Source organism: Henckelia pumila, chromosome 4 (assembly GCF_033568475.1).
Source record: "Henckelia pumila isolate YLH828 chromosome 4, ASM3356847v2, whole genome shotgun sequence".
Classification (NCBI taxonomy): Eukaryota; Viridiplantae; Streptophyta; class Magnoliopsida; order Lamiales; family Gesneriaceae; genus Henckelia; species Henckelia pumila.
In genome coordinates this window covers 224,530,426-224,602,514 of record NC_133123.1, presented here as the reverse complement: position 1 = coordinate 224,602,514, position 72,089 = coordinate 224,530,426, and the positions used below count along the sequence as shown (strand labels likewise).

At 35.5% G+C, this 72,089-nt stretch overlaps 2 protein-coding genes across 2 annotated transcripts; one reads left to right on the top strand and one right to left on the bottom strand.

The window, feature by feature from the left end:
* The first annotated feature begins 32,302 nt into the window (after positions 1 to 32,302).
* Positions 32,303 to 37,120, top strand: LOC140862817 (serine/threonine-protein phosphatase 7 long form homolog). The gene is made up of 6 exons (XM_073265860.1): positions 32,303 to 32,416; positions 33,488 to 33,552; positions 35,938 to 36,688; positions 36,757 to 36,869; positions 36,940 to 37,027; positions 37,112 to 37,120. The coding sequence occupies exons 1-6, from the start codon at positions 32,303 to 32,305 to the stop codon at positions 37,118 to 37,120; spliced, it is 1,140 nt and encodes a 379-aa protein (XP_073121961.1).
* A 6,025-nt stretch (positions 37,121 to 43,145) lies between these two features.
* Positions 43,146 to 46,627, bottom strand: LOC140863933 (luminal-binding protein 5-like). The gene is made up of 8 exons (XM_073267734.1): positions 46,388 to 46,627; positions 45,776 to 46,049; positions 45,483 to 45,697; positions 45,170 to 45,409; positions 44,221 to 44,700; positions 43,977 to 44,131; positions 43,796 to 43,878; positions 43,146 to 43,668 (listed from the first exon to the last, which is right to left on the bottom strand). Exons 1-8 carry the CDS (start codon positions 46,443 to 46,445, stop codon positions 43,281 to 43,283), a joined length of 1,893 nt encoding a protein of 630 aa, XP_073123835.1. The 5' UTR covers positions 46,446 to 46,627; the 3' UTR covers positions 43,146 to 43,280.
* Positions 46,628 to 72,089: the final 25,462 nt, after the last annotated feature.

Below are 72,089 nucleotides of genomic sequence, written 5' to 3'. Positions count from 1 at the left end.
TCCCTGGCCAATACTACCGTGACTCTCGTCAGCCATATCCTGAAAAGAATTGCACATTAAAATCCCAAATGCGCAAGAATTACTCAAGACTAAACTAAATCCCAAATACTAATCCCAAAATCTATGCATGCTCTGATACCAAAAATGTAGTGACCCTGCATGGAATCACCTACTAACTGGCAACTAATAGCATGCATTAAACTTAATACAACAAAATACTTAATAGAGTAAAAACGTGCGGAAACATAACCAAAATTTACATATCAGCTTAGTAATATAATTCAGGCTTAAATCTGTAATGATACAACCAAATCGAAAACTCTTAAAGTAAACATTATACAGCTAAACAAATCATGCTGTATAATAAACTCCTCAAGGCTCCTGCTACCTAGTCCTGCCTTGAACTACCAGCTTCGTCCATCCTGCGACCTGCCCCATGGAATAGGGTGTCCAAGATAACAACTAGGACGTGAGCGCTAATGCCCAGTACATAGACATGAGTAAATATATGTATATAATGCATGCAACATGATGACTGGTAAAGATCATCCGAAAAGTCATGCTCAGAACCGGCGCCACATGAGTGCTGCCACCGCACGGATCAACCTCTGGGTGCAACCACACTCGTCTAGTATACCAGAGTAGACAGACATAAATGCCCCCGTCGTACCGGTACTCTCAGTGACAGACTATCGAGTATAGAGCTGAGCGGCTCTATAATCAGGTATATAAGGTATAAGCTCAACGTATATATGCACATGACATATGAGTATGGAAAATGATAAATCATACATCATGCCATATAATAATGCCAAATAAATACAACATATAAACATGTATACTCGCTGGCAATCTCAGTCAATGTATACGTACCTCTAGGCTAGTTCAAGTAAGTAGATCCTAGGTTCCAAGCCTATATTCAAAAGTTCACCGTATCACTACACAAGTTCTATAAGCCTTAACTAAGCTAATAAGTACTCCCAAAACTTAAATAGATTCCCGGACCATACCTTCGTCTGTAGTAAGCCCTTTGAAGACGCTAGTCCTATAACCACAACTTGGTTATTCCAGAACTTCGATTATAACCGATAGGGCTCTCAAGTGTATATCTCACACTATATAACTGAAGAAGGAAACTCGGGAATTCATAATTTAAAATGAACTCTGAACAGCCCTATTTATAGGCAAAATTCCCGGCCAGGTTCGGAAGCTCCGTTCAGGATCGGAAGCTCCGAACTCCGCATGTGCAACACTTGTCAAAATCTGAAGCTTAGTCATCGGTGCACGTCATCGGAAGCTCCGATCGTCGATCGGAAGCTCCGATCGCCATCGGACGTTCCGATCTGCACCGGAAACTCCGATCTCACTTCAGACGTTCCGATTGCTTAAACACTTGAAAATCCTTGATTAGCCATGTAATTACTTAAAATGAGGTGCGGGTTACTACAAGTTGGATAGTCGATCCACCTTATGTTATTTTGTAGGATATCCGAAGAATTCAATCGGATATTATTTTTATCATCCTACTGAAACAAAAGTGTTTGTTTCGAGGAATGCCACCTTCATGGAGAAGGAGTTCTTACTTGATAAGAAAGGCAAGATGATGGAACTCGAAGAAATTTGAGAAGAACCCAAGATACAAAATAACGATCCCACACCTCAGGAACCGACAATTGACACGCCTCTTCCTAGAAGATCCGAGAGGACTTCTAGACCTCCTATTCGATATGGTCTGCTTCTTGAAGAGGATCAAAGTGTACCCGACATTGGATGTGATCCAAGAAACTTCAATAAATCAATTTTTGATGCTGATTCAAACTTATGGCTTGAAGTTATGCAGTCGGAAATAGACTCGATGCATAAAAACCAAGTTTGGTCTTTAGTAGATCCTCCCGATGGAATTGTTCCAATAGGGTGTAAATGGATCTACAAGAGAAAACTTGGGCCTGATGGTAAGGTATTGACCTACAAGGCACGATTGGTAGCAAAAGGTTATACTCAAAGACAAGGTGTTGACTATGATGAAACTTTTTCACCAGTCGCAATGTTCAAGTCCATAAGAATCCTTATTGCCATAGCAGCTTGGTATGACTATGAGATATGAAAAATGGATGTGAAGACTGCATTTCTTAATTGAAACATTAAGAAAGAAATCTATATGATGCAGCCCGAGGGATTCACATCCATGGGAAGCGAGCATAAGGTATGTAAGCTTCAGAGATCAATTTATGGTCTCAAATAGGCATCAAGAAGTTGGAACCAGAAATTTGATGAAACAATAAAGGACTTTGGTTTCATCAAGAACCCGGAGGAACCGTGCGTGTACAAGAAAGTAGTTAAGGATGTTGTGACATTATTAGTACTTTATGTTGATGACATCCTACTCATTGGGAATGATGTAGGGATGTTGCAGTCAACAAAGATATGGTTGTCAGGTAGATTCTCGATGAAGGACTTAGGTGAGGCATCCTATATTCTAGGAATACAGATCTATAGAGATAGATCTAAGAGAATGATAGGACTCACTCAAGCAACCTACATCGACACCGTATTGAAAAGGTTTTCTATGGATGAGTCCAAGAGAGGACATCTACCTATGTGTCATGGAGTTTCTCTATCCAAGTCTGTCTCCCAAGACTGACGAAGAGATAGAGAAAATGACACACATACCATATGCATCAGCCAGAGGGAGTATCATGTATGGGATGATATCCACCAGACCGGATGTGGTCTATGCTCTGAGTGTCACGAGCAGATATCAAGCCAATCCCAGTCAAATTCATTGGAAAGTTGTGAAGGATATTCTTAAGTACTTAAGAAGGACTAAGAATGTATTCATGGTTTATGGGGGAAGATAATTGAAATTGGAAGGCTATACCGACTCTAGCTTCCAAAGTGACGTGGATGACTCGAAATCAACCTCTGGATTTGTATTCATGCTCAATGGCGGTGCTGTCTCTTGGAAGAGTTCCAAGCAGGACACCACAGCAGATTCCACCACTGAGGCAGAATACATTGCAGCATCAGTTGCTGCTAAAGAGGCCGTTTGGATGAGGAATTTCGTCCAAGAGTTGGAGGTCATTCCTAAAGCTAATGGTCCAGTCCCGGTGTACTATGACAACACTGATGTCTTTGCTCAGGCAAAAGAACCAAGGTCTCATCAAAGATCCAAACACATACTGAGGAAATACCACATCATCTGGGAGATCGTGGAAAGAGGAGACATCACTGTCGAGAGATTGGCCTCTGCAGACAATATCGCTGATCCACTTACTAAGCCCTTGTCAGTACCCTTGTTTGACAAACATCGCAAAGCAATGGGACTATGTAATATGACTAGTTGGCTTTAGGGCAAGTAAGAGATTAAAAGAGTTGATGCCCCGCTAGCCAATTTGTGGCTAAGGGCCTTGAGAGTCTATTATTGTAAACAATCTTTGTTTAATATAATTTACATTCATTATTGGAGTTTTCTTTATCTTTCCTCATATTTTTATATTGTGATATACTATTGTTGTTTTGATAAAGATCTTGAATATACTATAGTGTAAGTAAGATGAGATAGTGAATATAGAGAGATCACTATCATGAAACACATCTTATAGTCACTGTATATTCTAAATAGTTCCTAGTCGATTGAGCTGTCCGCAATAAGGATAAGTATCGCTCGAGATTGAGACTAGCATTTGCGATGCCGAGTACCACGTTTCATTGGTATGGAACATAGAGATGTTCAAAGCATGCAAATGGATATTCATTGGATGGATGATCGAACTACCCTATTCGGACTATCCAAGTGGTTTTCACTAATTGAGTGGATAAGTCCGCGGTTTTGGTTGTACACCATTAGTCCTTATTACTTGAAACATCATGGAGATTCTATGCTAGTACTGTGCTTTGACTCATTTACCGACTCTATGAGGGTCATCAGGTGTCGAGATTGGGCGCAGTTATGACACATATAGGAGTCAATGCTTTGTTGTCAATGATTCACCACACGCTTGCGAGTGTGGATATCCTATGCGATCTAAGGAGATATTAGTGTGACAAATCTCTGGCCATAGTACAAGATGTGCTTTAGATTACTTGGTTTCCTAGTTGCACATGCGATGTCACTATTTGATCTTCAATATGTATTGCATAGTTATCAAATCTCGAACAAATCTCGATATACCAATGGTTGTTGATTCGATCGGGATATATGGATGAAGGGACCGTACTGTACGCTAACCAAAACCTACTGGTTCTTGCAGGAACTATCAGTGATACCTAGGAAATCATGGGGCGATGTTGCTAGGCGCTTTTATCATGATTCGATGGGATAGTCGAAAATCGTTATTCCAAGTCACAAGGAGTTGTGAGCTCACGGCTAGCTGTATCCCTGAACCATTGAGGGTCACACAAGTAATAGATTTCTAATCCCCGTTGAGATAATTAAATTTAATGAGTTAAATTTAGCATATAAGAAGTAGGACTTCTTATTATAGAGTAGAGGGAGTGAGATTTCCTAAAATGACATAGGGATGCCATTTTTGGAAATCACTGAATTCGGATTTAGAAAATTTATCTTGACTTTAAAATATGCAGAAAAGGTTTCTATGCATAATGGTGAAATTGGTTTATCATTCTGAGTCACGATGAATTTTATATTAATTTCTGAGCATGCGGTCTTTGCTTGTCAGACTTGAACTTATGACTAATGGGCCCTAAGCTGTTAGCAACCCACATTATAAATAAGTTATTGCAGTACAGAAACTAGTCACAATAGCTCACAAAATTTCGAAAACCTAGAGCTATCTCTCTCTAGGTGGCCTCCCCCCTCTTCTCTGTTTTGAGAATTTTCAGTCTGCAAATTTTGAATTTGTAGTCTGAATTAACATATCAAATCTGTTTATTCTCTTCGTAGAAAAATTCTGATAGAATTTCTAGTGCAGTCTATCAGAGGGATTTAGAATTCTGTTCGTGGACCTAATTCAGGAGTTGATCGAGCGAGTCATCAGTTCCTGGGATTTACAACAAGAGCAGATTTAATCTGTTGGAGTCCATAAATCAATTCATAGCTTGAAGAGGTAAAATTATAATTGTTATTATTATTTTACTTGTTTATTTTAATCGTAGGATTTGATACCCACGATCTGAAATTGTTCCAGATCATAAAAATAAAAAATTTTAAACTTCCGCTGCTACGGGTATCAGATCTGACAGATCCGAGAACGTGATCCAACAATTAGTGTTGGGCCATTTGTTGCCGCTGATCTCCAAAGTCGGTTCAAAGCATCCAAAGTGAATGTAATTCCAGTCTTGCATGCCACCATATATAGGATACCTACAAACATGATGCATTTAAATCATCAATACTTGAGAATTTTGACAAATGCAGAAAATAAGCAATGCTGAAATCACAACATTTGAAGCACTTTTTAGTTAAGGAACTTCACGATTATGCACCTATGCTAGCAATACCAGAATGCTCCATTTGTGATCCCCCATGGAAATTCCTTGCTCTGAGACATATTATAGTGAGATTTACTGTATAAAGTGGCTAAAAATTTGAAAGTTTTGTCAACTGGGCAGCCATAGTAATCTTTCCTGCAAACGACCAATTTTTGCACATACAACTGGGATGAAATATTAGAAACCCGCAGGATATCCTTCATGTGATCCAGCAAAAAACATAAAAGCTATCAAGAACAACAGGAATGAAAGTGTGAAAAAACAGTAACAAATTTGTCCAAATAAGCACAAGATAAATAAACCAAATGAGATAAATTCACCTCTAACTTATTTTCTATTAGCAAGGGAAAAAAGGATCCTGGAAGCAAAATCTTGAATGAAATTTTCAACCTTGCAAGCTGCAACAGAAAATTGTATCAAGAAATTAATAGAATCCTACAAAAAATAATGTCAAGATCACTGGATGATCATATATCCATAGTCTTATGGATGGCGAGTTTATTTTGCAAATGTTCTTCTATAAGCTTTACTCTAAATTAATCCAATTATCTGGTTTGCAATATGTTCTCTTATTCCGAAAGAAGACACCAAAGAACTCAAAATTCAAGTAATTCTTTCCCAAAGGAAATAAGAATTTATCTTGAACAAACTTCATTAAAGAAATCGTGAAACAAATCTTCAGACACAAAATCCAAGTCCTTTTGCTTCATAAAAAATCTTTATTTTTTTAATGGGGTCAATATTCAAGTTCTTGAATCACAAAAATAACATCCCATGTGGAAAGTTAGATATCTTGTGTCTCAAAGATGTCAAAAGAATTGGCTCAGTAAATTGCTCAATTATGACAATCATGAAGTAAGACTAAAAGGAGGTGTCCTTCCTTGATTTTTTTCCTTGCGAAGCACTTAGAATTTTGAATATGTATTTTAGGCTTTTCAGGTGGCCCAAAGGCATTCAATGAATTGCAATCTGCTGTTGGCTGACCCTTTTTGTACTGACAAGATTGGGTTTCTGATTACAACTTTGAAATTTTTGGCTCTTATGGTATTATCAGAGGACCATCTCTGCCCAATAATGCCTTTCGGGGCCCTCCTAACCAATGTGGCTACATCTTCATTATTCTTGTTTCTTATCATTCATATATCACTGGGTTAATCTAGTCAAAATATTGATTACTTACTTTAACGAATTCATCTTATTAGTGAAATGCATCAAAACATAATTCCATATTGCTAAAAGAAAGCCCAAACAAAAAACCCTTGAATCAAGCTTTATTAAGTAAAACGATTGATGACCAAATAATGCAGCATGTTATTTATTCAAAATTTCAACTATTCTTCACATGTCAAAGTGCACAGTTCAATAGGTACAAAATTTACATATACAAAATTACACCAATTTCGACAGTCCGCACCCAAAATTTCCAGCAAATTCAAACGAGAACAGAAGTTCATTGGAACCCTGACACTGTTAAAGAAGCAAAAATATCTGACTTTATGAAGTCCCGGAAGATTATCAAACTCCATACTGACGACACAACATAGCCTTATATTACCAAAACCCATGAATTGCTCAATTCAGTCAGTAACAAGTAATAAAGAAAATGCTAACCAATTCCGAAATAGAAGTCAAAACCAAAATCTTAGGAAGAAAAAATCAAAAAATTAGTTGGAAAACTGAGTTAGAACATGGTTACCTTAGAAAAGCAGTTCGATGGAGAGACAATTAACCACAAGATTTGCACTGAAAACAAAATGTTTAAAGGGGTTTTAGTTTAAGTCTTATTAATTAGGGATTTGGAAACAAAAAACCCAAACAAGAATAGAAGACAATAAAACCAATGAAAGCACACCGAGAATGTCATAGAACGAGGCAGGACAAAACAAAGACAAAAGAAGAGATACGACCATGTAGAAGAAGAATTGAAGTCGAGAACCAGCGCAAATAACCAACGCAAACGAAGCTCTGAACACCAGATCTGAGGCGGACAGAGGATGCCCAGCAGACTTCATTCACGAAAGAAGAAGCAATGAAAAGCGAGAGACGGGTGTAGCGGTAACACCGATCCTCAACCACGCTTCCTTTGATGGATACTTGAAATACAAAATTCTAAGAATGGGACGGCCGTCAAATAATAAATAATTAAGTCACACGTTCTCACATCCAGCTCATGCTATTATGTAAAAAAACAAACAAGTTCTTTGGGTTTCTATCATCTGAAAGGGACTTCATCACAAATCCTAAACCTTAAGTTTTATCGACCAAGATCAGTGAAACGCCAGAAACGGGAGAAGCGATAATCAATGTTCCCCTCCACCTGTCAGAACCAGCAAACAAAAAAATAGAACAAGAACAAAGGGAAAAAACTAACCCAGATCAAGCTGGGCAATCCCAAGAAGAGGGAACCCCCATCAAAATCATAAAGCCCACACAACAGCAAACAGAACACCGAGAGTATCTGGAAACCCAAAAAAAAACGAAATAAAAACGCGAGGAAACAACTAACCCAGGAAAAACCCAAAAAAGCGAAACAAAAACGCGAGGAAACAACTAACCCAGTCGAAAATCTTCAATTCCATTGGAGGGAACATCACACAAAAGGATCAAAAGGCGAGCGGGTGAAAATGCGGCAGAAATGAGAAAGAAGAAGAATGGGAGAAGCGGTAATATCCTCTTGCCCTAACCCGTTTCATTTGACACGTGTTTTTCATCGCAAGCGTGGACTGAAAAGCACAAGACGATTTGGGGAAATTTTAGGGGTTTTTTTATTTTTAATTTAAAAAATCAAAATATTTTCAAATTTAATATGCACCGTAGTGGGTTGCAAAGCCGGACGCTGCAATCCGCTCAAGTTGGCAGCGACGCACTTGGGGACTTGCAATTTGCAGGTCCCCATGTGCAATCTTTTTTTTTTTCGTTTGTTTTTTTTGTTTTTTAATTAATTATATAATTATTAATATTTTGTTAAATTATTATTTATTTAGTATTAGTATGATTTTTTTTTTCAAAAAATCTAAATTTTAATTTTAGTTTTCAAATTTTATGTCGAACTAAAAAATTATTTAAAAAAAACAAAACAAAAAAATTACGGTTAAAAAAAATAAATTAATTAAATAAATTTGTTTTGATCAGATATATTTATAAAAAAATAGTTAACTTAAATAAACATGTTTTCATTAAATTTATTTTATATTATATTTTTAAATATAAATTCTTTTTTTAACTTAAATTTTGGTTAGCGGAGTTATATATTTATTTTAATTCGTTTGGATAAGTGAAGATCTCTCGGTTATTTGGATAAACCTAGATTAGTTAATTCAGATCTATTCGGGTCGAATTGATGCAAAAATGCTAATAGAAAATTTCTCAACCCGAACTCGAGCCGAAACTAAATCATCTCGAAAATTGTGAAATCGAATTGATCCGAATATATCCGAATTAATCCTCTATATATATCCATAGAACTGAAGGACTTGAACAAATCCAAACGAATTAAAATAAGTCAATAACTCTGTTAACCAATTTTTTAATAAAACAATAAAATGTATATTAAAAAATATGATATAAAATAAATTTATCTAAATATGTTTATTTAAGATAACTAATTTTTCTGTAATATAATTCATCACAAAGTCCTCATATGCAAAAGTTTTTTTTGTAAGGTTTTGTTTTTTAATAAATTATATAATTAATAATATTTCGTAAAATCATTATTTATTTATTATTGATATGATAATTTTTTCTCAAAACTCTAAATTTAATTCTAATTTTTTATTTGACACAGCTAAAAAACTATTAAGAAACAAAAATAAAAAATTTACGTTTAAAAGATGAAATTAATTAAATAAATTTATTTGTGATCACTTATATTTATAGAAAAATTAGTTCACCTAAATAAACACATTTCGATAAATTTATTTTATATCATATTTTTTAATATAAAATTTATTTTTTTATTAAAAAATTGGTTAGCGGAGTTATTGACTTATTTTAATTCGTTTGGATCTCTGCAAGTCCTTCAGTTCTATAGATAGACCTAGATGATTAATTCGGATATATTCTGGTCGGTTCGAGTTCATAATTTTTTAGATTATTTCGTTTCGGCTCGAGTTAGGTTGAGAAATTTTTAATAGCATATTTACATCCATTCGGCCCTAATAGATCTGAATTAACTCTTCGGACCTCCACAAATTCAAACGAATTAAAATTAATATAAGACTTTGCTAACTAAAATTTAAGATAAAAATAGAATTTATATTTAAAAAATATAAAATAAATTTAATGAAAATATGTTTATTTAGGTTAACTAATATTTTTATAAATATATCTGATCAAAATAAATTTATTTAATCAATCTAATTTTTTTAATCGAATTTTTTTTTTTTGTTTTCTTAAAAATTTTTCAATCCGGTCATCAAATTCAAAAATTAGAATTAAAATTTAGATTTTTGAGAAATAAAATATCATACTAATACTAAATAAATAATAATTTTACAAAATATTAATGGTTATATAATTAATTAAAAAACCAAAAAAAACAAACCAAAAATAATAATAATAAGATTGCACATGCAGACTTGCAAGCGCGTGAGTTGGTAGTAGCGGATTGCAGTATTTTTGCAACCCATTACCGTGCACATTAAATTTGAAAATATTTTGATTTTTTAAATTAAAAATAAAAAAACCCAAATTTTAGGGACAAGGGGAGTGATTTATAACTTATTTAAAAAAAAGGATTTACAGTTATATTTACTTATTTGTCTTTATCTTTAAACTAGCAACTAGAGAACACTTGTTGTGTGTAATTATAGTTTGTTTTTTTTTTTGAAATATTTGATTTAATCATGATAACTACGGAACACACACGTTACAGGTGGAATTAAAAAAAATTAATGCAATATTTGATTTAATCATGATAATTTATAAAATAAAAAATGGATTAAGGTATTGTGTTGTAAATAGAGTGTGATTATGTGACAAAGTGGGGACATCACGATAATGATGAGAAAAATATCAAGTATCGAAACATTGAAACGAAAATATAATCGTTACATGCACAAATAGTATTCAATATATATTTAAAAGCATAAATAACCATTTTATTTAGTGGAAGCTACAAATGACATGTATTCAAGAATATATGTACGAAACATACACAAAATATTCACTTTCCTTTTTTGTTTTCTGAAAACTCAAAGGGACGATTTGAAAAAAAAAATCAACCTGAACTTTAAAAAACAAACAAACAAACACTCACACAATTAACAATACTTCTCAAATTGAATACATGTTATACATGATAAATAAATTTCAAATTAATAGAGGATGAATGATTGTGAAACACACTCATGAATTCTTATTTGCAGTTTTTTTGAAAGATATGTCTACGAACAATAAAAAAAGAGTCAAATTTTAGAGAAGTCTCGGTCTCTATGTATCTTCATTTAGGATAGAGAAATTTTGTGGTTGATAATAGGTCTTGACTACGGTCAATGAATGTGAAAATAAGTTTGACATAAAATGATAAGTATGATAATGAGGAAACCACTGTAATCGTAAGTCATGGACTAAAGTTTGACATAAAAATTCAAATTTTTATATTGAAAAACTGTAAAATACAACTCAACAATATACAAACAAAATGAAAAGCTGGATTTTATTGAAATGGACAAATACCTACTAATGAACAATCAGACTTCTTATGCACAATAATTAAAGCATTTAGAGGGAAATGAATAATGATGCAAATAAAATTTTATATTTCAATTAAAATTACATCAAACTTTAATACATTATTTATAATACTAAAAAGCAATGATGTGAAAAGAAGATGTAATCCCTAATTCATGGAGCACAAAACTTTATTTGAAAATAAGAAAACAATAAAAAAAAATGTACAGAGAGAAATTCGAATCTTTGATAGTGTTTTATGCTCAAGTAAAAACATTCATGCTATTACTACTTTTTCAAATCCAAATAAGAAATTACAAATTTTAAACAAAAATGTATTTGAACTTGTACTTGTTCTGCTCAAAGGAGAAGGCTATAACTCTTCATTATTTCACCAGCTGTAATAATCATCAGTTAACTTCCATTAAAGAAATTCAAGCTCATTTCAAACTACCATTAACTGACGCAAATTCAGTGAAGATGACAGTGAGATGTCTGCGGCATAAATTTGAGTTGACGTCACTGGAGAAGATGAAAACATCTTGTGGCTCTAGCCCTCCTAATTCCTGTTTCTTGCATTAGATTATGTGCAACCTTTTATTATAACTGTAAATAAATGAAAAGATTGTCAAAACTAACCAATAGAGAAAAATTAAACCAAAAAAAAAAAAATTAATAACCAAGACATAAGAGAAAGAACAATTTCAAACTTAAGTTTAACATACTTGAGCAAGCTCTTTGAGGAATGGAAACACCAATTGTTCCATCTATGAAGGCTCTGAAAAGGGAAGACCAAAGAGTACATTGATTTGAAAATGACGAAGACAACATTGATGAATTATTCCAATCTATAAATATGATTTACACTGATTACTTATTCAAAGAATAATGTTAATACTTTTTAACATTGATTAAAAGTCAGATTAATCAAGGCTCATAGTTGAAGGTTCATCTATGAAAAATATTTTCAATGGATTATGACTTATCAAGAGTATATGCACAATAGTTAATGCTGGAAGAAATTGAAATTTTCAGATCATTCCTTTTCCTCCAAATCATGCATCACAATATTTCAACTCTCTCGAAAAAAATTTGAAAGGAATATTTTATTTCTTAAAATCTCTTAATTCTAAAAATATTTTATTTAATATCTTTTGTCTTTTTTGGACATGAAGTAATCTTTATTTCCCATTTGCGATATTGATAAGCTGATTAGAATATTTATCATATCATATCTAATATTTATCTTTTTTTATTTGTGTAGATTTGATATGATCAAATAAAAGGAATCCTATGCCTACAAGGAAACATATTGAAGAAGGATTCTTGGTCTATTTATTTGAGATAGGCGTTCACAAGGAAGAGAGATAGATAGAGAGAAAAATAAGTGAGAACCTAAGTACGTAGATTGTGAAAGCTGAAGATCTCTCTGAAGCTTACTTGAAGCTGTGCAAACTTAAAGCCGTGTAGAACACTTGAAGATTGGAGATCAAGAAGTGTGCTGCTCGTCCGATTTTGGCTTCAACATTGTTTTTCTCCTTACTTTGTTTTCGTTATTCTATTTCACATAGAAGTTTTAGGAGAACTTTTACTCTTTATTTTCTCATTTGTTTTGAGAAATTGACTTTTACAATAATCACTAGTTTTAGGGTTTGTAAAACTCTTTGAAAGTTTTCTAGTGAAGTTTTGTCCTGAGGCGCTGCAAGAGTATCTTATAAGATACTCTTGCTTAAATCATTTGAGTATGTTTATTGGTTGCTTGTTTATTTTAGTTACGCTTTAATTATATTCCGCTGCAAATTACTCAAGGTGTTATTGTAGGTGTTGTCAACACCTTGTGACAACACCTCAAACTGTTTATGTGCAACCCCTATTCCCTTACAAGTGGCATCAGAGCCATATTCTTGATACACTAAGAACTGATCTTGGTCTGTTTATTTTATTATAGGGAATAAGATGGACTCATCGTTTGTTGTGAACTCGTTCCTGAAACCTTCGGTCCTTGATGGCACGAATTATGCACTATGGAAGAATAGGATGCGATATACTATTAAAGCAATGGATGTTCGTTCTTGGCCAAGTATTCTGACTGGTTGGAATCCTCCAAAGACGCGAGATGAAGATGGAGACTATATCATCAAGCAAGAAGAAACTTGGACTGCCGAGAAAATACAAAGTTCAAGCTACAATGCTAAAGCACTCAATGCAATTTTTGGAACTGTTGATATGAGAATGTATGGAATCATAGCTGATTGCACTGTTGCTAAGGATGCATGAGATGCTCTTCAAGAACACTGTGAAGGAACTGATAGCGTGAGAAGAACAAGATTGAGAATATTAAATGCAAGATTTGAGAATATCAGGATGGATGAGAATGAAACTATTGCTTATTATGATAAGAAACTTAGGGAGATAGCTACAGAGGCGCATGCTCTTGGAGGACCTATTGCGAGTGAAACGATGGTGAACAAGGTTCTTCGATTTTTGCCTAAAAGATTCAATGGGAAGATTTGGCCACTTGAAGAAATAAAAGACACTTCAAAGATGAAGATGACTGAACTGATTAGCATCCTTCAAGTTTTTGAGATGAACAATTCAGAACAAGAGAAGGATAAAGGAAAATCAATAGCTCTTCAAGTCTCAAAACCCTCATACGAGGAGTATGTTCAATTTCATCAAGAAGTTCATCAATCTGATTTAGAAGATGATTCGATCTCTCTCATGACTAGGAAATTCAATGATTATCTGAAGAAGATGAAAGAGTCAAGAAAGACGGATCAAAAACTCAAGGCTCCAATGTTCTCTAACAAGCCTTTAATGATTACTGGACCAGAACAATCACCAAGGAAAATTGTTGATACTCCTAAGCCTCGACTGATGTTGGAAGGGAAGAAGAAGTTTGTGTCAAAGAAGTTGGACACTGTTCAATGTCATGCTTGTCAAGGTTTTGGACACTATGCAAATGAGTATGCCAACACGCTTAGGAAAGGGATGAACACGTCTTTGAGTGATGAAGAGTCTGAAGAAGAAGAACAGGAAGATGAAGAAAGTCATACTGCCTTGTCGGCCCTATTGAAGAGCAAGAAAAAGTTTCAAGTCAATCCTTTAGGTGTTGCCGCAGGTGTTGCCACACCTGGCCGCAACATCTCCCAAAGGTCAGTGTGTTTGAATTCCTCCATTCCTGATAACATGTGTGATAATGATACAGGTGAAGAGATAATGTCCATGGAAGAAGCTCGGATGATGTTTGAAGAACTTAATACTAATTGGGTTGAAAGGAATAAGATGAATACTATTTTTTCAAAGGAAAATTCTGATCTAAAGGCTGATGTGTCAAGACTGGAAGTCATGCTGAGTAAGAAAAACATGGAACTCGGAAAAGCAAACGCTACTTTGGCCAAGTTTAATTCAAGCACTTCCAAGCTTGATTCGTTACTTCATGTTGAAGGATTAACCGCAAATCTAATAAGCATAAGCCAAATTTGTGATGATAATCTGCATGTGCAATTTGATAAGAAATTATGCAAAGTTTTTGATGATTCAAATCTCTGTGTCATGACAGGTACTAGGTCATCCGACAACTGCTATCAACTCGGAGAAGAGATAGCTTGTAGACACACCAAAGTTAATGAGTTTGATCTATGGCATCAAAAATTGGGCCATGCAAATTTCAAGACATTAAAGAACTTAAGTAAGTTGGATGCTGTAAGAGGTATGCCTAACTTAAAATCTGGTATTCCATTTGTGTGTGAAGCGTGTCAGAAAGGGAAGCATACTAGGGTATCACACGAGGTGTTGTCAACATCTATGACAACACGCTGCCTTGAGCTTTTACATATGGACTTGATGGGTCCAATGGATGTTGAAAGCTTTGGAGTTAAAAAATATTCTTTTGTTTGTGTGGATGATTTCTCACGATATACTTGGGTAAATTTTTTGAGAGAAAAATCGGACACATTTGATGCCTTCAAGAAACTGCTCACTAAGATTTCGAACCTATACAATCTAAAGGTAATCAGAATTTGTACTGACCATGGTAAGGAGTTCGAAAATTCTTCTTTTGCAAGTTTGTGTGATAAGAAAGGTATTTCTCATGAATTTTCTGCTCCTAAAACTCCACAACAAAATGGAATTGCTGAAAGAAAAAATAGGAATTTGCAAGAAATGGCAAGAGTAATGTTGAGCTCGAAAAAGATTTCAAAACGTTTTTGGGCTGAAGCCTTGAATACTCCATGTCATATTTCAAATAGAGTTTATTTGAGGAATGGTACTACTATGACATCCTATAAAATTCTCATGGGAAAGAGGTCAAACCTTAAATATTTTCATGTTTTTGGATGTGTATGTCACGTTTTGAATGATAGGGATCATCTTGCTAAATTTGATGTAAAAAGTGATAAGTGTATGTTCTTGGGATATTCATAAAATAGCCGAGCCTATAAGATGTATAACTTGAGAACAAGGACTATTTTTGAGTCAATTAATGTTGTATTTGATGACTTTGCAGATCTAAAGAAGAAAACAGCTGGGGATGAAGTTGATGATCTGCTGGATAATTCTGGAAATTCAGATGTTGTCCAAGGAGTGTTGCCAACACCTCCGACAACACCCCCTGCATATATTCCAGAAAATAAAGTTGAAGAATCTACTGATGAGAACAGTGAGGTAAACGAAGCTGGAAGGAATGTTCCAAGCAGGATTCAAAAGAATCACCCAACCTCACAGGGCATTGGAGATGTGCATGGAGACTTGCAAACTCTAAGGAAAGAGAATGAGGATTATCAAAAGATGGCAGGTTTTTTATGCATGAGTTCTACGTATTCTCAGGTAAGATTTTCTTGTTTCGTGTCAAACATTGAACCCAAAAAGGTTGAAAAGGCTTTAAAAGATGAATTTTGGGTCAATGTTATGCATGAAGAATTAGAACAATTTGTTAGGAATGATGTTTGGTACTTAGTACTGTGTCCTGCTCATGGTAATGTCATAGGAACTAAGTGGATTTTCAAGAATAAAACTAATGAGTCGGGAAACATCATTAGAAATAAAGATAGATTGGTAGCTCAAGGGTACACACAGGTTGAAGGGGTGGATTTTGATGAAACCTTTGCTCCTGTAGCCCACATTGAGTCTGTCCGACTTTTGCTTGCTATTTCGTGTAACATGGGAATGAAAATTTTTCAAATTGATGTAAAAAGTGCCTTTTTGAATGAGATCCTAAATGAAGAAGTCTATGTGAAACAACCTAAAGGGTTTGAGAATCCAAATCATCTTGATCATGTGTATAAGTTAAAAAAGGCATTGTATGGATTGAAGCAAGCACCACGTGCATGGTATGGAAGACTTGTTGAGTTGTAATGCCCCGATTTTATCTTAATCGACTTTATTTGAGATAATCGGAGATTCCAGAGTTCAAGAGCCGACTTGATTTTGATCAGGGTCCTTTTTGAAAATTTCCGATTTTCCAGGGACTAAAATGCAATTTTGGACTTTAATAGATATTTATGCTTGGGATGGACTTCTTTTCTTCATCACCTCCTTCCTCCATCGCCTCTCTTCCATTAGAGCCGACTCCAAGCTTCCTCAAGCTTTCAGATTTCACCCCGAGCTCGATCCGTCCGTTGGAAATTAATTCTGAAGGCAGATTAGCGATCACTGCAGCGAGAGCTATGTTGTATCGTAAGTTTTTCTACGATCAGATACATTCTAGTTTTGGGATTTTGTTAGAATCGATTGATTTTGGAGTATGTTGTTCTTGGCAGAGTTCTGATCGTTTATTCTTTGTCGGTTTTTAAATAGAGCATCGTTCGGATTTGTTATGATTTTTGGAAGCCTTTTTTGAAAATGAGGATTTTTAGATTTGTTGAGTTTGAGATTTTGTTGTTTGTTTGGGCATTGTATTGAGTTGATATCGTTGTTACGATGCTGTCTGCGTTTCCGATTTATCAGAATATAGCCGTTATGCCGTCAGTTTGAAGTTTGGATATCGTTGCGTTGTTTTGATTGATTGATGTTTGATTGAGAGATTGAATGTCGATATTGATCTTGATGGCTTCTTTTGTTAGATTGATTTGAAGCCAGTGAAATTGCTAGATTGCAGCTTTGTGTCGTCTGAAGATTGTAGCCGGTATAGTATCGATTTCTTATTAGCAATTGAGGAAGTTTGATTGAATCTTGATTGAGTATTGTTGTTGTTTCCATATTTGGAGCATCGACGTTTGAGAAAAGGTATAAGATGACTTAGACTGGAATGGAACGAATGACTCGAATCCTACTTCATTCGAGTGTTCCGAAGAAATCACATACTTGCATGTTAATTGAATTACTTGAATTTATTGATTGAGTTATGTTTGCATTGCATTCATATTGAGCCAATGGATTTATTTCATTTTGAGTTAGACGTTCTGAGAACTATAGTAGGGGGAATTGATAGGCGATTTGCTGCAATGACCGACTTAACTCTATATAGTTGCTTCAGAGTCTAGAGGATTGAATTATACACTATTCACCCCGAGTGGAGGGTCGGTGCGATTTTGTGTGATAGTTCATCCTCGGGATCCCACTAGAGGAAGAGAAGAGATAATTACCTTGATTATCCGGACTTGATAATCCTAGAGTTTTAAAGACATGAATTTTATTTTGAATTGTCTTGGAATTGCATGATTGATAGTTGAATATCTGAAAGTTGATGTATTTCGTTTTGAAATGCTTATCTAATATTGCATGCTAGTCTCTTTTACTGGGAATATTATTCTCACCGGATTATCCGGCTGTTGTCTTGTCTTTGCATGTGTGCTTGGCAACAGGTGGGGAAGGACCAAGTCAGAGATCGCATGGCTAGATGGTCGAGTTGATAGAGTGAGGGCTTGGAATTTTTAGAAGTTGATTTTGTAATCGAACTTAGATTGGATTCATACTCGATATGTTTTGTATTGAATAAGGTAGACTGAAGCATGTTCTATTAGTTTGAGATTGTATAACCCTAGAACTATCTTATTTTGGAAGCTTGTATGATGCTTGAATGATTTATGTATTGTGGGATTGTTTTGAAAATGGATTATTGAACTAGAATTCCTTCTGATTTTTCTGTGCAGAAGTGGCCGCTCGATCGGTAAAATTTGACCGATCGAGCGGTGGAGTTGCAGCCCTGTTTCTGTTTTTGAAACTGAGTGCCCGCTCGATCGGTAAGATCTTACCGATCGAGCGGTGCTGGTTTTACCCGGACAAAAGTTGAAGAATTTTTGGCTCGCTCGATCGGTAAGATCTTACCGATCAAGCGGAGCACTGTTCATTTAAAAAAAAAAAAAAGTTCTTACTCTTTTAATTCTTGCATGCTTATTTATTGTTTTATCCCGAGATTAGATGATTAGAATCGAGGTCTCACATTAAGTGGTATCAGAGCGATAAGATCTTGGACTGAATTTAGAAGTGAGTGGGGTAGATCGAGTCCGCATGAATTTAATTCTCGCATGTGTTTGAGTTATTTAAATTGATTTATTTAAATACCATGCGAGCATGCTTCATTGTTGAGAATTATTTGAGTTACATGATTATGTGATTTAAATTATAAAGCATGATCTACGTGAGATATAACTGTTTCTGTTATCGACCTGTATCCGGAATTCTGAGAGGTTGCAAGGACACCAGAATTGCAGCAATTGAGATATCGTGTGTCCTAACCTTTGATTATCAGATGGGTCCTCGTCGAGTTATTAACAGGAACCCACCGCCAGTTACTCCTGCGACTGAGCAAGCTAGTACTGAAGTTGATTAGTTGGATGCTACAGCGACGCCGATGGAAACCTTGCTAAAGAGGTTTCAGTCGTTTAATACGCCCTTGTTGTTGGGTACAGAAAATCCAGTTTACTGTGAGGGTTGGTTGGATGACATTGATCAGTTTTTCGATTCCCTTGACTATTCTGATGACCGCAGAACCAGGTTGGTCATTCATCAGCTTCGTGGTGTTGCTAAGAACTGGTGGATCACGACGAAGAGATCCATGGAGAACCGAGGTACAACTATTAACTGGAATCTGTTTAAGTCTGAGTTTTATAAGCAGTTTTTCCCAGTTTTGTACCGAAAGGACAAGGGATCGGAGTTTGTCAATCTGAGGCAAGGGAATTTGAACATTGAGGAGTACGTAGCCAAGTTTGACAGCTTGTTGCGTTTTGCACCGCACATTGCCGACAATGAAGAAGCTAAGGCCGACCAGTTCATTAATGGTCTGAACCCTGATATCTTCACGTTGCAAACACTGCTAGGCCTGATAATTTTGTGGATACCATGAATCACGCAAAAGGAGCGGAAGCAGGTTTGTGGAGACAGAGAGGAGGTCAGTTTGTGCCTCAGCAGCAGCAAGGACAGTTTCAGGCACAACCTTCTCAATACCAGAACCAACCATCGTATTACCAGAATCAGTCATTTCAATTTCAGAATCAAACACCGAGTTCTGAGGGTGGTAACAGTGGAGGAAATAAGAAGGATTACTATCATCCGAAGGGGAAATAGTTTAAGAAGCACGGAACCAGCTCTTCGAGCTCTAGTGGCTCGAGACAGTTTAGATCGGGACAGAGTTCGGGTCAGTTAGGCATGTCTTGTGCCAACTGCGGAGGTCGTCACTCCAGTGATCAGTGTAGAGGTATTTTTGGAAGCTGCTATATCTGTAATCAGGCGGGACACTTTGCCAGAGCATGTCCTCAGCGTGTCCATGAGCAAGCTCAGAGTGGAAGTTCTTTGAGACAGACAGCTCAGCCTCAGCAGCAAGCACCTACTGTCCACTCTTTTCAACCTCAGCAGAAGAATAGACAGGAAGGTAATCAGTATAAAAGCCAGCCTCCCAGATAGTAGGCACGAGTCTTTGCTCTGTCTGAGGACCCGCAGACTCAGGCTGCACCCGATAATGACAGATCAGGTAACATTTGATTTTGGTTTTCTATTCTTACTGGACTGTTAGATACTGGCGAGTTAATTGCCTTCTTATTGAAGAATCTGTTTAGTGTTTATTGTGCCTCTAAACTTTTGTTGAATCGTTCGAATTGATGAATACTCCAGTAGTGTTGTTAATTTCTATTAACCGGATCTTTCAGAAGAATTAGTCGAGACTAGGAATTCTTATCGTTGATTTCTTATCTTTCGGAATGAGAATTGTACTGATCATTCAGAGCTTTTGAGAATCGTTTAGCATATTGTGGTGCCAAACAGTTGTATGTTATTCTTTGATGTCTGAATTCTGTTTGGATCGAGTTGTCTTCCTCGATTTTCTGATCTGGTGATGGAATTTCTGTCGATCAGCGCTCCGGTTTACTGATTTAGATACTGATGATCTTTCAGTACTTGTTATCTTCTTATCGAGATTTTGGGATGCATTCTTATTCAGAGGAATCACGCTATATTCTAGACATCGAGACAGCTGAAGACGCTCGAGACTCAATGTCTGAATTTGAACTTTGAGCTCGCAGTGATCTTATTGATTAGAATATCTGTTATCTATTGTCTTATGAGGAGATTTCCGTGATCTTTTCTAATCTTAAGAGTTGGAGTATTTTTTTTCGCAAGAGGAACCGATTATGAAGACAGAAAAGAGGATTAGATTGTTTGAGATTCTGACTGCGAATATTTATCTGAGGAATTGTATGCAGCAACTGATGTTTTGAGTTGTTCTTATTTTATCTACTACCTGGCTTCGATTGACCGATTGTTGGAATTTGCTACCGTTTTCGGTACAGAATGACTTTCAGTCAAGATTAGAGGATAGATATCTTGTCAGAGGTCGTCAGATGTCATGTTTTGCCAAAGTCTGTCAGTTAAGACAGAGATACTCGTTACACTCATTCTTTCGGCATAGATTTCGATGAGGTTTTGTTGTCTGATTACAACTTTTTCAATTCTATATCCTCAAAACGACGGACAGCTAGATCAGACGAGTCAAACTTTAGATGTTATGCCTTGAGTTGAAACCAGATACGATTGGATTGTGACTGAGCAGATGAAGATTATGCTGACGAGAATGAGTCAACTTTTGATTGGTGGACTTGAAAGAGTATTTGAGAGACACAGTTCGCATTGGAACCGTGTTTGATTTCGAGGACGAAATCTTTTCTAAGAGGGGGAGAATTGTAACGCCCCGATTTTATCTTAATCGACTTTATTTGAGATAATAGGAGATTTCAGAGTTCAAGAGTCGACTTGATTTTGATCAGGGTCATTTTTGCAAATTTCGGATTTTCCAGGGACTAAAACGCAATTTTGTACTTTAATAGATATTTATGCTTGGGATGGACTTCTTTTCTTCATCACATCCTTCCTCCATCACCTCTCTTCCATTAGATCCGACTCCAAGCTTCCTCAAGCTTTCAGATTTCACCCCGAGCTCGATCCGTCCGTTGGAAATTAATTCTGAAGGCAGATTAGCGATCACTGCAGCGAGAGCTCCGTTGTATCGTAAGTTTTTCTACGATCAGATACATTCTAGTTTTGGGATGTTGTTAGAATCGATTGAGTTTGGAGTATGTTGTTCTTGGCAGAGTTCTGATCGTTTATTCTCTGTCGGTTTTGAAATAGAGCGTCGTTTGGATTTGTTATGATTTTTGGAAGCCTTTTCAAAAATGAGGATTTTTAGATTTGTTGAGTTTGAGATTTTGTTGTTTGTTTGGGCATTGTATTGAGTTGATATCGTTGTTACGATGCTGTCTGCGTTTCCGGTTTATCAGAATATAGCCGTTATGCCGTCAGTTTGAAGTTTGGATATCGTTGCATTGTTTTGATTGATTGATGTTTGATTGAGAGATTGAATGTCAATATGGATCTTGATGGCTTCTTTTGTTTGATTGATTTGAAGCCAGTGGAATTGCTAGATTACAAATTTGTGCCGTCTAAAGATTGTAGCCGGTTTAGTAATGATTTCTTATTATCGATTGAGGAAGTTTGATTGAATCTTGATTGAGTATTATTGTTGTTTTCAGATTTGGAGCATCGACGTTTGAGAAAAGGTATAAGATGACTTAGACTGGAATGGAACGAGTGACTTGAATCCGACTTGATTCGAGTGTTCCGAAGAAATCACATACTTGCATGTTAATTGAATTACTTGAATTTATTGATTGAGTTATGCTTTCATTGCATTCATATTGAGCCAATGGATTTATTTCATTTTTAGTTAGACGTTCTGAGAAATATAGTAGGGGGCATTGACAGATGATTTACTGCAATGACCGACTTAACTCTATATAGTTGCTTCAGAGTCTAGAGGATTGAATTATACACTATCCACCCCTAGTGGAGGGTCGGTGCGATTTTCTGTGATAGTTCATCCTCGGGATCCCAATAGAGGAAGAGAAGAGCTAATTACCTTGATTATCCGGACTTGATAATCCCAGAGTTTTAAAGACATGCATTTCATTTTGAATTGTCTTGGAATTGCATGATTGATAGTTGAATATCTGGAAGTTGATGTATTTCGTTTTGAAATGCTTATCTGATATTGCATGCTAGTCTCTTTTACTGGGAATATTATTCTCATCGGATTATCCGGTTGTTGTCTTGTCTTTGTATTAGTGCTTGGCAACAGGTGGGGAAGGACCGAGTCAGAGATCGCATGGCTAGATGGTCGAGTTGATAGAGTTAGGCCTTGGAATTTTTAGAAGTTGATTTTGTAATCGAACTTAGATTGGATTCATACTCGCTATGTTTTGTATTGAATAAGGTAGACTGAAGCATATTCTATTAGTTTGAGATTGTATAACCCTAGAACTATCTTATTTTGGAAGCTTGTATGATGCTTGAATGATTTATGCATTGTTGGATTGTTTTGAAAATGGATTATTGAACTAGAATTCCTTCTGATTTTTCTGTGTAGAAGTGGCCGCTCGATCGGTATAAGTTGACCGATCGAGCGGTGGAGTTGCAGCCCTATTTCTGTTTTTGAAACTGAGTGCCCGCTCGATCGGTAAGATCTTACCGATCGAGCGGTGCTGGTTTTACCCGGACAGAAGTTGAAGAATTTTTGGCTCGCTTGATCGGTAAGATCTTACCGATCGAGCGGAGCACTGTTCATTTCAAAAAAAAAATTCTTACTCTTTTAATTCTTGCATGCTTATTTATTGTTTTATCCCGAGATTAGATGATTAGAATCGAGGTCTCACATGAGTAATTGCTCAATATTGGCTTCAAAAGATGTGAAGTTGATAAGACTTTGTTTGTGCAAAAGTCTCAAGGTAATATCTTAATTTGCCAAATTTATGTGGATGATATAATTTTCTGTGCTTCAAATGATAAACTTGTTGATGATTTTGTGAAGTGCATGTCTTCTACATTTGAGATGAGCTTGGTTGGTGAGTTAACATATTTCTTAGGTTTGCAAGTGAAACAAATGCATGATGGTATATTTTTGTGTCAAAGAAAGTATGCTAAAAATCTTGTGAAGAAGTTTCTGAATGACAACACTAAACACATGCGCACACCTATGGGGTCTAATGAAAAATTGTCTAGGGAGGATGTTGCCGAAGGTATTGACAACACCCTCTATAGAAGCATGATTGGTAGTCTTTTGTATTTAAGTGCTACTAGACCTGATATAATGTATAGTGTTTGTCTGTGTGCTAGATACCAGTCTAACCCAAAAGTTACTCATTTGAAAGCCGTAAAACGTATACTGAAATATGTGGCTGGGACTTTGAATTTGGGTTTGTGGTACACTAAAGAAACCAATTCAAATTTGGTAGGTTTTAGTGATGCTGATTGGGCTGGGGATTTAGATGAGAGAAATAGCACTTCAGGAGGATGTTTCTACTTGGGGAATAACTTAGTATCTTGGTATAGTAGGAAACAAAACTGTGTCTCACTGTCTACTGCCGAGTCTGAGTATGTTGCTGTTGGTAGTTGTTGCTCACAACTCCTTTGGATGAATCAAATGCTAAATTATCATTGGTGTTAAGAGTGATACTCCTATTGTGTAATGTGATAATTCTAGTGTCATTGATATATCCAAAAATCCAGTACAACACTCTCGAACCAAACACATTGATATTAGACATCACTTCATTCGAGATTTGGTCGAGAAAAGCATGATCTTAATTGAGTTTGTTGGAACTAATAACCAATTAGCTGATATATTCACAAAAGCTTTGAATTTCGAGAGATTTTCCAGTCTAAGGAAGTCTCTCAGTATGTGTGCATTATAGACATAACCAAGATGTTTTCAGGAGTGTTGCTAATACCCTGTGACAACATCGTTTCATGCATGTGCATTTTTAGGATCTTAGGCATACTGCATTCATGCATTCATTCTGTTTTGTGATGTGTTTGATACTTTGTAATCATTGACTGGTTTTCACTCAGGATTCTTTCCAAAATAACTTTCAGTTTAATTGGATTAATTGGAGAAGAGTTTTGACTAAGTCACGAAGTAGTGGAGGTACGTTCATGTATTCCATGATCTTGTCCCAAATGAAAAGTGACTTTGCGAATTCAGAAAAAAAAATGATGAAGCTTAAATTGAATCAATCATCAAATTTGATTGATAATCAGAAGCAAATGGAAAAAGCTACCTAAATGGGTCTATTTGAAGATCGTTCCTTTTGTGTGCAGGCTACCACTTCTGCAAAAATAATGAATTGGATATAATAATTTTTCTGAATCCTGAAGTATTGCTGGGAGATGTTGCCAACATCGTGGATAACAGCTCACTTGTCAACATTTATTTTTGCATAAAATTGAATTTTATTTTTATGTCACACTCTGTTTTTAGACATAATTAGGACATGCATATTTGTGAATATCTTAGGCCGAAAGGCTATAAATTCTGGTCAAACGATATTTTTGATTTTTGCACTATTCTTTGAATTTTGAATTTGAAAGTGATTGGATTTTATTACAGTGGTGTTATATTCTGATGAGGAGTTAAATTTGGAAATATTTGGTGAAATATTTGGGCCTAGATTATCGGTGAAAATCAAGGGATTTATTGCCTATTTTAAATCGGATTTGTTACCGTTTTTGAAGAGTTACCGTTGGGGATTTTGTTACCGTTGGGGCCTACTCAGAATCCGAGCTAGAATAGGAAAATATTTGGTGTCTAATATATTTGTGTCCTTATCTGTTTAAGGAAATATTCTACTTCCTTGTTTCGTATCGCTCTAATGTATTCTTTGTTCTCCCGATTTTCAAATTTCTCTAAATTTATGTTTCTTTCATTCATTCATATTCTAATGGCAGGAAAGGGTTTTGATTCACACGATATTCGGTCTAAGATGGGATATACAGAAGATGTTGCGGAAGGTGTCACAGCACCTATATCACCACACCCCTTGGTTGAGCAAGCAATCATTCCTGTAGCTGAGGAACCTGTGCCTTTGGACTCCATCGCTCCAGGAGAGCCTAGCAATGCCATCGATGTAGAGAATTTACCAGACATGAGCATGGTGAATAAGGTGTTTCCCACGAAACCCTTAACTCGCCGATCCAAGAGACAAGCTGGATACAACCCAGATTACACTGCCTCCAAACGATTCCGTGGAAAAGGACAATCATCAAGACCATCTCTGGTGGACACTGAATTCAACTCTGGGGATGAGAGCTCTGATGAAGACTTTAAGCTAGTCCGCCGAAAAAGGGAAAAATCGAGTACCCAGGAACCATCTGGAGATGCTATTCCGGTTCCATTTGCTGCTGAAAGCAAATCCGCAAGTGATTCCTCTGATAAGGACTCCACAGAGTCAGAAACTCCATCACCTACTGCTGCTGCGACTGATAAGAAAGATGCACCTGCATCTGTTTCTACTGTTGAGGATACATCTACTGTTCCTCCTGTTATGTCCGATGAAGAAGAGATGTCAATAGCCCAGTTCATGGCTAAAATGAAGAAGTCAAAAGGCAAGAAGCCTACATCCACTGCTACAGCTCCTGTTACAGAATCTGAAGATGAACCAGACGAGGAGATGCTCGCAAAATTTGATGACAACCGCCCTCAACCTTCTGATAGTTCCAGCTCTGATTCGAGTGAAGATTCAGATGCTGAGAAGGAGTTGGAAGAAGAGCCAGATTCTGATGACTCTGAAGAAGAATAAGAGGAAGGTGTTGAGGAAGGTGTTGCCGACACCCTGGACAACACCTTAGGCGAAGAATATCAGGTAAACTCTTCCTATTCATCTGCTTTTTACTCCAAGGATATTGCTGATTGCTGGGAGAATTATTATAATCGAGAGTTTCTGGAGGAGCATAACATTGATGTTGAGAGCTATGGAGCTCAGAACATGGTGAGATTTTTCGAGGTAAAGAACATACTGTCTATTGTTACTACTGCTGGTCCTTATTGCAGAGAACTGGTGCGTGAGTTCTACTGCAATCTCACTGAAGATGTGAAGGATCCGAGATACATGAAGTATGGGAAAGTTTATGTGCATGGGCAGATCTTCTCCTTAAGCCCTGCCATTATAAATGGATTTCTCCAGACTCTTGCCTCTGATGATGCTACTCTGCCTACCATGGATGAGATGACATCTGTCATCACTGGAGGACATGTCATTTTTTATCCAGCTCATCCTAAGAAACTGTCAGCAGCGAAGCTCACTTCTTTTCACTCTGTCCTCCATAAAACTGCCGTGAAGACTTGGACTCTATCCAGAAATTCCAGTGTGGTTACCAAGCATCAAGCCCCTGTCTTGTATGCTATTGGTACTGGAATTGCATTCAACTTTGGCCGACTCGTGTTTGACACAGTCATGGCTTTTGCAGATGGTTCTCAACCTACACTGAAGCTGCCTTGTCCATCACTCATCTATTCTATGCTGCTCTCTCAAGAGATTGAGAAGGATGATGATGAAGCACTTATTGCTCCAGGAGAGTTGCTAAAGATCGCACCTACATTGCTAAAAGGAAATCGTAAGATAGACCTTCCTTGGTCTGAGACAGCTGATGACGCAGGTGTTGTGGCAGGTACTGCCAACACCTCCTCTGCCACTACTATTTTTGTACCCCCCCCCCTCTCCTGCTCAAGATGTTGATCCTGCATTCATACAAGCTCAATTGGTACATGCTGAGCAGAAGATTGCACAAGCGAAGGCTGACCTAGCCTATTACGAACGGTTAAAGGCTTACTATGAATCACTACTAAGAGGAGCTGGCCCTTCTGAACAAAAAGGGGGAGAAGGAAGTGAAGCAGAAGAAACGGAATATGAGAGCAATCAATTTTAATCTTAGTTTCAGTTTCTTTTTGGTTTTGCTAGTTTAGTTTGATTGTTTTTGTTTATTTGTTTAGTATTGTTTTTTGTTCTCTGATCCTAATCAAAACTGTCTTTTGTGTTAACTCTGATATGATTTCTTGTTTGTGTTTATCCTTGCTCTTATGGTTTCTGATGTAAGGTGTCATAGCTAGATGTTGCCAACATCTCGCGACAACACCTCTGGATATACTTAGGGGAAGAATCTATTCAGGGGGAGTTTTGATTAAGGGGGAGTTTAGTTGATCTGTTTTTGGATTAAATGTGTTTTGTCCAGAAAGACAAAAAGGGGGAGATTGAAAGGAATATTTTATTCCTTAAAATCTCTTAATTCTAAAAATATTTTATTTAATATCTTTTGTCTTTCTTGGACATGAAGTAATCTTTATTTCCTATTTGCGATATTGATAAGCTGATTAGAATATTTATCATATCATATCTAATATATGATCAAATAAAGGAATCCTACGCCTACAAAGAAACATATTGAAGAAGGATTTTTGGTCTATTTATTTGAGATAGGAGTTCACAAGGAAGAGAGATATATAGAGAGAAAAATAAGTGAGAACCTAAGTACGTAGATTGTGAAAGCTGAAGATCTCTCTGAAGCTTAGTCGAAGCTGTGTAAACTTGAAGCCGTGTATAACACTTGAAGATTGGAGATCAAGAAGTATGCTGCTCGTCTGATTTTGGCTTCAACATTATTTTTCTCCTTACTTTGTTTTTATTATTCTATTTCACATAGAAGTTTTAGGAGAACTTTTACTTTTTATTTTCTCACTTGTTTTGAGAAATTGACTTTTACAATAATCACTAGTTTTAGGGTTTTTAAAACTCTTTGAAAGTTTTCTAGTGAAGTTTTGCCCTGAGGCGATGCAAGAGTATCTTATACTCTTTCTTAAATCATTTGAGTATGTTTATTGGTTTCTTGTTTATTTTAGTTACGCTTTAATTATATTCCGCTGTAAATTACTCAAGGTGTTATTGTAGGTGTTGTCAACACCTTGTGACAACAACTCAAACTGTTTATGTGCAACCCTATTCCCTTACAAAATTGAAAGGCATTTTAACAAACAGTTAATCTGCAACTATATATATACAATCATTCAATTGTAAGGAGTAACAAAAAAATTGGCTTGATACAAACAAAAAACACAACATAGAGATAACAATCTAAACAAAATCAGTGGTGCCATCCAAGACAATCTATTGATTAAAAAACACAAATAACCCCAAATCTTACCAGATAATAGTGAAGATGATAAGAAGCAAACAACAACTGGCGTAGGGATGTAAATGAGCCGAACAGTTCGCGAGCTGTTCGGGGCTCGGTTCGTTAAAAGCTCATTTGATCTTGTTTAATGAGGCTCGTTAAGGCAAACGAACCAAGATCGAGCTTTACAATATTCGGCTCGTTAGTTCGTGAACATGCTCGTTAACAGGCTCGTTAGATTGTGAACAAGCTCGTTAACAAGCTCGTAAGTCATCTCTTAGATGAAAAAATAATAGTATTGATATTTAATTTATAAATTTACATTTTACTTATGAAAAATATTAAAAAATCTATAAAAAATTAATTTATTAGAATAAAATTACAAATTTTAATAATAATATTATATTTATTTTCAAATATATAATTTAGTTTTTAAATAATTTAATGAATATTTAAATTTATAATTTAAATATATTAAGCTTGTTTAGGCTCGATAAAAGCTTGAATAAGCTCGTGAGCCATGAATATATTCGTTAAATAAGCTCGGGATCGGCTCGATTATAAATGAACCGAGCTTGAACATTCAAAAGCTCGGCTCGGCTCGGCTCGGCTCGGCTCGTTTACATCCCTAAACTGGTGTAATGGTAAAAACCAGAGTAGAAAATATAGCACATTTTCATGAGAAACCTAATATCCAAAGGGATCTATTGTAAATGGTCAATTTTGCAAATTAAGAGTAAAAAAACTGCTAGGCAGTTATATTCTCCGTCCATTTCACCCACGATGTGAATAATGGGTTAATTTTTGTTTTTTTTTTGTTATTTTTTAATAAAGAGGATAGTTTTTGTAATACTGGTCATACCAACGTACAAAACAGTTTTTTCTAATAGTCTGAAGTTTAATAATATAGAAAGATTAGTGGTAGTGCTTAGTCGTGTCACGTCCAAATTAACCCAACTCAACTTAGACAAATAAAAATGTAGTAGCGAGAGTAGGGTTCGTTCCCACGAGAAAAGTGAAATTTATTGTGTGCTTAAAAATACTGGAATAAATTAAAAAGGGGTTTTTGAAACTGGGAATTAATCTCTAAAAATTTGTAAACAAAGGAAAATCAATTCTCTTAACTAGCATGCAGGATTAAAACTATAGTGAAACAATTAATTGAACAAGTCTTGATATCGGTCGACTACGTCCTTGAAGTTATTCACTCGATAATCGATTCTCTATAATTAATTCACATTTGAATATTCATCATTGAAAATTCAATATCTATCCCACCTTAATCTTATTTAATTAGACATACGCGTTCTAAATTAACCTTACCAATAAATCAACCAAGATGCAAGCTATTAAGAATTAAATCCAATGTAGCATTCAAAATAGTGAAATTGATGAATCTAGACAACACAAACACAAGCGATTGTATTTAATCTAGTCAATCGGTGTTCCAACGGATTAATAAATTCAAAAGAAGAAATTATTAACCATAGTTGTTTCACAAATTAGAGCAATCAAATAATTACGGATTTGATATCTAATTTAGTCTTAGATTGTATGAGAAAATTATTAGGTGATCAAGCTAATAATCCAACACACAAGTATAACAAATAATTCTGAACAACTCTTGATACTCAAATAAAAATTCAAACGATGAACGTATATCAAATATAACGAGAAAATAAAACTTTAAGGTATCGTCTCCTCAACCAAGAATTAAAACTTAGCCACTAAAATTCATGAAATCTATAAAAAAAAAAATTGAAGAAATAAATTAAATCTAAGAAGAAGAAAGAAAACCTAGCTGCCAAAGAATTCTTCTCTGTGTTATCTTGTCCAAAAAATGAAAAAAAAACAAAAACAAAAACCCCTTAAATTCGAGTTCTAGGAGTTATTTAAAGTCTAGAGTCCTTTCCACACAAGTTTTCTCTTCGAAATTATTTTTTTTCCTAATTTACGTCGCGCTCGAGCGCGAAACTCTCTGCCCAAAGTATCTTTCTCGCACAGCAGCTAGTGCAAATGCGCCATTCCACAAGCGCATAAACTCTAATCTTCTTTAATCCTTTTGTTCTTCATTGCCTAGAATCGTCGATATTAGCGCAGAAGCGCACTTCTATTCTGCATAGGTGCAGATGCATCTCTCCAAGCGCATATGCATTGTATGCTTCTTTTTCTATCTTCTTTTTGCGCGCTCGAGCGGATGAAAATCGCGCTCGAGCGAGAAACCTTATGTCCAACACCAAGTTTCTTCATCTTCTTTTGTGCATGCTCGAGCGTGGTTTTTGCATGCTCGAGCGCAAAACTTTTTGTCCGACTTGATATTTTCTTCATTTTTGGCGCTAGCGGGATTTGCGCATGCTCGAGTCGAGCGCCCACACTTCTGGATTTCACCTTTTTCTACTCAAATCACAAACCATAATTAAGATCTATAAAACCAATTTTTATCGCTCAAAATACATCTAATCATCACAATTTAATCCAAGTAAATATAGGAGAATATGGATATATCAATTAGATTACAGTAAAAAACTGTGAATCTCCATTGATTTCTGGGCTAAGTAGATGCTACCTGTAAAGATACTACCTTAACATGCATCTAACGGGTGATATTCATCAATACATGTGGGGTCAATAATTTTTTAGTGTCTATCCCACATGTATTGATGAATGATCTCCCTTAAATCTATCATGGAGGTAGTATACTTATAGTTAATGAAAGAACGTGCATATCACGTTTCTTTATCTTTTAGATTTTGCCTTTTCTTGACAATTTTGTTTAATTGATCTTATCATGTATATCTTCTTGATCGACATTGAATATCTTATAACTTGTCAAATATGTTATCTTATCAAATATGATATCTTGTCAAATATGTTATCTTATCCAATGTATATTGTAAATTGATGATATATATCTTAACAGTTTTGTTGATGAGATATCTTATCAAATCTTTTAAAGTTTTGTAGGATTTTTAAAAGAGATTGAATATCTATTTAAGAAAGAATTCAACAGAAGTAACGTGCAGAGGAGAGTGTAGAAACGTAAAGTACATTACTGCAAAAATTCACAAGTTGAAGGTTTGAATATCAGAAGAATTTCTGAAGTACTCCTTGCCGTTACACAGTGTTGCCGAGTAGTGTTGGAAACACTGAAGAACACGCGAGTGAAGTGTTGTTCAGAAAGTGGTTCCTTGGTTATTTTGTTTTTCGGCACATGTGTTTAGAACTTCCTATTGGTTTTTATATTCTAGTTCTTACTAGTTTTTAGGAAGTTATTTATTTTATCACCTAGTTGAGAAAAGTAGGTTTTCATATATGTTTACTAGTTGGTTTTTTGTAAACTGTCTTGTTTTTCTAGTGATTATTTTGCCATGAGGCACCGCACAAGTACTGATTACTTGTGCATAAATATCTTTGTGTTATTTATTTTTATGCTTAATTATTCCGCTGCGTAGTGTGTCTTGAAGTATTGAAAAGAAAACACTTATTTTAAAATTTATTTATGACATTCCTGCAATTCATACTATCCAAACCCTAACAGTTAACATGAAATAAACCTTGATTCGTGTCATGTTTCACTACGTCATCATCAAAATAACCAAGATGATGATGCCATCCATTAGATGATAACGTCGATGCTACCCTACGGGCAGCATGAACAAAACTCCATTGGCAACGTCGACTGTCCTAGGAGTGGCGTGGCGGATCATGATTAGTCAAAATTAGTGGGTCCCACGTGACCCACTAATTTTGACCAATCATGGCCCCATTAGATTTGAGCTCTAAATGCCTCACAGTTCACTGCTTTGGCAGAGAGCACCTTGCCAACAAGGCAAGAATCCAGCTTTTGTTGCCACTATTGGTCATCTCTTCCGTAATTCGAGACAAGGAGCTTCATTGTTGAATCTCTTGAATAATGTCATCTTACCGAGATGTCGATTGTATTTTTAATTTAATTTATGCACGAGAATGATAAATGCAATTGAACCCAACTTAAAAAAATTAAATTAATTTAATGTTTTTTTTCCTATATACGACTATCTAACAATACCAATACAAACCCAAACCTCTTTTAGAATCTCACATCATTTTAGTTACTCCATCTGTAAATGAGCAACACACATCAACAAATATATTTGATCCCCAAGTGGTGTTCCATCCACAAAAGTAAAACAGTAGGCGAAAAACATTTGTGGAACACCAAAATAAATAAAATCTACTAATGAATCTTTTACAGTTCGTTATGGGAATAATCATCTGACTTGGGACCACCACCAGACCTTTGATAAACAGTGGTGATGATCGGGTTACTACCTTAACATGCATCTAACGTGTGATATTCATCAATACATGTGAGGTCAATAATTGTTTAGTGTCTACCCCACATGTATTGATGAATGATCTTTCTTAAATCTATCATGAAGATAGTATACTTATAGTTAACATGAAATAAACCTTGATTCGTGTCATGTTTCACTACGTCATCATCAATATAACCAAGATGATGATGCCATCCATTAGATTTGAGCTCTAAATGCCTCACAGTTCACTGCTTTGGCAGAGAGCACCTTGCCAACAAGGCAAGAATCCAGCTTTTGTTGCCACTATTGGTCATCTCTTCCGTAATTCGAGACAAGGAGCTTCATTGATGAATCTCTTGAATAATGTCATCTTACCGAGATGTCAATTGTATTTTTAATTTACTTATGCACAAGAAAGATAAATGCAATTGAACCCAATTTAAAAAAATTAAATGCATTAAATTAATTTCATGTGTTTTTTCCCCTATATACGACTATCTAACATCACCAATACAACCCAACCCTCTTTTAGAATCACACATCATTTTAGTTACTCCATCTTTAAATGAGCAACACACATCAACAAATATATTTGGAGAAAAATACGTTTTTGGTCCTATAACTTGAACTTTTTCCATTTTCAGTCCTGTTATGAGTCAAGTTACGTTTTTGGTCCTCCTGTTATGAGTCAAGTTACGTTTTTGGTCCTGTAATTTGAAATATTTTTCAATTTCAATCTTTTTTCCCCAAAATTGAATTATTCAACTGAAAATTGTCCAACCCGGTGCCGGAATGCTTAGCTGTCAATTAATTAATTTTTTTGTGGCCCATGTGGCTTTCAAAAATTCCATGTAGGAAAATATTACTAATATAAAACATAAAATTTAATCCACGTCATGAAACTATTTTCTAGTTTTCTACAGCATCTTTTCCCAACATTCCAAACAAATTAAAAAAAAACCATCAGAATAATTTTCTTATTTCCCCATCATCGATCAAATTTCAAACCCTAGCCAAAATCTTTTCTCCAAATGGCGATGCATTCTTTAACCAGTAACCAAATTCACCCAAAACTTTGCGGGTTTTTTTTATTTTTAATTTAAAAAAATATATATATTGCACAAATAATGCAGGGCAGGGGGTTTTGCAATATTACTGCAAAACGCCCCTGCCAATAGCGGACGCTGCATTTAAAATGCAGTGTCCGCTATTAAAGCAAGCGGACGCTGCCAAAGCAGCGTCCGCTTGCTGCAAAGCAGCGTCCGCTCTCTGCAGGTGTGGATGCTGCTTTTTGCAGCGTCCACTTCTACAGAAAGCGGACGCTGCTTTGGCAGCATCCCCTTTGTTATTTTGCATCACGGATGTTTTGACCCGTGATGCAAAATTATTGTGCTTGTTATAAATATCATGCCACACCTCTCATTATTATGTGCACCGAAATCTGATACTTTTATTTTGCAAGAAAACAGCCGAAGCTTTCTTTTCATTTCCTTTACTTAAATTACTTCTTTGTTTATTTAATAGAATAAGAACCCAAGAAGCACCGAAGCTTTTTCCTTTTATTTTTTGAGCAAGCACGAAGCTTTTGAAATCTTCTCCGCCTTGTTTTCTGAATTAGGTAAGTTTGTAATGTTATCGTTTTAATTTTTTTTATATTTTGCATGCAAAATAATTTCTCTTAGAAATGGTGTTATTATTTATATGAATTTTTGTTTATATTGTTTTTGCAGGTAAATTTGATATTAAACCTGAAATAACATAAAGGTATGTATTAATATTATTAAAACAAATATTAAGTTTTGTGAATATTTTAAATAATACTATTATTATTCATGTTTTTTTAAGTTAAATGTTGATTATAGTTTGTTGGTTATGTTAATATATTATATTTTTATATTATATAATATTTTGATGAATCCTTCGTGTTCTATAATTGTACTCTTTATTTGATTGCCTTTGTTTTTAGTAAGTTTGTCAATAGTATTAATTCATAAATTAAGTTACTACGTAAATAAAAATTCAAGATAGATAGTAATATTATGTTTAACTTAACTAATTATTGGTTTTTCAATCTTAATTAATATATTATTTTATTTATTTACGATTATTTGAAACAAGATAGGTTACTTTTAGCTAATTCTAACGTTGAAATATGTTATTTAATTTCTAATTATTTTTCATTATACTTTTACATATATAAATATATATATATATATAATTAATCATAATATGTTATAATGATATATTGGTAATAAATTGATAATTGGAAATAATATATCATCGATCAAAATTATAGTTGAAATATTTTTAAAATAATATTTCTTTAAAATATATAACAATATATATATAATATAATTTAATATTTTTATTTATTGTTTATTTACATAAAATTCATAGTGTTAAAATAAAAAAATTATCTTATAAATATAACGTTGATAATCACTTCATATTTTTATTAAATATTATAAAAAATAATATTCATACAACATTATTTTTATATATTAAATTGTAATATAACTTGTATTTTTTAAGCTTTAAATTTTTTAATTTTTTGGTAAATATAAAATGTTTGATATCCGAATATTTAATATTTTGTGTTCATATTAAAATGTGATATAAAATATTTATAATATCACATTTTTAGACTACTTAAACATATATTTTTTTGTTATTCTTTATTTTATTTAGATATGATAAAAAATATGATAGTTTTTAAAAATATTTAATTTTAGTTGTATCAATACACAAAAATATTGCATTTTGAGTATTTTTTTAAGTAAATAAAAAATTTAAAATATAAGAAAAGTTAGTTTATGGATAAATTTGTTATTATTATTAACGTATTTACAAAGATTATTGACATAATTTTTAGTAATCTTTTGTTATTATTATTATTATTAATTTTATTTTTATTGTTATTATTTTTATTTGAAAAAAATAAAATAATTAATGTAAATTAATATTTTATTTTATTTCCAAATAGCATGAATTCGATCGTGATATGTATTATTTTGTAGTATATTTATTATAAGTATAATTGATTGTTATGATTATTTAACTTATTGATTAATGATTGTCATATTTTTTTTTTCAGAATGGCAAGAGTACAAGATTCGAGCGTGTTGTTTTTGCAGCCATCACATATATCATCAGTAGTTTCTTCGGAAAATATTGATGAAATTATTCGAGCCAAACGATCGGACAATTTGATATGGAAATTATATACGGAGAATGGGTTACATAGCCGTGTTAAAGCATTTTTACATCATATGGGATTTTTGGGTGTTTTGCAGTGTGGATTACGTGTTTATGATCATCATTTGATCACTGCTCTGGTTGAACGATGGCGACGTGAAACACACACATTTCATTTTAGATATGGTGAGGCGACTATCACGTTGCAGGATATTTCAATTATTTGGGGTTTACCAATTCATGGTGATGTTATATCTGGTACAGATGCGTCACATACAGTGGGAGTTTGGCAAGACATATGTTTTCGTTATTTGGGATATACGCCATTAGCGACGCATTTCAAAGGAGGTCACTTGTCGATGACCTCTTTATACGAACACTGCACCTCCACATACATTGATGATAATAGTTCTGATGTTGATGTTGTGAAATATAGTCGGTGTGTAGCATTGATGATTATCGGAGGAATAATGCTACCAGATTATCAAGGAGGATCGGCAAGATTGATTTATTTACAACTGCTCCGGAACATTGATCAAATAAAATCTTACAGTTGGGGAAGTGCAGTTTTAGCGTTCCTATATCGTGAGTTGTGCAATGCAACACGTATAGGAAAAGCTAAAATAGCCGGACCTCTATATATTTTGCAGGTATAATTTATAATTATTAAATGAGATTAAATTAATATTTATTTAATTATATTTTATACTCATTACAGGTATGGGCATGGAGTAGGATTAAATGTGTTAATCCTGATCGACATGGCTTATCTCATTTTGTGGCCCCGAATCCTGCTGATGATATTATGCCATTTTCTCCCTACGGTGCTTGGTAAAGAAATTATTGTCACAGTATGAACTTTGATTAATTTACTCGATATTTAATCATTTTTTTATTGTAGGTGGAATAATATTTTCAGTTATACTCATGCACCGACACACTTTGTTCGAATTATAAGAGACTCATTTGATCGTATGAATCATGATGAGGTATACTATGAAAATATATAAACACTGCAACAATGAACTTGTTTATAGAAAATTTTAAGTAATTTTTTTAATTTTATTTTGCAGTTTAACTAGATAGTATACGACAGAAACGATCCAGATGTCAGACTAATAGTGGATTCATACGACAAGCATATTCGGTTAGCTACTTAGGATGAACCACACGGAGGCGATCTAGTTTCAGATTAGAGTTGAAGCTAATAATATTTGGCGATGCGTTTGTCCTTTGATTTGCTTTGAAATTGTGGAGATGCATCGTCTGAATCGAGTGTTAAGGCAGTTTGAAATGCGTCAACCTATTCCAAGACCTGTAGATGACAACGATAACCTCCACAACATCAACAGAGGAGGTCATCGCAACCAAAACTGGATGGAATATCATGAAAATGGAATTACTATTTGGAATAGAAGGTTGCATTATGTTGTCCAAGGTCAATTGCATGGAAGATCTAGCCAGACAGATTATGACTACTTTCGATGGTATGAGCGCATAACTGTTCGCACTATTTCTCCCATAGTCAGCGGGATTGGTTTTCGACCATATCCCCAGAATTTTTTTGCTCCTCGACCACATGATATTCCACAACATTTCGGTACGCCTCCTATTGATCATTATCAGTCACCTTTAGGATATGTTCCTAGGTCATCTAGTTGGTAAGACGATGCAGGGCCTTCAGGTGGTTTTGAAAATGCAGGGCCATCTGGTGTTTTTGAAAACACGGGGCCATCTGGTGCATATGATGACGAGGATTATCGGACGCCATTTCAGAGCCATATCCGAAGTATTACCGAATTGATCAAATGATCAGTCACCTGGTTTTCATAACACGTCGGCACCTCAAAGAAATGTTTTTTCACCTATTATTTTTACAGGTTATTCAACTGAACAAAATCAGAGCAATGAGGACAATGACGATGTGGTCCAAAATAATCCTCAAGATTTTGTACCGCGTAGAGGTTCGCGTATACGTAGGCCACGTGGTTGTGGAACAGAGGGTCATTTACGTAATTGTAATTGTAACCACCTATCGTGATATATTTGTTAATGTGATTTATCTACACTTTTAGATTTATATCGTTTAATAACATATAATTTATTAGTAATAAACTTAATATTAATTATTTGAAATTATATAGCATTTTTATATAATATATTGTATATTGTAAAAAAAACAAAATATACAAATACCATAAAATGCATCTATTATTTTATTTAAACTCATTTATCCACACTTTAATATTTACATCGTTTAATAACATATAATTTAGTAGTAATAAATTTAATATTTATTATTTGAAATTATATTTTCATAGTATATTGTATTTTTAATATATTATCATTTACTATATTATAAATGAAATAAATTTTAATGCATACATCTATTATTTAATTTAAACTCATACATGAAAAATGTACAAACAAAACAAGGTACACATTTATTATGAAAAACGAACGAGAAACATTATTATAATATTAATATTACACGATACAACAGTCTTCATATATGATGTTCCTGGAAAAAAATATATGAAAATTAATTTCAAATACGATACAACAATCTTTATTACACGATACAACAATCTTCATACATGATACAACAGTTTACCAATTACTGTCCCCGTCGTTGTCTCTCCCTGACCATTGGTCTATCCATCTCGTTCCTCACTCGAGTTTTTGTATCCCTACCAGCTCTTCTTCTTTCACGTCTAACCGGGTTGTGATGTAGCTCAAAGGTAGGTGGATCCCAATATCGTTCATCGGCAAGAGGTTCAAATCTACCTTCATACGTCGCGAGGTAGTTCGATATGTTGTACCATGACTGAACTAGGGTTTTCGGATCTAACGAATGGTATTTCGCGGTGCAAATAGCGTGAGAACATGGGATTCCAAAAATTGTCCATTTACCACATGAACAATCACTAGTTGATAACCTCACCACTTGTATATGTTGACCGCGACTTGGTCTGCCCCCGGTCGCAACTGAAGCAGTGTGAGTCCTTATATCATATTTGACAACACGATGTTCGCTAGATTTTCTTGCCCATTCTTCATATTTGCGACATGCATAGTCCGACCACAGCTGATTTTCCTAAACCATGCGTTGATCCTTTGCCACACGTTCAATGAAGTACTGTACACATCTTAAAAGAGTCAAGTGCACTATCGCAGATATAGAGAGTCTACGAGCTCCCTTTAACACACTATTCAAGCATTCAGACATGTTTGTCGTCATCACCCCACGACGCCAACCTCCGTCATGAGCCATACTCCATTTCTCCTTTGAGATTCCAGCCAAGTACCTGTGTGCTAAAATATTTTTATTCCTGATGGCCTCCATTATTGCGTCGAACTTACAGACTTGATGTTGTTTGCCCGCCTCCCAACATAAATCTTTCAAATGCACATCTTTGAATCTCGCATTAAAATTTGAGCACACATGTCTCAAACAAAAACGATGCACACCATGCGGAGGTTTAAAATAGTGGAGATCCTCAGCTGCTCGAACAATACCCATATGCCTATCAGAAATTAGGCATACTCCACTTTCACCACAAACAACATACTGACCAACATTTTCCAAGAACCATTTCCAGGAATCCGACGTTTCTTCATCCACGATTGCAAATGCCAGCGGCAACACCTGATTGTTTGCATCCAGAGTGACTGCGATCAACATTTTGTGCTTATATTTTGTATACAAATGTGTGCCGTCAACGCTGATAATTTTCCGACAGTGGCGAAATCCATCTATAGAAGGCCTGAATGCCCAAAAAACATAGTTCAATGTTTTTATTGATTCGTTGTTCGATCTAAGATGCTTCCATTCGACAACTATTCCGGGATTATATTTGCATAGAGCACGCATATATTTCGGAAGCAGCTGCACAGAACTCTCCCAAGTCCCATAAACAATTTTCACTGCGCGTTTCAGACTTCGCCACGCCTTCATATACGAGATTTGGTATCCGTATTTATCCTTCACGCTTTCCATGATATATTTAATCTCGTACGAAGGATCACAACGTACAATACCCAACAACGTCTGTGTGACCATATCGCTATTCAGGTTATGATGGTCTATGCCCACGTTGGTAGATATACACGTGTGAGGACCGCCATATCTAGTTATTTTCCAGTAACCCGTTTTCTCTTTGAACGAAGCTCGAAGACCCCAACGACATTGGACGGTAGAAGAATCATTTCTACACCGTACCTTCCACAGAATGCATGTGCTATCGACTACACGATACTCACGCCTGGAAACTCTGACTGAAAAATCTTTCACAGAAGCAATGAGATCATTCTTATCTTTAAATAACATGTTCACACCAAGTTCTCCTCTTTCCGGATTGTAATAACTTGCTCGTGCCCCGACAGGGACACCGATGGAATCCGGAGTCTCTTCTCCAAAGTATTTATTGAAAAACGAGGGCATCTCAGAATCAGTGGAGATAAATGGTACGAATTGCCTCTGTAATGTTTGATGAGGTGGTGGACGAGATGACGTCCCTTCATCAATATTTGCATGTGTGTTCACGTGTTTATCATCATTCAAATCATCAGCGTCGTTGTCATCTTCTCCAGACTCCCCATATGACATCTCTGGTTCAGTATCACTAGCACTTCTAGGAACATCTCCATCATCATTTCTAGGAACATCATTGTGTTGAGCGAAATTCTGGTTGTTTGAATACAAATTTGTTGCACCCACGTTTTGATCCCAACTCAGACCCGTATTTGTCTAGCATGGAGGAACATGTTCAAAAGGACCAGTGATATGTTGATCCCACGAACCACCCTCACGATTCAACTGCATATTGCTCAATCCTTCTGTAACATGTGGAATATATGATTCTTCATCCCGATCAATTTGATTTGCTTCAATATACAAATGCAATACATTTATATTGGGGCATTGCATTACAAACTCCAGAGCATCAGCATCAGCAAGGTCGACTGGAATTTCATGCCATATTGATTTATCCAGGAATGAGTATTTCGTAGACAGCTTCAGATTAAAATTCATCGGATCAATGACCAACATTTTATGCACATATTCAACCAACTCGAACAAAGAAATTGATCTCAATACTCGAATCAGTCTAATATACGGGATACTATATTCAACCGACCCATTCTCAACAATAACGTGACCACCAAAATATAAAACAACATCAATGTTATCCATACTGGAGATGAAATTTCAAGAAAAGTATTACAAATACAGAAGGAGGAATGAGAAAAAAAAGAAAGGAAAGAATATATTTTTAGAAATTGTGAAGAATTTCTTCAAGCAAAAGAGAGTGATAGACATTGATTTTCTTCAAAATATTTGTTATTATATAGATAGAAAGTTGAACGATTATATTTCAAATTTTTAAAAGCTTTAAACACATTATTCAATGTGGTCAAAAGTTATGTGGGAATCTTGTCAGGATCATGTTACTGAATTAGTTGTCTGATAAAGTTGGGAATCTTGCTGGAAAGATCACGATTTTTTTATCGGGAGGTTGTGTGTATTATTGTGGTGATTTTATATGTACTTCATAATTTTGTATATTATTATTGTGATGATATTTACGTGCTTGATAATTTATTTGTATATTATTATTGTGATGATTTTTACGTGCTTGATAATTTATTTGTATATTATTATTGTGATAATTTTTACGTGCTTGATAATTTAATTAGTGTCTCGAATCACGTCCGTATTAGTAGGTAGCGGATGATAAATCAGCGTCCGCTTTCTGCAGAAACGGATGATAAATCAGCGTCCGCTTTCTGCAGAAGCGGATGATAAATCACGTCCTGTCACATCCTCCGCTTTGGCAGCATCCCCTTTTTGATGTTTTTTAATTTTTATATATTTGCCATTATATAATATTAATATATATGTATGCATGACAGAACTGGTAGACCAGCATTTGATTGTCGCTTTTCATAAAAGCAAACATTGATTAATAATTATATTATTAATATAATTACAGTACAGAATTGGTGGACAGCAATTTAATGGTCGCCCCTTGATGGAAAAGTGGATAACAATAAATAATGGTCGCCCGTGATGGAAAAGTGGACGCTGCTTTTTGCAGGAAGCGGACGCTGCAAAAAGCAGCGTCCACACCTGCAGAGAGCGGACGCTGCCAAAAGCAGCGTCCGCCCCTGCAGCAAGCGGACGCTGCCGCTTGCTTTAATAGCGGACGCTGCATTTTAAATGCAGCATCCGCTATTGGCAGGGGCGTTTTGCAGTAATATTGCAAAAAGCAGCGTCCGCTTGCTTTAATAGCGGACGCTGCATTTTAAATGCAGCATCCGCTATTGGCAGGGGCGTTTTGCAGTAATATTGCAAAACCCCCTGCCCTGCATTATTTGTGCAATATATATATTTTTTTAAATTAAAAAATAAAAAAAAACCCAAAACTTTGCATCTGGTTTTCTCACGAAAAATTTGGAAGATCTAGTCGGGGTCTCGAATTAATAGAAGGATTGAAATATGTCTTCAGCTTTAGAAATTGGTTTCATGTGTCTGTAAGTGTGCGAAACGGGCATACATACCGTATTCTGGTGGAGGAAGTTTCATTCCATTTTATAGGTGAATCTTCATTTCACAGTAACGAATTTTCGATTCGAAAAGTTCAACTACTGAAATTTTCGGAGTTTATTCAATCAAGAGGGCTTCCTAGTTGAGTTGCATTGATTTCTTTGGCTTAAGAAATCTACGATTTGGAGGGGGAAAATATCGCTAGGGTTTTTTTATTCAATCAAGAGGGCTTCTGACTTGTTGTGACTTTTTTAAATTTTTTAGAGAAGTAATTTTTTTTAGTTCTGATAAGTTTTTCATTTTTTTTTTTTGAAATGTTTGTAGATTTAAGTGATGTGAATTTGATTTTTATGTTTTATATTGGTAATATTTTTTTATATGGAATTTTTGAAAGCCACAAAAAATCAATTAATTGACAGCTAAGCATTCTGGCACCGGGTTGAACAATTTCCGGCTGAATAATTCAATTTTGGGGGAAAAATACTGAAATTGGAAAATATTTGTAACTCCAAAAATGTAGCTTGACTCATAACATGACTAAAATTGAAAAAAATGCGAAGTTATAAGAACAAAAACGTAATTTTCTCATATATTTGATACCCCAAGTGTTGTTCCGTCTACAAAAGTAAAACAGCTATAGGCGAAAAACATTTGTGGAACACCAAAATAAATAAAATCTACTAATGAATCTTTTACAGTTCGTTATGGGAATAATCATCTGACTTGGGACCACCACCAGACCTTTGATAAACAGAGGTGATGATCGGGTTGCACACTGCTTCGACCTCGTTGAGCTTCTCCCCATAATCCTCCTTCTCGGCCGACTGGTTCTCGTCCAACCACTTGAGAGCATTCTTTTTCGCTGTCTCGATTTTCTCAGCGAATTCCTCGTCTGTCTCGATTTTCTCAGGAAATTCCTTGGCCTCTCTGACGATCCGTTCGATTTCCTCCAGACTAAGAGGACCTTTGTCATTGGTGATGGTGATATTCTCAGACTTACCGGAGGCCTTGTCTTCCGCCTTGACATTTAATATGCCATTGGCATCCACATGGAATGTGACTTCAATTTGAGGAGTCCCTCTGTTCAAACAGAAAAGATACAATGTTTAATATATACGTATACGTAAAATACCTGTCGGACAATTAAAAAGAAAAAAAATCTTGTTATGATGTATGGATGAGGCCAAGTCTAGACAGTATGACAAACCTTGGGGCCGGAGCTATTCCCGTGAGATCGAATTTCCCAAGCAACCTACAGTCTTTTGTAAGACTTCCTTCACCCTCAAATACCTGCCATGGATTCGGTGTTATCATCAGGTAAGTTGAGGTTAGATACATATTTCTTCATTATCTTTCCTAGTTATTTTCAACTATCATATCACAGGTACCTGAATTGTGACTTTAGTCTGTTTATCCTGGTAGGTGGTGAAAACTTGAGATTTTTGTGTTGGTATGACTTTGTTTCTTGGGATCAACTTGGTCATCACCCCACCGACGGTTCGGATGCCAAGGGTGAATGGAACCCGCTCAAAGTAAAGAATATCTGGTGTCGAGCATGGCTTACTAGTTAGACAAATTACTTCAGCTTCAAAATTTTCAAAAGTTGCAAACAAAATCAGAACCATATCATACCTTTGATTTTATGGCCACCCTCTCCACTCAAGATTCCTCCTTGAACAGCAGCACCAAAGGCGACAGCTTCATCGGGGTTTACACCCCTTTTAGGTTCCTTTCCATCAAAATAATCCTTGAGAAGCTGTTGAATCTTTGGAATCCTGGTGCTCCCACCAACAAGAATGATTTCATCAATTTGGCGCTTCTCCAATCCAGCATCTTCCATGGTTTTCTTGACAGGTCCCATGGTCTTCCTGAACAAATCATTGTTCAATTCTTCGAAAAGAGCTCTTGTGAGAGGTTCAGAGAAATCTGAGCCATCAAAGAGAGACTCGATCTCCACTCGGACCTGGTGCTGGCTGCTCAAAGCTCTCTTCGCGCGCTCACATTCTCTCCTCAATTTGCCTAGAGCTCTATTATCCTTGCTGATGTCTTTTCCATGCTTCTTCTTGATTAACTTAATGAAGTACTCCATTATCCTCTGATCAAAATCCTCACCTGGAGAAAGGGGAACAAACATTATATTAAACAAAGAGTACAAGACCTTATCAAAATACTGTAAGTTCATTGTATAATTAATTAACTAAATGAAGAATTCTATTATTCTGTGGTGAACATCCCCTCTTGGAAGGAAGGGCAATCAAACTTGATGATATTAACCAAGATTATCTATAAAATGGTATTCAAAATCCTTAATCTTGTCAAAAGTCAAAATATTCATGAATGCATAATTGAATCACCCTATAACTGAATTTGTTCTAAAAAAATGCCTAGATGGTGAAATAGTAGGCAGCCGAATTCAGCCAACGCGATACAAGTTTCACATAATATCATTTACCCAATATAGTTAGTTATAAATCGCAGATGTTTCAACTTAACTTCAAGTGGAATGGACGGCAAAAGTATGTCGGAATGATTATTATAAATAATAATGATAAATAGCAAAGAGCCTAAAAAAGAAACCTACCTCCCAGATGTGTGTCTCCATTGGTGGCGAGAACCTCAAACACACCATAATCAATGGTTAAGATATTGACATCAAATGTTCCACCACCGAGATCAAAAACAAGAATGTTCTTGTTACCGCCTTTGTCGAAACCATATGCAATTGCTGCCGCAATAGGCTCTTTGACGATTCTAACAAAATTGAACCCAGCAATTACGCCAGCATCTTGAGTGGCCTTCCTCTGGGCATCATTGAAGGAAGCTGAATGAAGAAAAGATTATATTAGTCAATTATTTTTGCATGCATATTGTTTGCTGTGAGGCTTAAACTTTACCAGGAACAGTGACAACGGCATCGTTAATTTTCTTTCCGAGGTAAGCCTCGGCTGTCTCCTTCATCTTTGTCAGAATCATGGCAGTAATCTCCTCAGGACTGAAGACCTTAGCCTCACCGTCTTTTATCTTGACTTCAATATAAGGTTTCCCATCCTTGTTGACAATCTTGTACGGGGAAAGTTTCATGTCCCTTTGAACTTGCTCATCTTCAAACCTGTTGAATAGCGGAGCAGGGGTTAAGATTAATTGCAATGTGTGTTCCTCACTGTAACAAAAATTAATGAGAAATTACTTTCTCCCAATAAGTCGTTTGACATCAAAGACAGTTCTCTCGGGGTTAACAGCAGCCTGATTCTTGGCAGCCTCTCCGATCAACCTCTCACCATCAGTACTGAATCCAACCCATGAAGGGGTGAAACGGTTACCTTGGTCGTTTGGTATGATTTCCACATGTCCATTTTTAGAAACACCAACAGATGAATAAGTGGTACCAAGGTCTATCCCAATTATTGTTTTAAAATAATAATATTCTGCCTCTTCAGCAATGGAAAATGCAAATAAACTTCCTGCAAGGAATATTCAACCCATGTATTATTAACACATGATCAACTCACAATCATGAGAAGAGAACAACTCCGCAGACATGCTATAGTATTTCAATCATAAATTTTCTAATTTAAAAAAAAAAAAAAAAAAAACAGGATCTATCTTGCAAAACTTAATAGGATTTGGCATATCGGCTAATGATCACAATTCATTCAACGTACAGATTTCAAAGTTGATAAGAAGAAAGTAAAAGTGCAACAGGTACAAACACAAAAGCATCGACATATACAATTAGGGTTCATTAGCCAATTGAAGCTCTAATTAAAAACCAACTATGAAAACAGAAACAAACTCTCACCGAGCAAAACCATCGCGAAAAAAAAGAAAGATGCGCGCCTCTCCCACGCTGCCGCCATAGCTTTGAATCGACTAGACCACCAATATCAATATCCGTGTTTATTTATTTGGTCGAGTTCCGAATCTCAACACTAAACAATTGAGCAGAGATTTATGTGTAACATATATATATATATATATATGCGGGGCGGGGCATTAAGCTTGGTACGACGGCACCATTGGAAGGAAATTCAAGAACTATATCACTTGAACCAATCAGAATTGGAGGATGGGAATTCTCTCTGAGAGTTGGGGCCATCGTGGCCGTTGGTTGGGAACTCAATTCAATTAGAGTTATCAAAATAGGCTCAGCCCGCCCCGCCACGAGAAACTGGCGGGTTGGGTTATCATTTTACAGGTTCATTTGAAGGTGGGCCTAAATGGGCCGCAGGTTGAGGCGGGCCGGCGTTAGATTTTTTTAAAAAAAAATTATATTTTTTAAAATTATAGACATAAAAACACTTATTATTATTAAAAATGTGATTTTTAAATTTTAAAACTAATATTTGTAATATTATTAATATATTACATTATTATTTTTTTATGATTAAATATATATTTATATTATTAATCTTATTTAAAAATGTATTTTTTTTATTCAAAATATAACATTTAACATCAAAAATTTATATGCTTTATTCAATTATAACATTTTATATTTTTTATTGTGTAACATTGTTAATATATATTTTTTAATATTAAATAATAATTTAGTTTTTGGAATTTTTGATTTTTTTTACTTTTTTTAATATTTTGACGGGTTAACCCGTCTGACCCGCGACCCAAAGGGTTGGGTTGGGAAATTTTCAGCCTGCCCCGCCAGTTCGTTTTGACATGTATAAACACAATACATGTCTATACAAAAAAGATAAAACTTATTTGGGACATTTATTTTTTTTCGAATGGTTTTTTTATATAGATTATTTATTCAAAAGTATTATTAATTATTATTATTATTATAAATATGAGTGAGTTGACCCGTCTCACGGATGAGATCGTCTCACAAAAATGTTACTCTACAAAAAAATAATTAAATTTAATTTCAAATATATAATGATAATAAATATTTGTGTGAGATTGTCTCACTGATCATATTCATATGTAGGGCTGACATACCGAATCAAAATACTATGTTTTTGGCATACCGTACCGAAATTTTTTTGTTAAACAAACATTTTTTCGGTATAAAATTTTTTTTTTCAGTATCTATACGGTATCAATATGGTTTTTTTTTTCTTACAAAAATTTCAGAATTTATGTATCGATATCGGTATAAATTTTTTTTTATACCAATATTTTTGATATGATATACTGAAAAACCACCCCTATTCATATGACGGACTCTTTGATCGGGTCGGATTCAATCCGTGTCTTTTTTCTGGCCCACGATTCTCATTTGCTCGCTATTTGTGAACAAAAAAATGTCTGCCCCAATTTCACGTCTATTTCTGGGTTTTTTATTTATAATTTGAAAAAAAAAATTGATTTAGTGTGTTGGGGCCAAGGAAGGATTTTTAATATTTTTAATGTAAAAAAAATGAGGCCAGTGTCCCACCGTATTTTATTTTTTTAAAAAATTTTTAATTATATAATTTATAAAAACATATATTATATTATATATTATTTTTCTTATAAAACTTTTATTTTTTTCCTGCAAATTTTAATTTTTTTGTTTTGATTTTTTATTCGATAATCATAAAAAAAAAGTTTTAGGAAGACAAAAAAAATTATAAGATAAGTTTTTAGAAAAATATATAATTACAATCGAACAAAAATAAAAATTGTTGTTATGTCTTGAATATATCAAATGCAATCATTAATAATTATAGTACAATAAATATATCTTGTCGGATTGATAAAAGCAAAAGTATTTTATTTTGAAATTTTTTTAAGGAAAATTGTAATAAACCTTTTTATAAATATTCAGACTATAATTTTGTCAAATTAGTTTGGAAACAAAAATATTTTATTTTGAAAGTATTTTTTTAGAAAAATTGTAATAATTTCATCTTTATATAAATATGGTTAAAATATTTTTTTTAATTTGATTTATTTTGAAAAACTATAAATTTGGATGAACAAATAGATTAATTTAATTATGTGTTGTTAACCGCACAAGCGAAAATTTTAAATTAAATATCAAATTTGAATAAAAAATGTAGTAGAAATTAAATATAAATTTTATATATTTAAAAAGAAGTGTGATAAAAAAATGTTTATTGGATTAAAAAAAATTTAGTTAAACAAAAAAAACATTTTTTTTTTCAAACCCTTTTTTAAATATATATTTTTTTTTTATCAAACCTGATGTGGTTTTGGTAAACCGGATGCCTAGGCTGTCAAGGTAGCAAGGTGGGCCTGATGAGTTAGCCGGACTGGTAAGAATGATAAGTGGTAAGCTGAGCTAAGATGTGTTTTCTCTTGAGCAAGGATGATTTGCACACAAGAGAAATGCAACGAAAGAACGTTAGTGGGGGCGCCGAAAGGTTTTTCAACGACATCGAAGTTAGATTCATATATAAAGTGGGCTTAAAGAAAAAATGATAAATATAGTGTTTTTGAAATTGAGATGAACGTATGTCTACAAATACATGTGGCCACACACAAAAAGAGAGAGAGAGAGAGAGAGAGAGAGAGAGAGAGAGAGAGAGAGAGAGAGAGAGAGAGAGAGAGAGAGAGAGAGAGAGAGAGAGAGAGAGAGAGAGAGAGAGAGAGAGAGAGAGAGAGAGAGAGAGAGAGAGTCCACAATTTCGGGATAGTGGCTACGATCTGAGTCGTGGGTGCATGGACTAACCACGTCTACCTGTCACACATGATCCAACCGGGAGGACCGGGGTTATGTCAACGTGGAGATCGTGCCCCTGAAGAATAGACGTTGACTGAGTCACGAAGACTTGGTCTTTCCGATCTCATATATCCACCCGAGATGGGCTATGTCTTTAACCCCGAGCTACCAGCCCAACCCGTAAAGCCTGGCTTATTCTCTTATTATGGAACAAACCTGATGTTCCTGCTTACTCGAAACCTTGATACCTCCGGCTTCCCAGGATATCACCACTCCTTCCTAAAATAGTCGGGCTAGAGCCCTGCTCGCTGTCCTGGTCAATAACCCTGACACTCCTATATGGCACTGCCATGGTTATCCTCTCCTCCGGCGGCAAAAGTTTGAATTTCAAATTTCAAATCTGTTGATCAGGCTGATGTCAGACATGTCGCTAGCCCTAGAATATGAAGTGATGGACCGTTTTGTTGGATCGGTTCTCTTGTGCCCGAAAGCGCAACGGAAGTTTAAAATTTTATGTAAAAATCGAGCACATGTGTAGCATTCAAAAATATTAAATATCCATAGGATGTTTAAGATATTTTACCTATCAATCTCAAAAGATTGATTTATGGCTCCAACCAAGTTGCAAACAACTTAACTCTTGAAATGGTAGACACTATCTACAACCTTCCAAGAGCACACCTTGCTCAAAAGGATTCAAGCATCCAAGAACACTCCTTGTTCGAAATTGATTCCTTTCTTCAAATTAGGTCCACGACTAGTCAAACAAGATCCACTATAAATATGCATTAGAATATTTATAGCATTTTTCATTGAGATTTTCGTTGTCTTTTCTCCCAAGTTGAAAGACAGAAATATGGAGAATAATATGGGATGTGTTCGGCCACTAGGAGAATAATTGAGAGGAATATTGCTTGTCTTGGTACTTAAAAAATGTGTTATGACAAAATACAAAGTGTAACGCTCGGAAATTCGTCACGTAAACCCGCATGCATAACTAAAGGATTTAATAGTTTTAGAATAAACTAAAAAGAGATTAAAATAATTTTATGTGATATTATGCAAATTAAGTGATTTATTTGTATGTTTTAAATGTTTTACGATATTTAACCCGCTATTATGTAATTTATGAATTTATTTGATAAAGTTATTTTGTGATTGCGTAGACGAGACCGTGGACGAACGAGCAAGAGATTTTTTATCCAAAATTTTTACAAGGGATTTTTAAGAGCCAGAATTTATTATTTTGAGATTTTATTTTTAGAAAATAATAGTTTTAAATATATGTATATATATAAGTCCAATTATCACCAAAATGATCCATTTTGAAAGTTTTTATTTAGCTTTCAAAAGCCCATACTAGTTTATTTCGAAATTACATGAAAATATATCATTTTTTTTTGTGAGTTTGATTAATTGGGTTTAAATATTTTAATTATTTAGCAAAAACCCAACCCATTAACCCATAAACAAATATTAAGGTTTGGCCCTCATTCTCCCTCCCCACACTCACGTTATTTTCCTCAGCTGCCATCACCATATCTTCATCACGTTCCCTCATCCCATCACACACATCTCACGATTTTTTTGAAGATTTAAGGAAGTTTTCGAAGGTCGTTCATTCCGATGGGCTGATACGCGTTGATACCGACTTTTTGAATAAATATTCAACAAGGCACGTTTCAATTCCCTTATTGAACACTATTTAAGTCATACTACATTGGTTTATACATAAAAGGATTGATCTTGCATGTGTATGTGGTTTTGATTGAAGATTATGCATGAAAATTTTGAGCAGTCCACGTTTATGGCTTGATTCTCAGATTTTCTCACGTTTTTATACTATGACACGTTTCAGCATGCTGATACTTGGTTAGGAATCTGAACTAGGGTACCTAGGATCGAGTTGGATGGGTTCATGAACCATGAATATGCTGGAAAGGAAACAGGAACAGAAACATGCACCAGGCACGCAGGTTGAGCAGTTCTGGGAGAATGGATCGTGTAGGCTGTAGGGTGCGAGTTTGAGGCTGGTTCTAGTTGTGTTAGAACCCCAAGACATTGGGAAAATTCCTCCAGGTGGTTTCTGGCCGGTGATGTCCGGATCCAGGCGGCTAAATGACATGAAGTCTGAGTTTGTGTTCTACGCTCGAGCAGATTATAGGTTGAGGAAGAAGAGGCTGGTTTCGGGTCCATAAGATGATTTAGGGGTTGGGGTTGGTTTTGTTGGAACCGTCTAGATGTGGGCTAGGTATGATGGGTGGTGCTCTGGCCGGTGGTGGCAGGATCCTGGCGGCCGAAGCCCATATAGGGCTGCTGATCGCTGGTCATGGGACAACCCAGCTTAAGTTCTGAATTTCGGTGTTTTTCGGGCCGGGCTCGGGTTCTTGGGTCCGAGTCGGGTATAAAATATTGTGAGCTAAGTTAGATGAGTCTGAGTCCGAGTTATATTAGTTGAGCTCGAGTATTTTAATTTATTTTGTTTAATAGTTTAAGTTATGATTTAATGGACATATTAAGTTGTTAATGGGCTTAAGAAATTTATTAGGTGAAGTTAAGTATTAATCGGGATTGAATAATACATTTGGGCAAAAATATAAGTTAATGGACCTAAGTTCAGTTATTGGGTCAATTTAGAATTTTTATGAGCTTAAGTCTAAGGGGTCAGCAGCTCGAACAAGTCCATGAAAAAATAAATAGTCTGTAAATATATATTTAATTCAAACATGTATTTTTATTATGTAAGTATAAGTATGAGATTTTATGAATATAAATTAAATATATATTTACGGACTAATTTTTTATGAGAATAAAGAAATAAGATGATTTTTTTTGCTCATTCATCATGAAAGAATTTTTATTTTAATGAGAAATTTAAGGCATGTTAAGAAAAAATAATATTTTTATGGAAGTTGAAGTGAAGGTGGAAAGTGATGTGGTTGGAGGCCGGGATACCTGGGCCCGGTGACCTTCTTGATAATGTTTATGTTATAATGAGCTTATGGATCCAACATCGAGTGTAGGTGAAGTGGCAGCACAGAGGTGGAAACCCCACCGCCAGGTACGTTGGTTTTTATGATTGATCAATCGTTAAGTATGAGGCCACCGACATGGATACAACCTGTTGAGAATTCAGAAACTTAGACATGACAATTCATGAAATTTATTAAGTATGATTTTATAATATAATATGATGATGATGGTTATGATTAATTTATACATGTTCATATGCATATATTTTTAAGATCTTGCACGTATAAGTATATTCACGTATTTTATATGATGTGTGTTTGTGTGTGGTTTCATGTAGTTACATAAGGATATAACGTGCTGAGACTCTAGACTCATTAGATTTAAATGATGCAGGTGAGTATGAGAATAATGAAGAAAATGTGGTCCTGACTGGCGGCGAGGGCGTATGAGCATACATACAGCTAGTACCCGTGACCATAGCTTTATTTATGATATTTATGTTTGAGAGTTAGAATAAATATTCCGCACATATTTTATTATTTTGAATTTTTAGAGTATGTATGAATTTTAGATTTAAGTATTTATTTTTTAAGTTTGCATGAATTTATGGAAAAAATATTATTTAAGAATTTAGTTATGAGATTTTTCTTCATGAAATTTGTTCATGATTTAGTAATTAATTTTATGTATTTATTTGCATGTAATATACTTATATATATTTATAAATTGTATATTAACTTATGCATAGATTTTATATTTACGTATTTATGTTCAAGTTGCATGAAATTGTTGTAGTAATATTATTTAATTATTTAGTTATGGAATTTTTGTGCATGAGATTTTATCATGATTTGGTTAATAGATTTTATGTAATATATTTATTTATTTAGTGTATATTAAGTTACGTAAAATTATTTTAAGTATGATATATATAGTATTATTATTTTATAGATATGCACTAGAATATTTATAACATTTTTCATTGAGATTTTCTTTGTCTTTTCTTCCAAGTTGAAAGACAAAAATATGGAGAATAATATGGGATGTGTTCGGCCACAAGGAGAAAAATTGTGAGAAATATTTCTTGTCTTGGTACTTAAAAAATGTGTTATGACAAAAGATAAAACATGCATGAAAAAAAGTAAAAACATGCATAAAAAAGTGTGCACTTTGTCTTTACTCCTTAATATTCATTCTCTCATGTATTGTATATATTATATGTCAAACACATATATATTAACATGGCTCATGAACTTAATATTTAATTAATTATCAAACTCAAACTCATTTAAGTTTAATCAATCAATTAAATCAAACTTGAACTCATTCAAGCGCACTAGTGTAATAATTATTCAACACTATTTTTATTTGGGCTCTACAAGATCCAATAGTATTTAATTAATTCAACACTTAAATTAAATTAATTATTTGGACTCTACAAGGCCCATTAGTGTTTAATTAATTCAACACTTGAATTAATTTAATTAAGTTCATAATAATAATTTTGAAAATCACAATTTTCAAAAATAATTATTTTATTCAAGTTAACTTTTAATCTTGAAATATATTCACAAATTAAAAGTTACTTTCCATTTATTTTTCGTTAAAAGTCATACTTCTAATTTATTTCACTTATAAACTCCTTTATAAGTTGTTCAACACATTGAACTAATTTTATTATCAACAAGATCTAGAAAGCTAGTACTTGTGTAACCCTCAATGGTTCATTGATACAACTAGCAGTGGGTTCATATCTCCATGTGATTTGGGATCAACAAGTCCTTTATATGAGTATACCATATATAGCTTCATTCTTATTTATCAACTTCGTGATAATAAGAACGCCAGAAAACTCAAGTCTGATAGTACCTAACCAATCATGTTAAATATCTAGCAGCATCGCTTACATGACTTACTAGGTATCAAATGATAGTGCCTGCAAGAACCATTGAATTATGGTTAGCGTACAGTACGGTCTCTTCAACTCATATATCCTGACCGATTCGACAACCATTGGTTTATCGAAAGTTGTCATTGAATCGATAACTATGTGTCATGTCGTAGTTGCATCAATGGTGTAATTCAAGAAATCCTTTCTTAATTACCATCTACTCTGATCAGAGATTTCAAGCTACATATGTAAGGCCCGGGATTAATTAATATTAATCCGAACTTATTTAATTTTAATCCGAGTATATTAATTTGGGAATATTTAGAGTTTCGATTTAAATTCTAATATTCTTAAATTATTTAGGATTGAAATTGAATTAAAATAAGGGCCGAGGACTGAATTGCAATTGATGAGAAATTAAGGGGCCAAAGTGCAATTTTGGCTAAAGTTATCAGATTTTAATCGAATACTCAGCATGTCAATGTGTTATTGTCTAAGGAATTCAGAAATAAGAACAGAGGAGCCGAGATCCTTTCTTTTCTTTTGAGTTTTGATTTTCAAATCCTTGTATCTTTTGATTCGATCGTCCGTTTTCGATTCCGAAAAGTGTTCTGGAATCCTTGCAACGAAGGCTTAGATATCGTGTAAGTTTTATGTTGTGTTATATGTATTTCGAGATCAGTTTATGAACAGAGATCAGATTTTATGGTTTGATTATGTTCTTGAGATTCTATTGCTCGTATATTCGAAACTGGATTGAATAGCTTATGTAATTTGTACTCAACCATGAATTCCAGCTTATATTTGATATGTATAATGGTTGGTATGAAGATTTAGATGCTGTTTATTGAGTTAGAGGCATATATGAAATGATTTGAAGTTAGAAATGATTTTGGGATTACGTCGGTTACCGATTTTCAATCGCTATGTCGTTGAATCGAGTTTTTTTGGACCGTTTTGATAGCCTATATCTGAGTTGAAGTTGTTATCTAGATGTTATGAATGTTATAGCATTTTTATTCTTCAATTTCAGTCAATTTTGAAGGCCAATGATTCAAGACGCCGAGTTAAACCGAAGAAGAAAGAGTTGAGGTTTGAAATGAGTTTGATTGACGATCGATTAATGGTTTTGATTCGTTTCTAAAATAATAGTCTTGAATGAAGTTTGATATAAGTATTTTGGTTGTTATATTTCAGATTGAAGAGTTCAGAACCGAGATATTAGAAGGTATAATGACGACATCGCGAAGTAGGGACTTTGAAACTCAAGAACGACTATTTTTGAGTTCGCCCGTAAAAACCACATACTTGTTTATGTTGTGATTTGATTGTGATGTTGTCGATCCATCCCAGGTAGTGGATCTTTAAATTTGAGTTGATATGATTCTATATTGAATTGATTCTATGTCAAGGTTGCTGTTAACCTTATTTGCGAGTCGGTTACAAACTCGTTAGATGGATATCCATGTCAAGATCATTTATGAATCTTGATGGCCTCGAAGTTATATGAATCATTTCTTATGCAAAGCGTTAATTTACTCTATTTGTTGAGTCGAGTTTAAATAGAGTCGATATGATTTATTTAACGCTTTCTATATGTTGGTTATACTGAGATTGATTTCTCACCGGAGTTTATCCGGCTGTTGTCTTGTTTTGTATGCGTGCACGACAACAGATGGGGCAGAAGCTGGTCATCAACGTTATTGACAGCTGGGAGAGAGTCTAGCACGTGAGGACTCGGGTTGTAGATAAAGTCTTGAGATCTAAAAGCATCAAACCTTAGAACTTGTTGGTTTTGGAATGCATGTATGAAACTTGAGATAGTTTATGTCGTTTATCGTTATTTAGCGACTTGTTCGATGTAACAAATACATGTATAGATGTTTGAGACCTTGTTTATGTTTATATGCATGATTTGGACCTTATATACATGTTTTAGACTTGAATTTGATAGCTTGGAATGGATGGAAAGGATCAAGAATGGCTGCTGAAAAACAGGGTGAAATTCTGCCCAGGAAGCGCCCGAGCTGTAGTTTTTAGCAGCCCGAGCGCGAGCCTTCTGTTTTGGAAAAAATCAGGGGCGCCCGGACGGTAGTTTTTGACCGCCCGAGCCCACCCCCCTTTGAAAAAAAAAAAATTGTTTGATCCTTATTCTTTCCTTATTAGATTAATAATGCTTATTCATTAATTGCCCTTAAGATTTGAGATTAGCAACCCGAGGCCCCACAACAGGTGGTATCAGAGCATAAGTTTCTCGAACTGGGAATAGATGAGCGGGGTAGATCGAGTCTTTTATTCTGATTTAGTTCTTCTTGAAGCATGTTTATTATCTGACTTGTTTTACAGCTTTAAGAATTGCATGCTATCTGTTATCTGATATGATTGGAAGCATGAATGACTAAGACTGAATCAGATTTGATCTTTTGAGAAGGCGTTGTGGACTAAAACAGACTTGTTCTATTTGAGATTGAACTGTACACTAATCTGTTTGATTATCAGATATGCCTCCCCGACCAGCACCGAGAGTTAGACATACATTGGCAGTGAATGAACCAGAACAGACCAATGCTGCACAGGTCCCAGTGATAGCAACTGAACATGGATAGGGTAGTACTTCTACTGATGAGTTCAGTGATGCTAATCCGATGGAGAAACTTCTGAAATGATTCCAATCATTCAAACCACCGAAATTGCAAGGAACGGAGAATGCTGTGGAATGTGAAAATTGATTGGAAGATATTGAGCAGTTATTCGAGTCCCTCGACTATATAGATGACGTCGTGTCAGACTTGTGATTCATCAACTACATGGCCTTGCCAAGAGTTGGTGGATAGTGACGAAGAGAGCATTGGAAAATCAAGGTACTATTATTACCTGGTCTGTATTTCGAACTGCTTTCTATCAGCGTTTCTTTCCTGTGTCTTATCGCAAGGACAAAGGAGCAGAGTTTGCGAGTTTGCAACAGGGACAGTTAAATATCGAGGAATATGTTGCAAAGTTCACTAGCCTGTTGAAGTTTGCTCCACATATTGTTGTTAGTGATGAAGCTTAAGCCGATCAATTTATCAATGACTTGAATCCTGATGTGTTCACACTTGTAAATTCGGGAAGACCGAATACCTTTGCCGATGCTCTGAATCGTGCAAAGGGAGCTGAAGCAGGGATACTGAGGCAAAGAGAAGCACATTTTGTATCACAGCCAGTGAGACAGCCGCAAGAGCAGCCACAGATTCCACCACCACCTCGATTTGAAGCTGGAGGAAGTAGTAGTGGAAAGAAAATTTTTTTCAAGGGCAAAGGGAAATAGTTTAAACGTCCTGGTGGTAGCTCTTCTAGTTCCAGTGGATCTCGACAGTCTCGAGCTGTACAGAGGTCCGATGTATATTGCACCAAGTGTGGAGGTCGACATACCAGTGAACAATGCCGAGGAGTTTTTGGTACTTGTCACATTTGCAATCAGACAGGTCATTTTGCACGAGTCTACCCACAGCGTGGTTCTGGAGGTGCAAAGGGTGCTGGATCATCGAGACCAGTGGTTCAATTAGGATATTCTGTGCATTCATTTTAGCCACAACCAGCAGCATAGGGTAGAACAGGAGGAGGAGGAGGTCAGTCAGTGAATCAACCTCCGAGGCAACAAGCAAGAGTGTTTGCATTGACTGAAGAGCAAGCACAAGCGGCACCAGACGATGTGATTGCAGGTAACTGTTCTCTTTATGGTTATTATGCCTATGTCTTATTCGATACGGGTGCGTCGCATAACTTCATATATGAACACTTTGTTACGTTGTATTCATTGCCTGTTGAGTCATTAACTACTGTAGTGTCTATATCTTCACCGTTGGAAAAAGGTATAGTGTCAATGAAGTTTGTTAGAAACTGTGTACTACAGTACGAAGGTAATGAATTTGAGCTTGACTGTATCGTTCTTGGTTTGTCTGATTTTGATTGTATAATTGGTATCGATATGTTAACCAAGTACAGAGCAACAGTGGACTGTTTTCAGAAGATCGTGAAGTTCAAACCTGATATGACTGATGAATGGAAATTCTATGGTAAGGGATCACGAGCCAGAATTCCTTTGATATCTGTTATTGCTATGACTGATTTGTTACAGAAGGGAGCAGAGGGATTTTTGATCTATGCAGTCGATATGCTGAGGACTAGTCCGAAATTAACTGATCTACCAGTGGTGAATGAGTTTGCAGATGTATTCCCTGACGAGATTCCGGGATTGCCACCATTCATAGAGGTAGACTTCAGTATTGAATTGATGCCAGGTACACAGCCGATATCGAAAGCACCTTACCGAATGGCACCGATTGAACTGAAAGAACTGAAAGACCAACTTAAAGATTTGTGGGCCAAAGGATATATCAGACCGAGTGTATCCCCATGGGGTGCTCCGGTATTATTTGTTAGAAAGAAAGACGGATCGATGAGATTATGTATTGACTACCGGAAATTGAACAAAGCAACGGTAAAGAATCGTTATCCTTTACCTCGTATCGATGATTTATTTGATCAATTGTAGGGATCGTCAGTATATTCAAAGATTGATCTACGATCCGGTTATCATCAGTTGAGGGTTAGAGACGAGGATATTCCTAAGACTGCATTTAGGACCAGGTATGGCCATTATGAATTCATAGTCATGCCTTTTGGTCTAACAAATGCACCAGCAGTTTTTATGGGATTGATGAATAGAGTATTTCAAAGATATTTAGATGACTTTGTGATTATCTTTATCGATGATATTTTGATATACTCTAAGAATCTGTGTGAACATGCTGATCATCTCCGAATTGTACTGAGAACATTAAGAGAAGAGAAATTATATGCCAAGTTGTCCAAATGTGAATTTTGGTTGCAAAGAGTTGTTTTTCTTGGTCATATAATTTCAGGAGATGACATTTCGGTTGATCCGAGTAAAGTTGAAGCTGTGATTAGTTGGTAGAGACCGACATCTGTACCAGAAATTCAAAGTTTTATGGGCTTAGCTGGTTATTACCGTTGATTCATTCGAGATTTTTCATCGATAGCGAAGCCTATTACACAGCTTACACAGAAGAATGCATCATTTATTTGGTCTGAAGCGTGTGAAAGGAGTTTTATCGAACTAAAGAAGAGATTGACTAGAGTGCCGGTGTTGAAAATCCCTACAGGTACTGGTGATTTTGTTGTTTATTGTGATGATTCTCACCAGGGTTTGGGATGTATTTTAATGCAGAAAGGACATGTTGTCGCTTATGCTTCTCGAAAACTAAAACCACATGAAGTCAAGTATCCGATTCATGATCTTGAATTGGCTGCAATCGTCTTTGCATTAAAGATCTGGAGACATTACTTATATGACGAGAAGTTTGAAATCTTTTCTGATCACAAAAGTTTGAAGTATCTGTTCTCACAATCCGAACTGAATATGAGACAACGACGATGGCTTGATTTATTGAAGGATTTTGATTGTGAAATCAAATACTATCCGGGGAAATCTAATGCAACAGCGGATGCCCTGAGTAGAAAGGTATGTGCTTTATCCTTGTCTATGGTAGGTGTATCTAATTTGATTGAAGATTGTTGTAGTTCTGGGTATGTATTTGAGACAGATAGAAGGCCGATGAGAGTGTATGCAATCAGTGCTGAGCCAGAATTGCTAATTCGTATCAAAGAAGCACAGAAAGCTGATCAGAATGTACAGAAATCGATTGAAATGATCCGATCAGGACATCAGTCTGAGTACAAGGTTAGTGACGATGATATCTTGTATGTGGATGACCGAATAGTTGTTCCCAATATTGCAGAATTGAGACAGAATATTTTGAAAGAAGCCCATTGCAGTTGCTATAGTGTTCACCCTGGAGACAGAAAGATGTACAATGACTTGAAGAGTCAGTACTGGTGGAAACAAATGAAGTCTGATGTGACTGAATTTGTATCTAAATGTTTAAATTGCCAACAGGTGAAGGCTGAAAGAAAGAAACCGGGTGGCTTATTACAGAGTTTATCAATTCCTGAATGGAAATGAGATCACATTTCCATGGACTTTGTAACGAAGTTACCACGATCATCTCGAGGATGCGATGCTGTTTGGGTGATCATCGACAGATTGATGAAATCTGCGTGCTTTATTCCTTACCGAATGACTTATCGTCATGATCAAATGGCGGATCTCTATATTCGAGAAGTGGTAAGACTACACGGTGTGCCAAAGCCGATTGTATCTGACCGAGATCCGAGGTTTACTTCGCACTTTTGGCATAGCCTACAGGAAGCTCTAGGTACGCGTTTACATTTGAGTACCGCTTATCATCCTCAAACTGACGGTCAATCTGAACGAACTATTCAGATGCTTGAGGATATGCTTAGAGCTGTAGTACTTGATTTTGGTGTTACATTGAAAAATTCTATACCACTTGTGGAATTTTCTTATAACAACAGTTATCAGACGAGTATAGAGATTACACCATTTGAAGCATTATATGGAAAGAAGTGTCGATCGCCTTTGTATTGGGATGATGTTTCTGAGGTACCTGAGTTAGGGCCAGATATGATCAGATAGATGACTGAGAAGGTGAAACTGATACAGCAGAGAATGAGAACAGCACATCACAGACAGTCCAGATATGCAGATATACGACGACGGCCATTATCTTTTGATCAGGGAGATAGAGTGTTTCTGAAGATTTCACCGTTCAGGGGCACAGTTCGATTTGGAAAACGAGGAAAATTATCTCCGAGGTATATTGGGCCGTATGAGATTCTCGAGAAGATAGGCAATCTAGCTTATCGACTCGCTCTTCCTATGTCTTTATCTGGAATACATGATGTCTTTCATGTATCGATGTTAAGGAAGTATATATCTGATGCATCTCATGTAATTCGATCTGATGAAGCTGAGTTGGATGATACTCTTTGCTACTTCGAGCGACCTATTCAGATTCTTGATAGGAAGACAAAACAACTCCGATTGAAGACAATTCCATTGGTGAAGATTCAATGGAATCGGCACGGAGTTGAAGAAGCGACGTGGGAAGTTGAAGATGATATGAAGCAACGATTTCCTTATCTATTCCACTGATGTGAGTTCTTATTCAGTTTTCAGTTATTCTTTATTCTTATGAGCATGCAGTCTGCATATCTATACTTCTTATGAATTCGAGGACGAACTCATGTCTTAGTGGGGGAGAAATGTAAGGCCCGGGATTAATTAATATTAATCCAAACTTATTTAATTTTAATCCGAGTATATTTAATTTGGGAATATTTAGAGTTTCGATTTAAATTCTAATATTCTTAAATTATTTAGAATTGAAATTGAATTAAAATAAGGGCCGAGGACTGAATTGCAATTGATGAGGAATTAAGGGGCCAAAGTGCAATTTTGGCTAAAGTTATCAGATTTTAATCGAATACTCAGCATGTCAACGTGTTATTGTCTAAGGAATTCAGAAATAAGAACAGAGGAGCCGAGATCCTTTCTTTTCTTTTGAGTTTTGATTTTCAAATCCTTGTATCTTTTGATTCGATCGTCCGTTTTCGATTCCGAAAAGTGTTCTAGAATCCTTGCAACGAAGGCTTCGATCTCGTGTAAGTTTTATGTTGTGTTATATGGATTTTGAGATCGGTTTATGAACAGAGATCAGATTTTATGGTTTGATTATGTTCTTGAGATTCTATTGCTCATATATTCAAAACTCGATTGAATAGCTTATGTTATTTGTACTCAACCATGAATTCCAGCTTATATTTGATATGTATAATGGTTGGTATGAAGATTTAGATGCTGTTTATTGAGTTAGAGGCATATATGAAGTGATTTGAAGTTAGAAATGATTTCGGAATTACGTCGGTTACCGATTTTCAATCACTATGCCGTTGAATCGAGTTTTTTTGGACCGTTTTGATAGCCTATATCTGAGTTGAAGTTGTTATCTAGATGTTATGAATGTTATAGAATTTTTATTCTTCAATTTCAGTAAAGTTTGAAGGCCAATGATTCAAGACGCCGAGTTAAACCGAAGAAGAAAGAGTTGAGGTTTGAAATGAGTTTGATTGACGATCGATTAATGGTTTTGATTCGTTTCTAAAATAATAGTCTTGAATGAAGTTTGATATGAGTATTTTGGTTGTTATATTTCAGATTGAAGAGTTCAGAACCGAGATATTAGAAGGTATAATGACGACATCGTGAAGTAGGGACTTTGAAACTCAAGAACGACTATTTTTGAGTTGGCCCGTAAAAACCACATACTTGTTTATGTTTTGATTTGATTGTGATGTTGTCGATCCATCCCAGGTAGTGGATCTTTAAATTTGAGTTGATATGATGCTATATTGAATTGATTCTATGCCAAGGTTGCTGTTAACCTTATTTGCGAGTCGGTTACGAACTCGTTAGATGGATATCCATGTCAAGATCATTTATGAATCTTGATGGCCTCGAAGTTATATGAATCATTTCTTATGCGAAGCGTTAATTTACTCTATTTGTTGAGTCGAGTTTAAATAGATTCGATATGATTTATTTAACGCTTTCTATATGTTGGTTATACTGAGATTGATTTCTCACCGGAGTTTATCCGGCTGTTGTCTTGTTTTGTATGTGTGCACGACAACAGATGGGGCAGAAGCTGGTCATCGACATTATTGACAGTTTGGAGAGAGTCTAGCACGTGAGGACTCGGGTTGTAGATGAAGTCTTGAGATCTAAAAGCATCAAACCTTAGAACTTGTTGGTTTTGGAACGCATGTATGAAACTTGAGATAGTTTATGTCGTTTATCGTTATTTAGCGACTTGTTCGATGTAACAAATACATGTATAAATGTTTGAGACCTTGTTTATGTTTATATGCATGATTTGGACCTTATATACATGTTTTAGACTTGAATTTGATAGCTTGGAATGGATGGAAAGGATCAAGAATGGCTGCTGAAAAAAAGGGTAAAATTCTGCCCAGGAAGCGCCCGAGCTGCAGTTTTTAGTAGCCCGAGCGCGAGCCTTCTGTTTTGGAAAAAATCAGGGGCGCCCGGGCGGTAGTTTTTGACCGCCCGAGCCCACCCCCCTTTGAAAAAAAAAATTGTTTGATCCTTATTAGATTAATAATGCTTATTCATTAATTGCCCTTAAGATTTGAAATTAGCAACCCGAGGCCCCACAACATATGCATGAAAACACATAGGATATACATACCCGTAGGTAAGCGGTGAATCCCCGACTACAATTAATTGACTCCTATATGTTTTGACACAACACCCAACATTGCCAATTGATGACCCCATTTTAGTTGGTAAACAAGTCAAAGTGAAGCTCTATCATATATAGTCTCCATGTTGTCCCGGGTCATAAGGACTAATGGTATACAACCATAAACTAGGACTATTCCCCTCAATAAGTGAGAACCACTTGGAAAATTTCTTTAGGAAGGGTTGTTCAGTGCACCTTACAAGGAGCACCTATTTGCATGCTTGGACATCACCATGTTCCCTACCAATTTTACGTGGTACTCACATCGCAAATACTGGTCTCAAGCTCGAGTGGACTTTATCCTTCTTTGTGGCAGCTAATCGACTAAGAACAGTTTAGAATATACTGTATTTTAAATATGAGTTTCATGATAGTCATCACATGACCATCTCATATTTTTTCTACTATTTGTATATTCAATTGCTTTATCTATGCAGTTTGCATGAGTATACAGATAAAAGTGTGCCAAATTAAATAATGTCAAATATTATAAAATAAATATTGTCATACAAGAGTTCTCTCAAGGACCATCGGCCAACACTTGGCTCGACGGACACATACTCTAACAATCTCCCTCTTTCACTAGAGCCAACTACCCATATGCTTCAAACCCATTGATTAGCGATTCTTTTCGAACAATGGTCCTGGTAAAGGCTTAGTTAGTGGTTCAATAACATTATCTACGGAGGCGACCTTGCGAAATTACACCTCTCCTCTTCCACAATCTCTCGGATGATGTGGTATTTTCTCAGTATACGTTTGGATATCTGATGAGACCTGGAGAAACTCCATTAGGAATAACCCACAAATCTTGGATGAAATTTCTCATCCAAACATCTGATGAATAAATGTATTCGGTCTCAGTGGTGGAATCTGCATTGTTGTCTTGCTTGAAAATCTTCCAATAGAAAGCAACACCATTGAGCATGAATACAAACCCAGAGGTTGAATTTAATTCATCGATATCGCTTTGGAAGCTAGAGTCGGTATAAACTTTCAATTTTAGTGCTCCGTCCCATAGAACAAGAACACATTCTTAGTCTTTCGTGGGTTCGATTGATATCTACTTGCAACACTCAGTGCAATTGCAACGTCATGATGTGTAGATGTCATCTCATACATGATACTACCAATAGCATATGCGTGTCATCATCACTATCTATACATCAGTATTGGGAGACGTGGACTTGGATAGTGACACATCATGACACATTGGTAGATGCCCTCTTCTGGACTCTTCCATCGAGAACCACTTCACGATGGTATCAATGTATGTAGAGTGGGTGATACCAAGCAATCTTTTCAATCTATCCTGATAGATCTGTATTCCCAATACAAAAGATGTTTCACCCGGTCTTGCATCGAGAACTTACTTGCTAATCATACTTTAGTTGACTGCAACATTCCTACATCATTTCTAATGAGTAGAATGTCATCCACATAAAGTACTAGGAATGTCACAGCACTCCCACTGACCTTCTTATACACATAAGGATCCTAAAGATTCTTAGTAAAACCAAAAGTTTTGATTGTACCATCAAATCTGAGGTTCTTGCTCCTAGATGTTTGTTTGAGACCATAGATAGATCTCTGAAGTTTGTATACCTTATGCTCACTTCCGATAGATGTGAACCCTTATGGCTGAGACATGTAAATCTCTTTCTTAATATCCCCATTAAGAAAATTGTCTTAACATCCATCTGCCATATTTCATATTCATAACATGCTACTATGGCTAGAATTATCCTAATAGACTTGAACATTGCAACTGGAGAAAAAGTTTCCTCAAAGTAAACTCCTTGTATTTGAGTATAACCTTTTTACTACAAATCGCACCTTGAAGGTCACCACCTTCCCATCCGCCCCAAGTTTCCTCTTGTAAATCCATTTACACCTTATAAGAACAATTTTCTTAGGTGGATCTATAAAATTCCACATTTGGTTCGAATGCATGAAATTCATCTCAAATTTCATAGCTTCAAGCCACTTGGATGAATCGGCATCAGATTACGCTTTCTTGAAGGTCCTTGGATCATATCCATGGTCAGGATCATCATGGACTTCTTCAAGAAGCAGACCATACCTCATAGGAGGTCTCGAGACCCTATTGGATCTCCTAGGAGCTTGTATCTCCTATCTTGGCTATTTGGGAATGGACTCTACAACCGTGGGTGTTTCTCGAACCTTTTCGAGTTCTATCATCTGCCATTTTTTTATCCAATAGAAATTCCTTCTCCAAGAAGGTTAAATTCCTAGAAACAAACATCTTTGTTTCTTTTGGATGATAAAAATAATATCAAACCGAATTTATTGGATATCCCACGAAGTAGCATAGAATGGATCGATCATCCAATTTATCTCCCACCGTCTGCTTCACATAAGCAGGGCACCCCCATGTTCTAATATAAGAATACTTAGGAGGCTTTCTCATCCATATCTCATATGGCATCTTATCAACTGCCTTTGAATGAACATTTTTCAACAATAGTGCCACTGTTTCAAGCGCATATCTCCAAAAAAGATGGCGGCAACTCCATGAACCCCATCATAGACCAAACCATGTCCATGAAAGTTTGGTTACGATGTTCTGAAACACAATTCAACTGAGCTGTAGCAGGCGGATTCCACAGCGAGAGAATCTCATTTTCCATAAGATACTCTTGGAATTCAGCACTCAAGTTCTTGCCACCTCGATTCGATCATAGTGTCTTGATGCTTCGTTCCAATTTTTTCTCTACTTCATTTCTGAATTCTTTGAACCTTTCAAAATCTTCAGATTTGTATTTCATCAAATACACATACCCATACTTAGAGAATTCATCGGTAAAGGCGATGAAGTAAGAATGTCCATGTTTAGTGGTGATGCTAAGTGGACCGCACACATCAGTATGAATCAAATCCAATAGTCCTTTGGCTCGCTTCACATGGCCCTTACAGGGAATTTTAGTCATCTTTCCTTTTAGACAGGGTTCACAAGTATTAAAAGAATTAATATCAGACATATCAAACATTCTTTCTTCCACTTGCTTGTTCATCCATCTTAGGGATATATGACCTAATCAAGCATGCCACAAGTGTGCCCGATTTAAAGTATCTTGTTTTTGCTTGTGTGTTGTTGATATTTCTTGGACATTATTCAATGAAATATCTTTTAGTTTTAAATTATAGATATTGTTTTCTAATTCGCGTGTACCAATTAAAAATTTATTTTTACAAATATTGCAAACACCTTTCCCAAATAAACAAGAATATCCATCTTTATCTAGCATAGAAATGAAAACAATGTTTTTTCACCAAATCTGGTACAAACAAAACATCTCTCAATATTAATTTAAAATCATTGTTCAACAATAAGTAAATGCAGCAACTCTAGCTCCATTGCCCATCCTCAAGAAGGCCTCACCTTCCCTAAGGCTCTTACTTCTTTCCATCACCTGGAAATCATTACAAAGATGTGAGCCACAGCCGGTATCCAATGCTCAAGAAGAAGAGTTAATTGAAATGTTTACTTCAATGTAAAACATAACCTTTTCAGAATCATTCTGATCAAGATATTCCTTGCAATTACGCCTCCAATGTCCAGGCTTCTTATAATAATGACAGACGTCATCAGTCTTGTCAAACTTAATTGGTGTGGCTGCCACAATGGGACTCGGAGCTTGCCTTTTCAAGGGCACGTTCTTCTTGGATGGAGGAATAGAATGCTTCTTTCCCTTCCCACGTGGTCTTTTCTTTTCACCATATGAAAAACCCATGTAAAGAACCGGCTTATCTTTCTTGATTGTGGACTCATACATGACAAGCATGTTCACCAACTCCTCAAGGGTCGGTTCCATCTTGTTTATGTTGAAGTTCACCACAAAAGAGTCAAATGAGCTTGGCAGTGACAAGAGCAACGTATCTATGGTCAACTCCAATCGCAACACAAGATTCTTGCCAACGAGCTTCTCCACAAGCCCAATCATCCTCACACCATGCTCATGGACCGAAGCCCCATCTTGCATGCGCAAAGTGATCAGCTCCTTGACTGTCGCATGTCTAAGAAGGCGTGTTTGCTCACCAAAGAGATCTTTGAGATTCAAATGAATGTTAATAGCATTCTTTGCACCCTCAAAATGCATATGTAGCTCATCATTCATAGAAGCCTGCATATAACACTTGACTCTCAAGTCATGGTCACACCAATCCTTGTAAGATTGTAACTCCTCAGGGCTACATGCAGTCGGATCCACAACAGGGGGCGACTTCTCAAGTGTATATGAAATCCTCTCTGAATTCAAGACAATTTTCAGATTTCTTAGCCAATTGAGGTAATTCGGACTGGTCAGTACATGCTTGTCGAGTATTGCAGATAATAGATTGCAAATTGATGACATGCCAAAAACTTTGTACTGAAAAATAATAACAGATAAATGTTAATGACTATTTTAAAATATTTAGTATGATATAAAGTATGGACTTTTACTTTATAAATTTTATGCTCCCACTGTTTTGACATTTTCACCACCCTCTAGTGAAAAACGGAAAACTCCTTTCCTAAGTAGGTACGTAAGGTCCAATTAATCAATCATGATCCTGAATAATATCAGCCAATCACAATTCCTAAAAGGTAGTTTCCAATTGCATCTCCATGTAACCCTTACGTAAAATTTTGTCTCACGCTTGATTAGGACCCAATAATATGACGTCGTTCATCTTTACGTGTCAAGTCTTACCCATCAATATTGAATCTTAATGGACGATCACCATGAGTTTCCACAATAATATGAGCCAAAATCATGAGAGTTCCACATAGTTCACATCACCATGTCAATGGAAGTCACAGCTTTCCTGTAGCACCTAAAATCTAATATACTAAATCACATGCATTAAATTAAATTAAATTAAATTAAATAAATATTATGGTTATTATTTTTATGTTTAATTGATTTAAATTTTTTATTTGAATTATGTGTTAATAAAATATTAATTATTTATTAAAATGATTTTATTGTGCAATTTAATCGTTTTAAAGATTTTAAAGGTTTAAGATTTGTTTATTTAAATGATTTTAAATGCCTAGCTTATTTATTTAAATGTTTTTAACTATCCAAATCATTTTAAAGGTTTTTATACCGCTTGTGTATTTATTTAAATTGCTTTCAAACGTTTTTCTAGTTTGTTTAAATCATTTTAATCGCTCTGTTATTATTTAAATATTCCAATTATCGTCGTGACATCAAAATATTTAAAGTGTTGATTTTAATTGCTTGGATTTAATTTTTTAAGTTTCCTTTAAAGTTTAAGTCCTCAAATATTTTAAGTTATTTATTATTGAGATTTTTGAGTCAGTGACATCCGGTTCCGGTGATCGGCGATGGTGGATTTCGACGGTAACTTCCCAAGATTTTATTTTAAAAAGTTAAGTTGGGAGGAAGGAGGAAATTAGATGAGAGTTTGAAAGTTATAAGATTCCGGGTATCAAAAATCATTTTTTTTATATCGCAATATTGGGCTTATTCTTTAACTTTCTCAAAAGTTAGAATTTTCTTAAACTCGGATTAGTAAGACCCAATATAATATTTTTAATTTGGGGTTTTTAAACTTAGAAAATTTTATAAGAGTAAATTTAGTAGCCAAAATTTGTAATACTTTAAAGTTGTACTTTTAAAGCAACACTTACACCTACTTTTATATACTTACACCTATACATACACACACATGTACACCTAACACTCACCTTTTTATCCCAAAACAAACAAAACTTGAACCCTAATATTTTGGTAGTACACTAGCCGTCCCCTTCATTCTCTCTTTCCCTCATTTTCTCTCCCACCTTCGGCCGCCCCTTTTCCCAGCCCTTTCAGCCGCCGCCGCCGTCCTGCAGCCACCATAGCCGATCGGAGTTTGTGGGTAGGAAGTGTAGCAAGCTGCTGGCCGTGTTGTCCAGCTCATTTTTCCATCGTTTCTTTGAGGTTTCTTAGCTAAGGCAAGTGTAAGCTTTTCTTGGGCATTCAAGCTAGCTATTATGTTATTTTACTAAATCTTTTATTTAATTTCAAAATGCAAATGATTTTCAGCATGTTAGGGTTTGATTTTTACTATATTTTCAGCATGGTGCATTGCAATTTTCGAAATTTTATTGAACATGAATTTTAAGGAGTTGCATGGTGATTTGTGATTGGAGACATGAGGTGTTTTGAATGCATATTGGTATTTTTTAAATTTCAGAAGTTGCATGCCTTATAATTCAAAATTTGTATGGTGTTAGGGCTGATATTGAAGTGTGTTTGGAGCATTTTGATGATTTCCATTGGGCTTGATTGATTGTTCAAGAGTTTGATGCATTTTTGTGCATGATCACGTTGTTTTTGAAATGTGGAGTTGAAGTGTTGTTGAGGGCTGCCTAGGTGTTTGTGTTAAGTCCAAAGAGATGTTATTAAGTGTGTATGGTGGTTGGAATAAGGTAGAAGTAAGGAAAAAGGGCTTGGAATTGTTTCCTCAAAGTAGAAGTGATGTAGGGTGATGTTTTCTTTGGGCAAGGGTGTCTGAATTCGGGGCATGGGAGGCATCAAATCAGGTCTGGTCATTTAATTTGTCCTCGATCAAGATTATGATTTTGTGGTCGCGTCGGTATAAATTGGGCTCGTTTTGGTTAAGATTTCGATAGGTTAAGGGTCATTTAAGTTGAAGGGTCAGAGCAGAAATCTTAAGAGCAAAGTGTGAGTTGTTGAGTGATTAAATAAAATGAACGTGTTGAGCAGTAATGGATGGGTGAGGCCTGGTCCTAATCAAATTTAGGATGTGATGGTCGCTTCGGTTCATTTTGGGAGAGAATCAAGTTAGTATTGGTCAAGTTAGGAATTTCTCAAGTTGAGGTGTCTAGTGCAGAATTTTTGACAAGTTTAAGGGGCTATCCGGAAATGGTTTTTGTTTGGATTGCTTGGGCTGTCAAATGAAGTCACAACATGGTCCTATGGTTAGTTGTAGTGTTTGGAGAGTGTTGGTTTGAGCGAGGTAGAATTCGATTAAGGTAAGATCGAGTTAAGGGCTTTTCGGTTTGATTGCTCTAGTTATGCCTTGTTTGTAAGAATTTGAGTTAAAGTTGGCTAATTCACCTAGGGGCAGCCACTCACTCACCTAATACCCACATTTTTATGTTGAGTTTCATTCCTAAAGTTGCATACTTGTGTGCTTGAGTCTCGTCTTTGAGCCGAGCAAGTGTTTACAAAAGAAGTCGCTTTTATTCATGCATGCTAAGTATTTTGAGTCGAGTCAAAGAAGGAAAAGAAAATATTTTTGAACGAAGTGATTTGATTGTGACAAGACAGGGTAATGTTGGGTTGGGGGATGCCTCACTCACTTTCCAAATAGATGGGTAATACAAGATCGGGAGACATCCCAGGATCCCTACTAAAATAGAAGGGTATTGTGAGATCGAGAGAAATCTCGGGATCCCTACCAAATGAAAGATAAAGGGGTAAGTCACGTCGGGAGAAATCTCGGCATCTTGCCGGCATAGTATACTGCAGCCATTGATCAATCAAAATCAGAGGGTCATAATCCAAGGATCTAATTTCTCAGTTTCAGTTTTAGTTTCAGTAACAGTTTGACTCGTCCCAATCTTTTCAGTTTGATGTCATGCATGAGTTTCTAGTAAGTTAAGAAAGTTCAAAAGTCTCATAGCATGAGTTGGCGTGAGTTCATTGTTTACAGGTTGTCTCATTCTCTTGTATCATGCATATTTTTAGTTTAAGTTGCAAAGTATATTATGTACAGTACTTTGAGTATTACTGCAGGTATTTTTAAACCCTTGTTATTACACTGTTTATACTTGCTGAGTCATTAGACTCACTATGCTTGTTTGATTGCCAGGTGAGGAGGAGTACTTAGGGACCGAGGGGCAGGATCCTCGAGGTTGAGGTCGCCGGTGGTGCAAGGCCCAATGACCGTTGCTACTTTTAAGTTTCGCATAAGTCTATGTTTGTAATAAAGAATTTTAGTTCGAGTACTTTCAGTGTTAGCCAGGATGTGTTTTTCTATGCTTAAATTTTAGTCTTGAAATTTGTTATCGCTATTATTGCAACCGTGCGGGGTTGCCTTTCCTTTTGTAGTTTATGATTATCGCAGTTTGGATTTTTTATCATGTTTATTTCTTTATGTTAGAATTGCTGTGTGGGACATGGTGACTTTGTTTACTTTCTAACAAGTCATGGCAAAATTTTTATAAATTCGTATGTTTCTTTATTATTTAATTTAGTTTAAGAGGTTAGAGTCGTTTTAGTTGGTATCAGAGCTCGGTCTTGGTTTGGGCTGAGCCTACTGCCGGTTGCCGAAATTCAAGGGATCTCGCTTCAAGGTCTATAAGATTTAATGAATTTTATATGGTAGTCGTAATTGATTTATTGCTTTAAATGTTTTGATGTCATCTTTTTAAGAATATTTTCAAAATAGATGTTCAAATCCTTTAAATGTGTAATTTCAGTGTTTAATTTTATTTAAAAATTTCTTTTAGTAGTTTTAAAGTGTACCATTCAAATGTTTATTTTTATAGCATGCGACTTCAAGTTAAACAGAGTTTGTGTACCAATATTCCTTCCAGTTTTGGACAGTACGTGGATGTTGTTTGAGTTATTAGGTAGTGCTAAAAAGTTTTAGGAGATATTAATTGATGTGGCCTTGTAGTAATTTATTCTCTTATGAATGAAATTTTAATAGGGTACAACTAAGTGAATAGTTTATTCAGGAATTACTAGACGTGTGTTTAGTCAATTAAGTTTATGAATAGAAC

Excerpts from the sequence above, each read along its gene's own strand:
- LOC140862817 (XM_073265860.1), top strand. The coding sequence starts at position 32,303 with ATGGCCCCATTAGATTTGAGCTCTAAATGCCTCACAGTTCACTGCTTT. Across the intron at positions 32,417-33,487 it reads CACTATTGGTCATCTCTTCC|TCCTGTTATGAGTCAAGTTA; the intron begins GTAATTCGAGAC and ends TTCCATTTTCAG. Across the intron at positions 36,870-36,939 it reads TTTTCTCCCTACGGTGCTTG|GTGGAATAATATTTTCAGTT; the intron begins GTAAAGAAATTA and ends TTTTTATTGTAG.
- LOC140863933 (XM_073267734.1), bottom strand. The coding sequence starts at position 46,445 with ATGGCGGCAGCGTGGGAGAGGCGCGCATCTTTCTTTTTTTTCGCGATG. Across the intron at positions 46,050-46,387 it reads TTTCGCGATGGTTTTGCTCG|GAAGTTTATTTGCATTTTCC; the intron begins GTGAGAGTTTGT and ends TATTCCTTGCAG. Across the intron at positions 45,698-45,775 it reads AAACGACTTATTGGGAGAAA|GTTTGAAGATGAGCAAGTTC; the intron begins GTAATTTCTCAT and ends GCTATTCAACAG.